Genomic DNA, 72,089 nt, shown 5'->3' on the forward strand with positions numbered 1-72,089 from the left:
GTTCTACCTTCATTGGGGTTCATATTTTATGAAGCAAATAACTAACAAACATTTTAGCACAGATCTTTGTGTACTGCATTTAATTCTATTTGACTACAATGTATTATTTTTTTTGTTTGTTTTGAGTTTAAACTCATCACTTAAATAGGAATTGTTTGTAGTCCAACTCTTTATTTTTTTCTATATCCACTCAATAAATTTAACTGTTTTATCATCTCATTTTAGGGAATAAATGCTTCAGATAATTCTTTTTTTTTTTTTTTGTCTTTTTTTAACCACACCCGGCTATGCTCAGGGGCTATTCCTAGCTTTGCTCAGGACGCCTTCCTGGCATGCACGGGGGGCCATGTGGGATGCCGGTGACTGAACTCAGGTCGACGCGTGCAAGGCAAGCGCCCTACCCGCTGTTCTATCGCTCCAGCCCCGCTTCAGATAATTCTTAAAGACAAAAGCTAACTTTAATTAAGGCTTGACTCATACAGATGTTAAATGCACGTGTGTCACTCTTAGTTGTGATTTCTTTCTTTCAATTAATAAATCACAGAGAGGATAATATTTTTTGTTTACTATAACTTTTTTTGCTGAAATATTCTTTCTTTCTCAATTTATTATGTCAAATATCTAATACAGCTGAAAATATTGAATCCAACGATGGAGTGTGATCGTGAATGTGCATTGCAAACTCTATGCTTTTTTATAACTCTGATCTTTATCATCATAACTGAGTTTAAATTGTTTAGTATCCTCTAATTTGCTCAATGATTAGTTTCATAGCCACAGTTTCACAGAAACAAATACTATATCTCACAACATGTTCTTTAGCTATTTTTTCTATTATTCGCACAAAGCTTAGAATACTAAACCTGAATATATTTTAAATTTTGTCTCAAATATATTTTTGTTGTAGATGTGAAAATTCTACACATATCAGCTGTGAACTGATGGGCATCACAGACGAGGGGATAAATTAGCAGTTTTTAAAATGTGACTACACATTGGCATTTATGTTAGCAATACATGAAAGTGACATTATTAAAATATGTTGATTTCTGATTATTTTGACATTTCACCACTAAATTGTCAAAACACTATCATGAACACATTCAGCTTCACATTTTTTCAGAAATACTTACTGACAGCTATTAAATGCCTTTGTTAGTGCCAGACAGCAAATCAATGTTAAGATCAATAGCACAATCACAAGCTCTGAATCAGCTATAAAATAAGTGAGTTTTATATAAATATTAATATTCAGAAAAATCAGTTATTAAATAATTAGAAAGTCATTCATTAATTATACTATAGTTTAAAACTCTCAATTATTTTTCAGTTTACGTAATATATTTATGAGTATATAATTTTTCCATAGAAAGTGGTTCTAAGCATATTTTTATTCCCGGTCTTTTGAGTTTAAAAGTTGACTTTTGTCACCTGTTAATAGAGTTGTATTATCCTAAGAATATAACTTTAGCAAAAGATCAGAATAAAAAGGCAGAAATACAGGTGGTCAGTAAATAGTTACTATACTTAAATAAGCCAATCTGTATGATGGTACATATATTTGTTATTTATTTTGTATATTTTAAAATCTTGTTTAAAAATAACCCATTATTACAATAATAACTCTTAGTCTATTTATTCCCAAATGTAAGGTAGCCTCTTACATCACTGTTTTCTTCAATTATTATTTAAATTAATTTTTATTTATAGCCTCTATTATATATTTTTTTCCTTTAATTTCACCTGTTTTGGTTCTGCTTGGTAAGAAAACCTACAAGAAAAAGTCTTGCCTGGGATAAAAGCTCAGGTTAAAACCTGGGCACAGAGATTGGGTAGCCTGACATTCTGACCCCCAAATGCACCAACAGTATAATATGGCACCATTTGGCGGGGGGAGGCATACTAAAAAAGGGGAAATTTTATGTATAGAAACAAGCTCTTATCTACTAGGGATAAGAACCCATACATTTTATAATACAGGGGTGCCTCCCACCCTGAGCATGTGTCATGTGGACCCAACATTGACTCCATGTAATCAGACAGCAACCGTCCAATTCTTAGCACTAGATCCCAGACATAGAACAGACACAGTTCCCTGCAATAGCACCAGGAACACCAGGAACCAAACTACCACTGAAAAATTCCTAATACTGCTCTAGCACCAACTTACTCCAGTTTTGATATGACATCCTTACAACGAGGAAATAGCAACAACTTGATCTAAGAGCTCGTTTTCCTATCTCATCACCTAACAGTAAGATGAAATCAGAAGACATGTCATCCTTTGATTTGTACAAGAATCAAGATCCCCAACTACAGAAGACTGACTTTGACAACCATGACTGAGCAGAACTTATCCTGCGACCAATAAGAAAGACCCTACCCTAGGCTATGGCCTCAGATTTGTACATTAACCAAGATCTCTAATTCCAGAGGTCTGACTTTGAGTACTAAGACTGAGCAGAACTTCTGGAAACATAATGAAAGACTCTATTCTAGGACCTGTGCAAAAACCAAGACCACCAATTACAAAAGACTGATTACAATAACAGTGATGGAACAGAACTGCTAGAACTGTAAAGAAAGACACTATCATAGGCTTCATCCTATGACTTGTGCAAATACCAAGATCTCTAGTTAGAGGCCTAATTATATCATCCTCAACTGAGAGGAAAGTCCTTGGGGTGTGAAAATGAGCTCCTGTAGTTATTCCCATGACAGTATGCTCCAAGAACAGAGAAATCCTGTATCTCTTAGGCCAAGGGAATTCCCCTTTTTCTTTTTCTTTTTTTAATATATGTATGTATATGTATATCTTTATTTAAGCACCATGATTACAAACATGTTGTAGTTGCATTTCAGTCATAAATAGAATAAGAATAACCCCCTTCAACAGTGCAACATTCCCATTATCAATGCCCCCCTCTTTTTCTAATTTCCCCAATATTTACTGTGCCTATGCAAAAAAAAGAAAAAAAAGAAAAAAAAGAAAAAGATAAAGAAGAAGCACAAAAAATCACCACACCAGCCCTCCTTCCTTTATAACTTTTTTTCTTTTTCTTTCTTTTTTTTTTTTTTTGGTCTTGTGGTTGTTTGGTTGTTGTATTTGTTGATGGTTTTTTGTTTTTTTGTTTGTTTGTAGTTGCTGGTTTCGGTTTTTTGTTTCATTTTTCTTTCTTTTTTATTTTCTTTTTGTTGTTGTTTGTTTTTATATTTGTTTATCTTCTTTTTTTCCTTTTTTTCTTTTAAATTGATATTTATAACCTCTAGAAGGACTCCTCCCAGGTTTTGTTTGTTTGTTAGTTTCTTTCTTTTTTCTTTTTTTAACAGAACCACACAATTTGAATCGTCTTGTTCTGCCTCATAAATTGAGAAAAATAATTGATAGGAAAAAGTTGGATGGTACCAGGACCAAACAGTCGTATCAACATTGAGTAGAAATAAAAAATGATCAGATTTAGAACCAAATCCAAAGTCAACAATAACAAAATTGATACCCAATCTACAATAAGCTATACACAGAGGGGACCGTTATACTAGCAGTCTGGCGGGGGGGGGGGGGGGCAAAAGAGGGGGTTCTGGGAACAGGGGTGGAGGGAGGACAACATTGGTGGTAGAAATACCCCTAAGTCAATGTCACTATATACCTTAAATACTATTTTGAAGATTCGTAAAAATAAAAAAACCTCATTATTATCTTTATTTTACAAAATATTAATTTTAAAGTTTTGAATATGTCTGTATTTAAAAGCATTAAACAATTGCTTTCCTAACATACTCTGACGGATCTCACATATTAATATTTAGACAATAGGAAAATGAGAAAATGGTTTTTACATACTTTTACATTTTTCATATTTTATGGTCTTCTGAAAAACTGTAATAACTACCTGAAAATTAAAAGTGAACATAAAGATAAAAGTTAAGCATTCCTAACTCAGAGATATTTCTAGGTTTGGTGGTCTATAAACAGAAATAACAACTGCATGCAGTTCATCCTCTTTAGATCTGGCCTATATAGTTTCCTATGATTTTAATATGAGCCACAAAAATAATTATAAAGTAAGCTTGTGGGGATAGAGCCACGTTACTCAAAACTCTCCCTCATCCTCACAACAGTGTGAGGATGGAAATCTTTAAATATAGGCCGATTTTCTGGAGTAAGAAACGTTTCAGAAATGTGTCTGCTCTAGATTCTTGAGCTACATAACCAATAGTAAGTGTAACCACTGTCTGCCATTTTTTTATATCAGAAATATCTCAAAATACATATGTGAGAAATTCCTCTCCTATTCCTATGCTCACCAAAAACCTCTTGTTTCATCTTTTCAGTCTTAAACTTATTCTGTTTAACACAAGGTAACCATTTCCCCACTAATTATCTAAGATATTTGTAAAATTACTAAAGAGCTTTCATATTAAATATATTCCTCTGACATGATTTATTACAAATGTTTCAATAATACATTTGACTATTTAATAACACTTCTGAATATATATGTACTTAGTGTACATTTACTAGTACTATAGAATTAATAATATGGATAAATAAAATAAAAAGCACACACACACGGTCAAAACCTTGTATATTTTAGAGTATATTGTCTTTTTAAATAATAAAACACATTCAACAATATTTATTAAATTGGATTTAGTAAAATAAATTATGAACAAAGAATTCATTAAGGAAATCAACTCTGGTATGATTAAATTATAAATTATGTCCAGCACTTCCTTGATTAAGCCACAACATTAGGAATAACATAATTATCTAAAAAGATTGTCTTCTATAACTTACAATACTATATAATAATTTGTTATATAAATAGTTGTTAACCGAAAATATTTAACTGCAAGTATTTATTTCATTATCTAGTGAGAACCAAAAGTAGAAATTTAAAAAACAGTAAGTTTTGTTAATTACTTTGTATTTTTAAGAAATTCTAAAATACAATGCATTTTGGAGGCAACACACAGTGCTTAGAATTACACATTTAGAAACTATTTTTATAAATTTTTATTTAGTGTATAAATTATATATATGTTGTTTATGCACATTTTAACTATCTATTTTAAATAAATATATTTTAAATGATATACATGTTCCTCTACACCAAAATATTAAATGTGATTTTAAGATGTCTCAAACTTTATAATGTTTTTATTATATACTTGACCATATTTAGAAAGTGTATTTTCAATATTTTAAGTAATAAATTGCTTCAAATCAGACTGTCAACAAATATCAAAGGGAAAACAATTCTTTCTGATAACTGCCCAGCAAAATGTCACTTAAAGCAACTGACATTTTGATATGATCATTGATAATTATTGTGAAAAGCTCAGTAAATTTCTAAACCAGGTGCAAATAATGTGGCATAAAATGTTCATTATGAAAATTATATGGTTTAAATCTTTGCATACAGTTAATGTGTTTATGCTGATGTTGAAGGCATTTATTTTCTTCCCACCTAGAGAAACCCAATTACACTTCCTTTTAATTGTCTACATGTTGAGAAAACTTTATATTGCTACACAAACTCAGTACAGGAAGACTAAATAAGTTAATATCCAAGTCAGAAAGATAAAATAAAAGACTCAGAGATTAAAGACTTGCAGTTAATTGTAGAATAGAAAGAAGCTTAGTAGTCAAAAGTCTTTTTTCTTTGATCAATGAAGAATTTTAGCATAAAGTGCTTAAATATATTTATTAAAACTTTGTAATTAGCAGAACTATAGTGAAACTTTTCTGAAGTTATTACCTGTCAATAAATAGATGTGCAAATAAAATGCATTTCTTTATTTATGTCTGCTCTTAGTTTTGTCTTACTCTTGTTTTGGCTTACAGTGTAAGAGGTATGGGTGAAAGTGGTTGTTACAATAGCCAGTTACTGCTCTGACTTAGTAGCAGTGTATTTTCATAAAATATATATTATAACATTTTTATTTTTTTCCCTTTTCTGGGTCACACCCAGTGGCACACTCAGGGATTACTCCTGTGTTTGTGCTCAGAAATAGCTCCAGGCAGGCACTGAGGACCATATGAGATGCCAGTACTCAAACCACCTTCGGTCCTGAGTTGACTGCGTGCAAGGTCAATGCCCTACCGTATACTATCTCTCCGGCCCCTATTTTATGACATTTTATATTTTATGCCATATGCATATTTTTGATATTTCAGGAGTAAATGAAGATGTTGTTTCCTAAATGTGACAATGTGTAGTCCACATATACAGATTATGTCTACTGACTGGTAGAAAAGTGGAGTCCAGATCCTCTTTCCTCTTTGATAACCATTGAAAGAAATAGAGCTCACCTGCCTTCTGGAAGATCATGATATATTGTGCAAATTGCTAGATTATATATATATATACATATATATATGTATATATATATATATAAATACACACATACACACACATATATATATGGTCATTTGCTGGTCATATACTATTTTCCCAAAACTTTCTATTTTTATACCTTCTATTTTATATTTTATTTTTATTGGAATGTGCAAGTATATTGAAAAACTTTCATGAGATGCAAAAAAACTTTCATGAAATACAAAAATGATAACTAAAAAAGAAAAATTATGATATATATGACACTTTGTTTCCTAACCACAAATAAAATGTATTCTCAGAATCATCCATAGAAATTTTAACTACTGCTCATGAGTATCAGATCATTTTTATGGTTTGTCTATAATGAAAATTATTGTCAATATTTATATACATCCAAAATATGTTATTGAATATGGTTGTTGAATTATGCTTTCCTTTTTTTACTTTATTTATTTATTGTTCTTTTTAAAATAATTTCTTCACTTAATTATCATAGTAACAAACTTATTTGTAATTGCGTTTCAGCTATACAATGCTCACCCCACACTACCAGTACAACTTTCCTGCCACCAATGTCTCCCATTTCCCTCCTCCCATATACCGTACCTGTTTTTTGAGACAGGTGTTCTATTTCTATATATATAATTGTCATGGTAGTTATTAGTGAAGTTATTTATCTAACCCCACTACCACTCTTTGCAGTAAGCTTCATATCATGGGCTAGTCCTTCATACCCTCATCTCTATTGTCTCTGGATTTTATTAGCATATTGTATTCTTTTTTTATAAATCCCAGAGATGAATGAGACTATTCTGTGTGTATCTCTCTCCCTCTGACTCATTTCACTCAAAACAATAGTCTCCATATCCATTCATATATGGCAAATTTTGTGATTTAATTTCTTCTAATAGCTGAGTAGCATTCTATTGTGTAAATGTACCACAGTTTCTTTAGTCACTCATCTGTTGTCTTGTATCTGGGTTGTCCCATTATGGTTATTTCAAAGAGCACTGCTATGAACATAGAAGTATAGAGGACATTATTGTATTGTGTTATTGTAGTACTAGAGTATAACCCTAGTAGTGGTTTTGCTGGATCATATGGGGGCTTAATATTCAGTGTTTTAAGGAATATCCGTATTGTTTCCCAGAAAGGCTAGACTATATGGCATTAACACCAGCAGTAAATGAGAGTTATTTCTACCACACATCTTTGTGATGTGTGCCAGTTTCTGTGGCATGAGATGATATCTCATTGTTGTTTGGATTAGCAACCCCCAGATTATTAGTGATGTGGAGCATTTTTTCATGTTCCATTTGGCCATCTGTTTTTCTTCCTTGAAAAAATGTTTGTTTATTTCTTCTCCCCATTTTTTTGATGGGACTAGGTGTTTTTTTTCCTCTTTAGGTCTGTTAGTACCCTGTACATCTTAGATATTAGCCCCTTATCTGATGGGTTTGGGTGAATATTTTCTCCCATTCCATGTGTGACCTTTTTGTCCAAGTCGCTGTTTCCTTGAGGTGCAGTAACTCCTAGTTTTGTATTTTATTTACAAAGGTTATTTATTTAAAGAAAATTAATCACATAGATGACATAGTTGATCATAATAAATTTGTCTCCATATGTGAAATCAAAGCTATTAAAACTTGGAAAAATATTGGAGGAGAAATAAACTAAAAATGTAAAAAGAGTCAAGCTCATTTGTGAAAATTATTGTATCAGCAATGAAGTCATTAATACAATGGCAGAAAAAAATACAATGCAAAAGGTTAGTATGCTCTTGTTTTTTTTTTTTTTTATGTCCAGTTTGTTAAATATGGGTATTTCTTTAGAGATGTCAGCATCAAACAAATGAAATTGTCTAAAAACTCAAAGCTACGATACTATGACTTTAAGGTCTATAATCAGCTTATTGGAAAAAGGCCCGGTTTGAACACAGTGACTGTCTTTGTGGGCATGGTTACAGCTCCCAGATTTTTCCAGAAGAAAGATATGGGGGAAGATGCCTGCTCTTGCTCCAAAGAAAAAGCCCTGGTGATATTAGCTCAATGACTGGCATACCTGAAGTTTGGTCAGATCAATGTCCTGCAGGGAATCATAGAGGGTCAATAATATTGCAGGCCATCAGGGAAAAAGTGATTCTAGGTGATGGAGTAAGCAAGTATGGCTTCTGTGGGGTGGGGCTTGGTAAACCCTCTTCTCCTTAAATGGCCAGCTTTGTGCTGCATGTGCTGGGGTAGCCATAATCTTTTACAGTTCAATTTATATCTCATTCTAGACAAGAGTGAGTTTATGGAGCTTGTCTGAATCGAACATGGCCACATGTTCTTTGAAGGATCTATTTCTTGAAGGCTGTGTAGTTCTGCTTTTGGGGGGACTTGGTAAGGAGACCTTCAAAATAATGCTCAGTTTAACCCAAGAGTTACTTTCGGTAAGCACTTGGCAATTGGGTCATATTGTTTAATGTCCATGCTACTGATGAGATGCTGCTGCAATACATTACCATGAACTTTTTGGTGTGGCTAAAAACAAAGTTCCCGATTGCATCGTTTTGGAAATTAGAAGTTGGAAATTAGAAGTGATTCTAAATTTAAATTTCTAGAAGTACTATTTGCTTTCTGGACACCATAAAAGCAATTAATTTCCTATTTTTTTCCATTGCTAAGACCACATAGGCTCTTTGGATCACATCCTCTGTTCTATTTCCATAGATCACAAATAGTAATTTCTCCTTCCCCTCTCCTTACTCCCTTCTTTTTTTTCTCAACCCTACTTCTAACATAACATTTCCATCTCCTTCTTGATTCTCTTACCTATGTTTTATAAAGGCCCTTGAAATTCAATCGTTCATCCTTAAAATTCTTAATTTAATTTCTGATTAAAGGTCCCTTTTACTATTTTAAAAGTATACAGTCCAAGATATTTGGACCTGATATTTCTGTGGTCTTGGAATTATTTTACTACTTTTCATGTTCTGTATATCTTTATTATGCAAGTGTTGTTAGTTCTTAATTGTAGCCACTATGCCATACATTATTCAGATAATCTAGGAGAAAAGGAATGATGACATTTGTACTTTACAAAAAATTTTTTTAAGTATCAAGGAATACCAGGGCAAAAATATATGTCAAACAAGTGTTTCAATCTATGAACCTGGTGTTAATAATAAAATATAAATAAATTCTGCCCACAGCAACTTCATGCTAATAACTTATGATATAAAATATTCCTATATTAACACCACTGAGGATTCTGAATTCATTGGTGGGTTGAGAAGACTCTACAAGGCAAGTATCATAGCCCCAGAAATATCTCTCTGGAAACTGGGGAAACTTTTGTAGTAAAAGGTAAATACTATTAAAATCAATTTTTAATTATGTGAATATATTTGATTTTATCTTTATTTAAGCTGATATTGCTCAGAAAACATACAAATATTTTAAATACAGAAATAAAGGTTGGAGAGATCTCTTAACAGGCTGAATTAAATAAAGGAGACCAGTTTCATTCCTAGGTCTATTATGGTCTCCCAACTATAGAGCTGGAAGGAGGCCATGAGTACCAACAGGTGTGAACTTCTCAAAACAAAACAAGACCAAAAAAAAATCTCAGAAAACCAGTTAGAAATACAGTAAAATAGCAATATTTAAATAACCCATAATATAAGCTAATCTAAAAAGAATTCAGGAAAAAATTAAGCATTGGGAAAAATCAGGCAGATATATCATGATATAAATCAATGGGGAAAAATCCTTAAAGTCCATGAAATTCACAAGATTAAATGCTTTAGAAAACTGCAATGTGATATATTTTTAAATTTTATTAGAATAAATATACCATGTGTGAATTAGACAAGAACAGTTTCAGTGATGCAATAGTTCATATTTCTTTTAATAACAGTACAGATTGTAAAAAGTCAAACACAACAAATATGGAAAACGATCTAAGCTTCTTACTAGTGGGAATTTAAAAAAAAATTTGTCTTCTTTCTGCTTATTACATTGGGAAAACCAGAATTCTAAAAACAGACTTTTAAATTGTGAAATTTGGGTTGCAGAAAAGTGTCGAAGGTGTTTGCTTTGCTATAGCCAACTGTAGTTAAATTCCTGGCATACATAATCTCCTGAACACTGCCAGAAGTGACCCTGAGCACAGTAGACTTTGAAAAAAAAACCACTAGTATAACCAAATGTGGGTTCAAAATGTATACAATTAGAAATATAATAAATAGTTGAAACTCTCACACATGTTTAACCATCCATGGGTATCAATGTGTATAATAAAAATATATGATAGAAATGCTATTGACATGTTTTTACCAGGAGAAAACAGATTAATGCTGTGGTCAGAAAAAGTTATTGATAGTTCTGGGAAGAATTTATTTATCCTATTACTTTGAATAAATGAATATATGATGGAGTCAGTTATTTGAAGAAATTATAGGATATTTCAATCTGTTTCTGTGAGTAGGAGAATAGGGATTCATTCATATGCAATAGGATTCCCTCAATCTATGTAAAGATGTGGTTTTCTCTTCCAGCAGTATTTAAAAGCAGGGTGGAAATGCTAAAAACCATTATTTAAACTTTTGCAAAATTGCCGTTTTACTGAGAGCATGTAATAGAAATGCAAATAAGGGAAATTTGAGGATGCTGGCAAGAGAATAATTAAAATGAGACAAGATAGAATTTTGAAAATAGAGGGAATAGACAATATAGTAGCAGACTTTGGGGAGAAGAGTGCTAAATGTGAAGGTATTTGTGAAGCAGTAGATTGAAGTTCTTGGTAAGGTAGTTAAGATACAGATGTAGTGAGCAGAAATATGTGAGAAATCTAAGGCTGAATTTGCATAATGGAGTAAGATATTTTATTTCAAGAGTTCAGAATGCACCAATTCTAGACAATTCTTTGAACTCAGGGCTGAAAGAGGTCAAGGTTAAGGTCAAGGGGTTGGGAATATAAATCAATTAAGAATTCAGAAATCTCCACTTCTCACTATGGTTATCTTTTTGTATTCTGAAATCATATAAAAGCAAATTGCTGAATCTGAGGCAAAGAGAAAGTCAGTTCAGGTAAGAATTTAAACTAAGGGAATATTGATAAGAAATATACAATTGGAGTAAACTAGAAGAAATAGTGACTGGTACCAATATATGACAAATGAGCATGGTAAATCACTAAGATCTGATATAAAAAATTAACAGTATAAACATTTACTAGTAAGACTACACTTTTAAAATTTCCATGAGTTTAATCAAACAGTGATTTGTTTGGAATATATACACAGTAAGTTTCCTTCAGAGTTTGTCTATAAGAACAACAATTGACAAATAAACATCGAAAATCAGCACTACTGAAGTTAATTTGTTTTTTCTAGAAATTTTCATTCTAATATATTTTCTGAAAATAGGTGAACTATATGCATAAGTCTAATCAAGACAAATACCAGGTAATCTTAAACCTGGTTAAAATTAAAGAAAGTTTAATGTACAAAACTCTCTGAACAATAAATCAGTTACATAAGGAAATTTTCTTGAAGTATATATTTATCAGTATGTCTTGAACTCTCTCCAGAGGATATAGTGCTCAGACAAACAAAGGTGAATGTTTTGAAACTGACAGAAAATGTGTCTTTCTAGTAATGATGGATATGACAGGCACTAAAACTCATTTCCATAGAATGTTCTAGCTAATGATTTTCACTCTGATTCTATATAAAGAAGAAATTCTAGTTTTTCACTTATTTGAAAACTTTCAATAAAAGTATTATGGAGGAAACAAAATTTCCATCTAAAATAAGAATTGGAATAAGATTCTCGTTATACTTTTTTCATTTTCTTGCCAAATCTTACTCCCTTTCTCCTTATACTCTCATCTGCACCGTTCTGCATTAAGCAAAAACAAGTTTACAATAACAATGTTCAAAAGCATAAGAAATATCTGTGAAAACAGTACATTTATTATCCCAGCAATATTTTCTAGATGTGGGTAAGTTTACATTCTTTTTCTTTTTTTCTCTTTATTTGAATATCTTGATTACATAAATGATTGTGATTAGGTTTCAGTCATGTAAAGAATACCCCCCTTCACCAGTGCAACATTCCTGCCACCAATGTCCCAAATCTCCCTCCATCCCACCCCACCCCCACCTGTACTCCAGACAGGCTGTCCAGTTCCCTCATTCATTCACTTGATTATGGTAGTTCTCTGTGTAGTTATTTCTATAGCTGTACTCACCACTCTTTGTGGTGAGCTTCATGGAGTGAGCTGGTGTTCCAGCCCTCCTCTCATTGTCTCTGAGGATTGTTACAAAAATGACTTTTATTTTTCTTAAAACCCATAGATGAGTGAGACTATTCTGCGACTCTCTCCTTCTGACATATTTCACTCAGCATGATAGATTCTTAAGATGCAAGGAAAACCATTTTTGTAAAACCAGGCTGAGTAACATAGAGTATATTGATGATTTCCATGTTGGTAGGTAAGTGTCCTGAGAGAAGGTGTACACAGAGATAGCTATCTCACACTCTCTTTTCCTCTGTGTTTTTTTCTCCTTTCTCTATCATCATTATGTTTCTATTATCTAAAGTCTAACTCAGGTCTAGAATTTTTTTCAGGTTTTTCTTTTGTCTTGCCCATATGCTATCTAAGTGGTAATGGCTCCCAAGACAAGATCCCTGTGTGCAGACCCAGCTGTCTGCTCTTTTTTTTCTATCTTATTTGACATCCAGAAGGGATATGCTAACCAGAGCAGTCTAGCAATCTGTGCCAGTCCATCAATCGGCATTTGAGACAACTATAGTGAAGTCCTAATCTCTTTTGCTGCCTTTCTTTCATTACTGCTTCACTGTCCTTCTTGAAACTTATAAGAATACTGTTTTGATGTAAAATTACTTAACACAAATTAACTTATTTTAACTATATTACTGTATGTATTTCAGATCAGTTTTCCAAAACTGTGGCTTTCACTATCAACATATTCAAAGACAACAAAGTGTTAATCTGCTTTAATCACTTGAATTTGATATTCTCAACTATCCTGGTGAATTCAGATTCTGAGAACTTAGGAAAAGAGGCAATGTTTGAATGTTTAATAACTAGTATGCCGGTAAGTTATAAGATGCTGACTGTACAGCTTTAATAGAATCCAAGATATAATAGCTATGCCAAGAATTTTTTTTTTAGATGTAGAAACAAGAAAAATTTTAGTGGACCGTCTAGAAATCTAAGTGTTGGCAATGTTTAGAAATTCTCCTAATAGTAGAACTTGTTAGTAAAAGGTTAAATAACTTATTCCAGGTAACTAAAAAAACATGAGTTAGGCGAGGTTTCATGGTATTTCATGTTAATCAAGATATTTTTGTAATATCAAGACCCATAAATATATCTAACAGCTTAAAGATATATTGTTGGATATTATTATGAAAAAAAATTTTGAACCAATACCACTTTCTTTGATTGTTAACTTTTGTTAAATATATTATTGGTGACCAAAATATAGTTATAATCTATACAATAAATATTAGTTGTTTGTGGGTAATATCACATTTTTATACAATTTAGCATATCAATATCCAGCTAGGTGTCAATCCAAATGATTAAAGTTATTAAAGAAATTTTGCTTATAATTTAGTCATTCAGTAATTCTCCATATAGCAAAGGGCACTGAAAAACAATGTAGCTGTAATGTCACATCTTGTTCTTGCTTTAAAAGGATATGTCAGATATTGTTCACATATTGAAATTTTTCAGCTAGCTGAAATAGCTTGAGAAAATTTAAATGTCAGTTCCTAACTTCATATATTTCAGAAACCTTATCAACAAAATATATAACAAATAATTGAAATTTAGACTATGCACAAGTACATATATACACAAATTGTAGTAAACTTTATCCTTTACTGCTTGTCTCTTTTTCTGACCTTCTTTCTTAACATAATCCCACACAGATTAATCAAAGACAATATTGTTTTATTCAGAGTCTCTTCTAATCATGTTTAATAAGATCAATTGACTAATTGTTTGTCTTTGTTTTTGGCCTGGAGAGCTCTAATACAGGATTTCAAACATGAAGAATAAAAAAAAAAAGCTCTCTAAAGCTGACATGAATATTTCACATGAAGACCATAACAAAAATATATCAGGTACTGGGCATGCCTTGCACAGGCTGATCTAGGTTTGATCAACCAGAGCTGATCACATCTATTGAACTCTACCAATGTGATTTCTACATACAGAACCAGGTATTATCTCTGAGTATTGATGGGTTTTGAACAAAGAAAAATAAAAAATATTTTAAATATATTCTTCATCACTTACTAGTAATATGGGGGTCCCTAGATTTGGGATTTTGATTGTTTTCTGGTTGGTTAAACTATGAAATGCATGTTTTCCTTTGCTCTACACAAATTAGTCAAACCACCTAATTTTTTCTTTCTGCAAAGCTGTTTCTACACTGAACACATTTCCTTTCACTTCAGAGAGAATTGAAAATAGAAGCCAAGCTAATAGGATCTGTGCTTCATTTGAATGTTAAATGGATCTGCCATTGAATTTCTGAATGGTAGTAGCCATTCCAGATAAAGTTATAACTGATGAACCCTCAAATTTTAGTATTAAAAATACTGATCAACTTATGAATAGGGAAGAGATATAATGAACATCCTATAGTATGAATTGAGTTAAAAAATAAGCCTTCATCTTCTCATTTGGTATTCAGAATACCACAATGCTCCCCTGCTGGGTTATTTATGATGGTAGCAAGTCCCAAATTTTCAGTCTCAATGCTACATATTGATATCAATATCATCTTTACATTTATTTCATTTCTTTAAGGGAAAGCTCAACACCATGCCAATTTTTTTAATTTTACCAGTTGACTAAGCAGTGATGAGACAATGCTAATAATGTTGGATCAATATATTTAAATATCTTGGGTATTCAGGAAAATTAAACATTCTAATGTTTTAGTTGGTTATAATTATGAAATTGCACCTCAATTTGATAAAAGTACACTGAATGAATCAATGTTTGTAAGACAGAATAAGGGCTGAATTATTCAATTAGATAAGAAAACCAACTTACTAATTTCTCAGAGCCTGTTAAACAATTTTTCTAACATATGCCACTCTTCCAACCTACAAATTTTTCAGGGCAAAAGCAAGCAAATTTGTGCTCTTCCATAGCACGGCAGAGGGGAAATCCTAACCGTAGTGCTTGTGTATTAGAAAGTTAGTCTGTGGGGCCGGAGAGATAGCATGGAGGTAAAGCGTTTGCCTTTCATGCAGGAGGTCATCGGTTCGAATCCTGGCGTCCCATATGGTCCCCCATGCCTGCCAGGAGCAATTTCTGAGCCTGGATCCAGGAATAACCCCTGAGCACTGCCTGGTGTGACCCAAAAACCAAAAAAAAAAAAGAAAGTTAGTCTGTTATATAACTTTCTTGGGTGGCAGTAATGAGCAAACCAACCATTTTATTGGAAAGCTGCAAGATTAATATCCATTAGGCATGCAACACTGGCAGTGCATTGTCTTTGGAGCCTTCTTCTGTAAGCTCTGTTATATGCAGATCAATGAATCTTGTACATCGTGGTGCTGAGTTCAGCACCTACGGGCAATCACCAAGGGAATTGCTGGACTCAATTTGTGTTTTCAAATTATCCACACTTAAGTATACCTGATCAGATTCCCTTGGGGGACCCTGAAGAAAGAGAATGTTTTCCATGCTGTCACCCTCATGCTTAAAGAATACTGGTTGAGGCTGGTGATGTAGAGAGTTTACAGATTGAAAAAACCATCCACAAGCCACTTCTGGGGAAATGATTTCTCCAACAACCTTTATTTTAGGTAGGGATGGAATATTTATAATGTGTTCCAGCAAGTCATGTTAGGAGGAAAACAGCAAAAGGAGAAAAACAGGATAAGTGCTCTGTTTAAGGGAAAAACAGAAATATTGTCTGCTAGGAGAGATCAGGATGGAGAAACACAGGATGTATGCTCTGTTAGGCTCTGTGTATTTAGCTATAAATACTGTTTCCCTACCAAGTGTAGGGAAACAAAAATTAGGCATGCCAAAGACTGTTTTTTGTTTTTTTTTGACAGAAACATGTTTTTTTGTTTGGGGCCACATCTGACTGAATAATAGAGTTTACTCTTAGCCCTGTGCTTATGTGACATATACAGTGATAGGAATTGTACCTAAAGTACATCTAAACAAGATTAATGAACATAGTTTAAAATTAGTTAAATTAGTTTAAAAATTATTGTTACAATGATTTCAACATTTATATGCCAGGAATAATCATGTAGTTCAGTTATGGAAGACAGCTACTGAAGCTGACTTAAAAGTAACAGAATGTAAAGAGGTATTAACATTAAAGGCAAGTGTAGTCATATGCCATCTTCATGTATGATAAGCAACATAAACCACAAGTTCAATGGGAAAATATTGAATGTATAGTGGTTTAAACCTGATTATAACTTTAGTTCCATATCCCACAATAGTAACAAAAATTGATACATGTTGCAGACTCCATATGAATGGATAAAGCAGAAGGAAAAGGTTGTTTGATTTTCATCACTTAAAAATAAATCTGAATCAGAAACATCTTTGTGGAAGTAGCTTTTATCTTGACCCTATAACCATAATCATTAAAGTATGATTAAAAGAAATTAAAATTTATGTATAATTAACCTTGAGTTTAATGTAATGAAGGTAGTGTAAACAGTTTTAGGCAATGTTCTAGAAAAATGAAAGGACATGTTTTCATTTACTTTTTATATATGAATAATTTCTCCAGAACGATTTTTCAAACTTCACAATTTAGGTTTTCATGAATTCTTAACTAGATAGTTGTAAATTGCTTTCTGGAAATTAAGTTGGGAGCTAAGTTGATGAGCATATTCTTGGAAGAATTTTTTGTTTGTTTGTTTCTCAGCATTCCTTAAATTTTGCAAGGCTGCTACTACAAACTGTTACTTCTAACTCTAAACCTTGCTCTTTAATATACTAAAATAGCATAGAAATAAGAGTTAATGCTTTCAGCATAAACTACAATGAGAATTCTTTCCTTTATTGCTCTTGCTTAGAAAATTTATGTTGCAATTTTCCCATAAAACAGTACAATAGTATAAACCCTCTCCTTCAACACTTTCTTCATCATTATCTCTGTATGATTCATAAATGGTGAAATTAGGGACAGAATAGAATGAATAGGCTTTACTGTTGAAAGGCACCCCAGTATAGTATATAGAATAGAGTTCTCATTAAATGGATAAAGTATCTAATTTGAGATACCTATCAAAGATATGACTGATATATATATCATCCATATAACATGAGTTTTATGAAGTAAAATTATATTGACCAAGAGGTGAAATAAAAATTAATGTATATAACTCCATCACTCTTTTGAATAATGTTTAACACTCCATTTGTCATCTCCCTCTATATTTATCTTATGTGTGAAGACTAAGTGTTAGGTTATTAGAGAAAGTGTTATAAATGCAACGTATAGAAAGAAATCTTATTCTAAACATAAAATATTATTTTAAAGAACAATATAGGGGCCGGAGAGATAGCATGGAGGTAAGGTGTTTGCCTTTCATGCAGAAGGTCATCGGTTCGAATCCCGGCGTCCCATATGGTCCCCTGTGCCTGCCAGGAGCAATTTCTGAGCATGGAGCCAGGAGTAACCCCTGAGCACTGCCGGGTGTGACCCAAAAACCACACACACACAAAAAAAGAACAATATAATTTATTAAAGGTGATTACTTACTCAAATTACAATGCTATACCTGAACAACTTACTTTTCTTGAGAGATCTCAAATGTTTTCTCCTGATAATAATAAACTAGCCTTGAAATTCCTCTGGGGAATTGGTAGTTCAGATGAATTCCTGTCTTGTAGAACAAAGTAAAAACAAATCTTATTCCTCTAGTTTTTAAAAAAAATGCTGTCACTTCCAGTTATGAAACTAATCTAAGCCATTGGTTTTGAAGTTAGTCTATTCAATTACTATTTCTCCAAACACTTTTTTGAGATATGACACTTGAAAATACTATTTTATTGAAGTTTTCTCTTACTATATTGTTCTCCAGAAATCATAATTATAAAAACTTTAAGAAAACAGCCCACTGAATAATATGTTCACTTAACTTTAGGGTGGAAGTATAGTACAGCAAAGAGAGTACTTGCCTCTAGTGATGCTGAAATGGTTAGTCTTTGTCAACCCATATGGTTCCCAGAGCAATATTGGAGTAATCCTTGAGTGCAGAACATCACTGAATGTGGTTCCAAATTAGGAAAAAAATCTTGAGTAGGTAAATAACACTGCCCAATTCCATTTGTATCTTGAATTTCATAATGAATATAAAAAGGCTTACTACAATTTATTTTTCATTTGCAGGATGTTCAATAGTCTATGGGCAATTTACTTTTACAACACGTTCCACTTAAATTGCTTAATCCATAGCACAAAATGTTAACAAAAAATTAGTGAAGTACTTGAATTAAAGTTTATCATCCTTATTTACTACAATATTATTTATATCTTTCTGTGGATAATTTTCAGTCTATAGATGCACCACTATTTAATGAGGTAGGCAGAATAGTATCTCATTATAAATGTCCATGCATACACCCACAGGACCTGCCACGGTATATATTATCATAGCTAGGGTCATTAAGTAGGGAGATTATTCTAGACTGTCCAGATGGACCATCACAATTTGGTCACATGATTTTTAAGAGCACATATATATTTCTCTTACTGAAAGTAGAGAGGTGCTAAAGAAAGGAATGTTAATATTGGAATCACCATTGCTAGTTTAAACTGTGAGATTAACTGTAAAAAGTTATTTTGAACATAAGTCACATCAGCAAGGAAATAAGGATGTCAATCTCCAATAGTAAGGATTTAAATTCTGTCCACAATTTAAATAACTATTAAAATTCGATTCTTCCAGAGCCATGAGAGTTTTTGTTGATACTGATATAAAAACTACCCCTGTGTATGTTCTACATAATTGAAAATTTTAAGTTCTGTTCTCTTAATGTTTCAAATTAATGGTATTTATTGTGCTTGCAATAGAGAAGTAATTCTGACTTTGGCCACCAGAAGTGGAGTTTTTTTTAATAAGCTTTAATTAAAAATGTGCAACTGGCATTTAGAAAGGGCTGCAGGCAAGATTGGAAAATTTCCATGTGTAATATTAAAAAAGCAAACAAAAAAGCCCCCAAGTTTCTTAAGACAATTGTTAGTAGAACTGTAGATTCTTAAAAAACGTAAGTTAACTTAGCAAGGGTTTCAAAAGATTTGAATAACATAGCAGAACATCTAAATCACCATGTGCATCTTTCCCTTAAAACTAAAATTAAAAACTTAAAATAACCCATTGTAAGGTATTAAAGATGTTGGCCACCAAACTCTTAAAACTATGGTTCTTAAAACAGTGGGAGTGCATTGGCCTCAGTCCTTTCAGAGAAAATAAAAATGAGATGATCTTGTCTTGGAAGGACATGTGGATGAGCTCCATATCTAATAAACTGCATCTATATCACATATAAAAACCCCACAAAGCTCTGAGATTTGTTGTCAGCAGAAAACACTGCCAGCTTGGACTGAAAAAATAAAAGAGAATACAAAGTAGAGGAAGGCTGTTAGACTCCAAAATATTTTCTGCTGACAGAAAGCATGATAATTTTGTAAACAGGTGCCATTATATGATGCCATACTTAAGTTTGTATGTCTTTTGTGTGTTTTATACAAACACATGCATATGTGAGTATGATTGCTGCCTTGTAAAATACAAATATTAACTTTATATGACATGTCTTGTTTGAGTCTAGCTTTTGGCCAAAATGCTATATGTAATCCTTGAAGCCTAATATAAGCATTTACAAAGTCTATGTTTGCTATATCTTACAGGGGAAAGATTGCATAGTTCACATAAAATTTGATGTATTCCAGATTTATTGGTGTTTCTTGAATAAATTTTGGCCAAGAATTCAGTCCTCTAATTTACCATATTTTGATGGAAATCTTAAGTCCTAAGTAATATTCACTCTTTAACTTCTTGTAAATTGAAGCCTGAAACAGAGGCCTTTCTCTGCTCAACTTCTTATCAAATTGAAATAAGAGAGGGAGATATGATTATCTACTCTGATTCAATCATTTTACCTCAAGTTATATAAAATTAATTTTTAGTATCATTTTTCCTCATATTTACTATGTAGATGCACACTATGTTCACTTTGTCAGATAATAACCAAAATATATTACTTTTAAGGACAGAACTACTTTCTAGATTGATGCATGCCCATTAAAAAGAAAATCACTTGATCTTAGTTCTCAAAAGATGGCATTTTCCAGATAATATCCTTTATTTGGAACTGCAAATTCAGATTGTTATTTTAAATGAGAAATAGTACAAATATATAAAATGAAATGCTATGAGTTTATAAAAATGACAGAAACTTATTGATTTGGCAAAATGTGTTTGCCAAAATGTTAATATGATAGCACATACATAAATACACACAACCACATCAAAAAATTGGAAGGGAGTTTCATCAAAGAACTCACGAAGCGACTGAAGCAATAGCACAACCTTGAATGTAGCCAGGAGTTGCCAGGAGCAACTTCTGAGTTCAGAGCCAGGAGTAACACTCAAGTGCGGCCAGGTTTGGCCCAAAACAAAATAAAAACAAAGAACACATAAAGATGGACAACAGAGAAAAAAGTGCTAACATCACTTAGTATAAAAGAAATAAGTGTCAAAAATACAGCAATATATCATTTCACAGTAGTGAAAGGCCTATCTCAAAAATGCTGCAAACAATCAGTGTTATATAAAATCAGTTATTATCTATAAAATACTATAAAAGTATTATATATAAAAACAATATATATAAATATATATACAATATATATAAATATATATACAATATATATAAATATATATACAATATATATAAAAAGTATATATATAAAAACAATCAGTGTTATATAAAATCAGTTACTATCTATAAAATACTATAAAAGTACTATAAAATAGTTACTATCTTAATTATTGGTGATATATTTGGTTGGCTAAGCACCCATGGAAAGCACTATGAATACTTATCAAAGATTTGTTTTTTTTGGGGGGTGGGGGGAGCCGGAGAGATAGTATGGAGGTAAGGCCTTTTATGCAGCAGGACCCGAGCCTGCCGGGGACGATTTCTGAGCTTAGAGCCAGGAGTAGACCCTGAGCACTGCCAGGTGTGACCCAAAAACCAAATATATTTGTTTATTTGTTTTTTTGGGGGCCACACCTGTTTGATGCTCAGGGGTTACTCCTGGCTAAGTGCTCAGAAATCGCCCCTGGCTTGGGGGGACCATTTGGGACACCTGGGGATCGAACCGCGGTCCTTCCTTGGCTAGTGCTTGCAAGGCAGACACCTTACCTCTAGCACCACCTCATCGGCCCCATATATTTTTATTTTTAAAAGAAAGCTCTCCTGTATTATTCAGTGAATATATTCATTGGCATCTATATCAAGAACACAATAATTTCAAAGATTATTCATTCATTGTAGCTTCATTTACATTAGCCAAAATTTCAAAACAGCCCACAAGAGGGGAGTGGATTAAAAAATATGTGGGATGTATACACAATGAAATGTAGCCATTTGCTTCATCTTGAAAGGAACTATAGAGTCTGGCTTAAGTGAAATAAATTAGATATTATCTCACTCATATTTTATAAAGAAACAAAGTAAAGAAATGGACTGTATCTACTGAAAACAAATCTCTAGTCTCAGACAACTAAAGCCAGAGTAATGGTGTGATTGTATGGAAGGCATATGTTAGAAAAGCAAACCGAAAGGAAGTAACTTAAAACAATGATAGAGACTTTCAACATTTTGGTAGTGATGGAAGTACAAAAATTGTGTATACCAAATTCAATACTTTTTATGCTCTTATAGTAATCAGATTGCAGATTGCAGCCACATGTTTAAGAGAAATTAGGTGAGTCTGAGAGAGTTGAGTTTATATATATCCTAGTACCAATTATGAAAAACTAAAATATAATAGCAGCCCAGTCTTTAATCTACTATATAGCATAAGCAAAATGTTTATCAACAGAAGCACTATTTCATTATTCTTTTTGGGGTGGAACTAATGATATTTGCATGGATTATCACAGATGTAGAAAAAATCTCACTGTGAAATCATCTTTTGGCAAAAGCATCTTGCCAATTTATTGATTTGGAGGAATTAAAGTGAGTTGTATATAAGAATTATAATCTGAAATATGAAATAATAAAATGATACAAGTTAACAAATATTGGCCCCAAAGAAATAGTATAGAAATGTAGACCCAGTTTTGATACCTGGCACCACATAAATTCCCTCCATCTCTTTCAGGCATGACCCATAGTCATGAGTGCATAGGCAATATTAAACTTTGGGTGGCATTCAGGGACACCTTCAAAACAAAAGAAAAAAATGGGGGGGAGGCTGAGCTGTGGCACAGAGATAGAGGGTTTGCCTTGCATGCACTGACCTAGGATGGAAACATGGTTTGAGTCCCATACGGTCCCCCAAGCCAAGAGTGTTTTCTGAGCACATAGCCAAGAGTAACCCCTGAGCCTCACTGGGTGTGGCTCAAAAACAAACAAACAAAAAAAAGTTAATTGGAATATATTCTCCATATATTTCCAACTTGAAGAAACAGAAGAATTCTGCTGAAATGTGTGCCAGAATATGTGACCCAACTGTAGACATGTCCATGGAAGAAAACCAGAAGGTCTAGAAAAGTAATTTGATGCTATCATTTTATTTCTTATTTCTTAATTAAAGTTGTACAACTTTGTGGAAATAAATGGACAGCTATTTGGATACTTTTATGGAAGATATAATTAAATCAAATCATTTTAATGTCTGTCTTTGTAGACAAAGTAAAAGTTGCTAGATTTTTTAAAAGATAAGTAGATTCTATTATTGATCATTTGATAAGGAGCCTACAATCTGATGTTAGCTCACAGCAATCTGGAAATTAGCTAATAATGCGATAAGTCCTTACGAATAAAGTGCTGTGGGAACTAGAAGCAGCAGCAATTAATGTTGCTTGAAGTACCGAGAAATATTTTCCAAATAAAGTGATAATAAACTGGGATCTAACTAATTAGTGGAATTTTGCCAGGAAGATGAAAGAAAGCATTCTAAACAAACAAAAATAAATTAAAATTAAAAAATATAGTTTTCTTTAATTATCTCATCTCTGTTATGTATTTATTCCCATTTTGCTGAACAATCTATCAAGGTTCAAAGTTCTTTTTCAAGGTTTCTTTGTAGGTTATAATTGAAAAGCAGATTGTGGGCTAGAGAAATAGCACAGCAGTATTGCGTTTGCCTTGCATGCAGCTGATCTAAGACAGATAGTAGTTCGAATCCCATATGGTTCCCTGTGCCTACCATGAGCAATTTCTGTGTGCATAGTCAGAAGTAACCCCTTAGTGACACTGGGTGTGACCCAAAAAAAGTAAAAAGAACATCAGATTGTAATGCTTTGTGGGTTGTTTTATATATGCATATTGGACTCAATCTACTGTCTTAATGCAGTTTTAGTTTTAAGCATTAAAATATGGATAAGTGACAATAGACTTGAAAATTAGAAGACAAATTCAATAAAACTTTGGTTCTATCTAGGTAAAATTACTCTGGGTAAGCAAAATTCCAACTAAAATGATTATGTGTAAGACAACTATATTTTTCTGAGTCTGGGGATGAACATGTTTGAGATTAAAATGAAGATGTAGTAAAGAGGTAAATTATAGGCTGGAGGCCTTGGAGAAAACAAAAACAATTGCATCCAGGTGCATCCTAATGTCTAATAAAAAGTAGACCAGCCATGCTTTATGTGATGATCTTAATGCCAGGGGCTAAAAAAGATTGGATGCAGCAAATTATATAAAAAATGACAATGATGACAATTAACTTTGAATATTGTCCTTGAGAAATCAAACAATGAAATTGAACAGAATCGTTAACTTTTATAAGAGTAAAAAAAGTTTCAGAATATATGAAAGCTTTTCTGGTAAGACAGCATCACATCGTGGACAATATAAATATTAAAAAAATGAAAAAAATTACAGCAACTAAAATCAAAACTAGGGTACTGCTATTATCAGACAACAGCTACAGAAATTTAATAGAGTATTGGTTATAAATTTTAAAATATTTAAGCTCTCTTATAATTTTTAAATTTCTATGTCTCTACCTAGAAAGCATGCATGGATATTTAATTAAATGACAAGGTAAAAAGGAAATCTTGATATTCCCTTATGTTTAAGAATAGCTGGAGTAAATTAGTACAAAGTAGTACTCGTAAGTTTTTTGTATACATAAGATTATGTGCTTAAGCTATTATTGAAAATATTACTATAGAATAAAATTAATTTGCATTAAATATGTTCCCACATTTTATTAACTCTATAGAGGATAAATTCAATCCATATTAATTAGGTCTTGTCTGTGGCTGGAGAAGCGTGGTAATTACATTCTGGTTACTCTAAATTTTTTTACATTGAATGGATATATTTTGTACATATTACAAATTAAAATAGCTATAGTTACTTTTGAACCACTTATCCCCTATCCTTCATATTATAGCTAAGTGCCTAGCAACATATAAAATAATAGTTTGACTATTGTCTTTTCCAAATGTTATAAATTTTTGTTTGTTTACACTTTAGAATATGAGAACTTTTACCTGAGATTAATATTTTTATTTGATTTCAATTTGGAATTAACTTTCAGTTCAGCTTGATATGGGTTTTAAGCCTCTCTTCTTTTTCTTTCTTTCTTTCTTTCTTTCTTTCTTTCTTTCTTTCTTTCTTTCTTTCTTTCTTTCTTTCTTTCTTTCTTTCTTTCTTTCTTTCTTTCTTTCTTTCTTTCTTTCTTCTTTCTTTCTTTCTTTCTTTCTTTCTTTCTTTCTTTCTTTCTTTCTTTCTTTCTTTCTTTCTTTCTTTCTTTCTTTCTTTCTTTCTTTCTTTCTTTCTTTCTTTCTTTCTTTCTTTCTTTCTTTCTTTCTTTCTTTCTTTCTTTCTTTCTTTCTTTCTTTCTTTCTTTCTTTCTTTCTTTCTTTCTTTCTTTCTTTCTTTCTTTCTTTTCTTCTTTTTCTTTTTGTTTTGTTTTTTTGGGCCACACCCACTCCCAGAAAAAGTTACTTCTGGCTATGCACTCAAAAATCACTCCTGGCTTGAAGGACCATATGGGACACTGGGGTATTGAACTTCGGTCCATCCTAGGTCAGACAAGTACAAGGTAAACGCCCTAGCACTGTGCCCCTGCTCCAGCCCTTAAGCTTTTTTTTTTCTTAAAGCAGAGAACCCAGTGCGGGATGTTCTGGGGCCTTCAAGTACTTGGCCTCTACTTCAGGGTTTTGACAATGTAAACACATGTATCACTTGAGTTATGTTCTAGGTTCTAAGAAAATATAATGGTGATCAATTTCCTTATTTTTGCTTTTTCTAGAAAGTCTTTAATGCCTCTTTCTATTTTCTTGAATATAAGTTTTTCAGATATTCACCATTAACAGTTATCTTTATTAGAGGATAAACTAAATGAGAAACTTTTCCTCTCAAAATTATTAAACCCTGTACTTTAACAAATATAATAAATTACCAAATATACATTCCTTATTTTTTAAAGAATACTTTGTCAATACTTTAAATCCAATTGAGAATAAATGCTCATTAGAAAATTTGAAATTAAGTGTTTTTCTATCATTTATTGCTGTGAGCTTTATATTTATATAGAATTATCTGTTAGAAGTATTGTGAAATAAAATGTTATTAAAGATGAAACTATAGCTGTCTTAAGACTTTATTATGTCTCACTAAATAGTTATTCATTTTTTTATTTTAAATCTTAATTGAGTTTCCATAAAATCAATCAAGAAATAAAATGAGGAACACAACGTTGAGTTAATTTTCAGAAAATAATTACACTTTTAAAAGGACTTTTAAAACAGATTTTATAAGTTTGTGATAAAAATCCAGTGTGGGTAAAATTTGTCAGTCAGTAAATTAATTGTGGGGTTATGATAATTCCTAAGAGGAAATACTAAGGGAAAGATCAATACTAAAAGCAAATCACATAAGACCAAAAATACCTGTCTACACATGAATTTCCCATGGAAACGACAGTTTGTTTACATATCAGTAATATTTCTCATTTTCATTTCTTTCTTTCTTTCTTCTTTTTTTTTAAGGACTACACCCAGAAAGACTCAGAGGTTACTCGTGGCTCTGCACAAAAAAATTATTCTTGGCACTATGTACCTAAAATATTACTGTGAAAGATTTGTAATCCACTTTGGTCAAAATAAAAATTATTAGTAAAAAATGAAATTATTCCTGGCAGTCCTGAGGATATGGGATATTGGGGAGAAAATCCAGGTCAGCCATGTCCAAAGACAAATGCTCCCTGCTATGCTATTGCTCCAACCTCTATATTTCTCAATTTTTTTTCAGTCAGCAGCCTCAGTTACTTTTTAGGATAGATTTTGGATTTATCCACATTAATGAAGATACCAAATCATGTGGAATAGAGCATAACTGAACATATCAAAAGAAGAAGAGGTAAGTTTCCCCAAAGATATTAATAATAAGTAAATGTATTCAAGGGAAACAAAGATATGAATATATATTATATATGAATATATATGTAGAAATATAATATACACATTAGAATATATGCAAATTAAAGAACTATATATATATATATATTTTTTTTTTTAGTTTTTGGGCCACACCTGGTGATGCTCAGGTAGTTAGTTCTGGTTATACCCTCAGAAATTGCTCCTGGCTTGGGAGATCATATAGGACACCGGGGGTTTGAACTGTGGTCTGTCCTAGGTTAGCGCGGGCAAGTCAAATGCCGTATTGCTTATACCACCGCTCAGGCCCAAGAGCTATATTTTTTTACATTTATGACTATTTTCAGCTATATTTATTCTTCATGTCTATGTTGTCCCTTGAACATATGTCATGTGTCTTGCTTGATTTTCTCATTGTCTCTGCTTTATCCCTTTTAGAGAAGCCTGTTTTCTCTAGTAAACACTTTATCACTTTCTCTCCCCTTATATCTAAGTTTCAATTAAAACTATCTTGCTTCAGAAACAAAAGAAAATTATTTTAATATAATTCTTTAGAAACTTTGAAACATGTACACAATGTACAAACCACAAGAGCATAAAATAATAAAGTAGCAGAATAATTATGTTACTGGTCCCCAAAAAGTCCTAATGAAAAACAAAACCAAGAAACTAACCTTGTATTTATTTTTCATAAAAATTCTCACAGCAGAATTTTTAACAAAAATAACACACTGATAAATAATTTTTAAAGATTCCATAAAAATATTTTCCCACTAATCTCATTCAAGACATATCTTCAATTAAAAAGTTTCTGCATCACGATATTATGGATTGATGTATTTCAACTAGCATACATAGAATTAAATTTACTATTTGGTTCATAAGTAGGACAAACTTTGCCAACTATAATCACAACTTCTTGTGTTTTATAGAAGAAATGCTTTAAAAATTCACATTTAAACCTAATGGGAGAGGATTTTACAAAGGTTTGTATAAAAAGCCAGAAGAAATATTGATTCCTCCTTAATCACACCAACTGTTGCCAATGTTAAATAATTCCAGGAGGGGCTTTCTCTCAAATAGGCAACAGCTGCAAGACTCTAAGGATCCCCCGGAGTGTGAACTATGTGCCCCAGATTTCTGTTTTCTGCTTTAAAATCAACTGACCAGGACCTGAATAAGCACATGATATTGTAACCAAATGTCTAATGTCATTTGCCTTTATGATGCTTTTAATTCCATCACCAAAGATTTATTCAAATAAGACTTACAATGCTTTATTTAATGTATAATTTTGAAAACAAGGGGAGATAGCTGTTTCCTTGTTGGCTTGAGAAGTAAAGCAAGGATCATATTAAAACATAAAGCAATTTTTTCTTGGTTTATATTGTACTTGTTACAAATTTTCATAAAAGAAAATATGGGTATAAGATAAAATAAAACAAGAGAGAAAATACAAACCCATGATCAATTCATTAAATATTAAAAATAACACAGTCTTTATAAACTTTTACCTGTGTTTTTAATCATTGCATAGATACACGTAAAAGTAATGAAAAATTGATGAGGAAGAAAATGTTATTTGTAATTTTAATATCTATGTTTTGCATCTTGATCACATTTTTTGACATACCCTAAAGTAGGATTTCATTAATATTGTCCTTATAAAGGCATAGTTTTATTTTTATTTTATGTGATATGATTATGATGGATAAAAAATGTGTGATTTTCTGTGCTAGTAAGACAATATTTTAAAAAAGCAGCAAAATACTATTTTAAAAATTAAAACTGGCTCTAGATGCTTATTCAGTCATAAAATGGATTTTAGAATATATTATAGAATTATAAATACTAAGAAAACAATTCCAGCTTGTGCACTTGGAATAATGGGGAAAAATGAAAGTTTTCCGCAATAAAAATAACATTATTGTTTGGGAGTGCTATTTTATCATTAATAATTCATGGATATTAGTTTCATATGACCAATTGAAATGATTAAACATTATGTTGTTTCTTTTTGTTATTTATTTATAAAATAAAGATAATAATACAGACATCATGGGTCCTTCAAAAATCAAGGTCATATAATCTGTGATCTGGCACATGATATGTTAGTACTCCACACATAATAAGAAAATCAGGGTAGCATAAAATCAGGGTTAACTCAAGAACAAATTCTTAGACATTATTTAGAAAATCCCTGATAATTTAATAATGAAGTACTTTGAGGATTGTAAAATTAGTTTATGTTGTGAAGTCACCTCACACACCTTATTTCTAACCTCAGGTCAACAGGCCTGAAGCACATATCAAGAAGAATTAATAAACCAAACCAGTCATAGAGTCAGTGCTTCACACTTTGTGTTTTCTCTGAACTCCAAGTCAGACTGACCTTTCTTTATCAAACCAGTACAAATATACCAGGAGTGAGAAGATCCAGGGAAAGACAAAAGGACCTAAGTGGAGTTTTACAAGTCAAAAGATTTGGATAAAAGAAAGAGGAAATTGGGGGAATGCCTTTATTTTGGGTAATAGCAGGGTGTGGCCTAGCATCCTATTACTAGGAAAACTGTTTATAAAATCTGTGGCAAGGTTATCTACACAGAAAATCTTCCCAAATCAACAAATTCCTGAAATTAATAAACCATTGCAGAAAATAGGATTATTATACACTATGGATTGGTTTTCATGATATGAGATGAAAACTTTTTATTTGAATATATATATATATATATATATATATATATATATATATATATATATATATATATCTTGAAGGTGAGGTGATTTTGGCTCCAATGTGTTGCTTAGGTTGTCAAGGAATCATCCTGTTGATTCTTGGCCAGTGGTTTGAAGAGTTCAATGTCAGAACATAAGGGTATTGAAATTCTACAAAAGCCTTATGGTACGTGGAACCAACTGGCACCTTGGCAGTGCTGGGGACTTCAAGAACAGAAATGACAGTGCTTGAGCCCTGATAGAACACAACAGTGATGCTTGGAAACTTTGCAGTGCTTAAGATGAAACAGGATTGTGTATTATATTTGTGTGTGCCTTGATCCTATATCAATTCCTCAGTTCCCTCATTAGATAATCTAAGAAACCTAAGAGATAGTGTCTTTTATAAATGAAGTATAAAATGAAGTATAAAAATATACTTGAAAATATATTTTTATTTATAGTTTAGATAGAATGTTTACAATAGTTTGTTCATTTATTGTGTGACATTTCACAGAGAATGTGAGCTATGCGTTGACATATCATGGTTATTTTGATTTGCATTCTCAGGAAAAACTATTCTTATACATGTCTGTTAACATGTTTATTTGGGGAAATAACCATTTCTTTTTTCTACCCATTTAATTTGTTTTTGGTGTTGTGCTCAGGGCTTATTGCAGCCCTGATTTCATGGCTCACTCTTTTTAGGGCTTGGGCACTATATATGATGCCAGGAGCACACATGTGTCAACTACACACAAGGTAAACACTCTACTTGTTATACTATCTCTATGGTTCTTTGTTTTTTATTTGTTTGTTTGGGGCCACATCCATCAGCACTCAGAGGATACTTCTGGCTCTGCACTCAGAAATCTCTCCAGGTATGCTCTGAGGCAGGCTCCAGGGAACATATGGGTTGACAGGGATAGAACCCAGGTCAGGCTCCTGCAAGGCAAAAGGTCTACCAGCCATGCTGTTTCTCCATACCCACCCCCCAGCGCCTTGTTTTGCCTTTATTATTTCCCTCTCCTTCTTTCTTCCATTGTTATGTTGCTATGATCAGAAATTGAACACAGATTAGCTTTGGTGCGTGCTTTGGTAACACACACACAGGCTTCACATTTACCATTTACATATAACAGGATAGTTTGTTTTTTTTTTTTTTACTGTGGGAGATGGTTACACTTTCTAGTGAAAAAAGGTTTGAAATATTTCTTTTGTGAAAGAACTTTATTTTATTTTTCTTTTCTGAAAGAATTGCACTTGCTTTGCTGAAGTGCAGACAGGAGTAAATTTGGCATTAAAAACTACAGATAACAAAGCTGCCTGGTTCCATTTGGTGTCTGAAGGAAACGGAGGGTAGGAATATCAATTCAATTTAGTCCTAATTTAAAATTTGTCTTTGTTATTTTTCATGCTTAATTTTTTAAAAAAATTGTTTTGCATTTTTGAAGAAATGTTCACTTATTTAAAGCGGCCAATTTAGCCTTCAGTCTAGTATCATTATTATGTTCATTAGTACAAACTTACCTCCATGTAGTTTTTTTATTGTAAGAATTTATTCAAGAAAAAAATGATTAACATAATGAGGTAAGCTAAAATAACATAATATAGTAACATTACATAGCATATAATATAATTAATATAATATAATAATACATGTAAGTCAAAGAAAGTTTCTGATTAAAACACAAATTTTTTTTCATAATGGCTTACATATCTTTCACAGTAGTATTTTAGGTACATATTAACATTGAATCAGGAGAATACCCATCACCAAATATGTCCTCCCCCCATCCCAGTTCCCTTTCTACAACCCATATACCCCACCATCACCCCCTGGGCTGCTAGAGTAGGTTGGCCCCTCTTTGTCTGGCTTAATATTAGTGATAATATATCTGTTTGGTCCTGGAACCCTCTCTTGTTTCCCCCTCTACTTAAGAGGAAGAGCTAGATAAATAGAGTTATGTGGTTTTGTTTGAAGGAAAGAAAAGCAATAGATTGGGGTACAAAATAAGAAAAAAAAAGAAGTCAAATACGCTGAAAATGGGCAGAGTACAGGCTTCCAACGTCAGTTTGAGAGAGGATGTGAAAAAGGTAATTGAAACACCACAACAATACAGAAAAAAATATCAAATTAAATAACCAGTGAGCACTACAGCAATAAAGACAAGCACCACACAATAGTCTCGGTTCTAAAGTCAAATCATGCTCGAGTGCTAAAAGGAAGAGAAAGATAAGATAAAATAAAATAAAATAATATTGGAGACATCAACTTCAATCTCTACACCAAAATAATCGATCAATCGATAAATATGTGGAAAAATGATTGTTTTGTGCTTTCTTTTTCTTTTCTTTATCCCTCTACATAGGCACAGTAACTATTAGGGATATTATAGAGGGAATTCCCTTGGACTGGGAGATATAGGGTTTATCCACCCCTGAAGTATACTGTCATGGGATTAACTATAGACTCCTTGCATAATCATTTACTCTCCCTTTGTTGCTTTCGTGATGTATGGAAGATTTCTGCTTTGTCTTGGATGGTAAACTCAGATCTCTGTATCTAGAGATCTTGGTGGCTGTGCAGCTCAAGGAATGGAGCTTATGAAGTCTTTCTTTGTGGTTCTAGCAGTTATGCTTCTTCGGTGTCGTTTTAATCTATCTCCTGTAGTTGGTGGTCTTGGTCATTATGTTGCTTGAAGGATGGAGCCTGAGATAAAGTCTTTCGTTATGTTTCCAGAAGACCTGTTCAGTTGCGGTTGTCTCAGTCAGACCTCTGGAATTTGAGATCTTGTTTGTTGAACAGATCGTAGACCAAAAGATAGGCTAGAGTTTTTTGTTGCTGTTGCTGTTGTTGTTGGTCCCTGGATGCGTACTGCCCAGTCTTGGTTGCAACAACCAGTCATCTGTATATACCGATCTTGTTTTTTTGCACTGATCAAAGGGTGACATGTTTTCTGATTTTGTCTTATCGATAGCTGATGAGGAAGGACAATTTGCTCTCAGATCAAGTTGTTCCCATTTCCTCATTGTCAGGTTATCAATTTAGAACTGGCGCATGTTGGTGTCAGAGCAGCATTGTAAATGCCCTGGTGGCTCAGCAGTTGGGCTTTCACCTTGCACGTGGCTAATCTAGGTAGAACAGACACGGTTTGATCTCCCGGTGTCCCATATGGTCCCCGAACCAGGAGCAATTTCTGAGCGAGTAGCCAGGAGTAATCACATGCATTATTGGGTGTAGGCCTTCCCAAGAAACCCAACAAAACAACAAACAAAAAAATCCTAAGATTACATAGCATTTGTCTTTCTGTGTCTGAATTTTATGTGGTTTAATATCCCCTAGATTTATCCATTTTGTCAGAAACAGGCTTGAAAATATAGCTGATGTATAGATACATGCCATAGTTTCTTTATTCATGGAGTGATTTGTAATTAGTTTTATATCTTATCTACTCTGCATAATGTTTCAGTAAATTTGAAGCTAAAGGCATCTTTCCAACTTTACCTTTTTTTTTGTATTGATGATTTGCTTCATGACTAGACTTCATAATGAGCAAAAAGAACATTTCTTTGTAAACACTATGCAATTTCAACGTATGGAGGATGAAGCTGATGTAAAAGAGGAAGATATAAATAAGATAAAATAAAAATAAAAATAAAAATGTATGTTCAAAACAGATATATATGTGCATATATATTTTATTTTTTATTATTTTATGTTTTTGGTTTTTAATAAAGTTTTATTTTAAGAAATTAAAGAACTGTGATTAGAAAGTTATTGAGTTTTAAGCTCATAAAATTTCAACACCAATCGCACCACCATTTCAAAATTGCCTCCACTAGAGTTCCCTAACTTTATTTCACACACACACACACACACACACACACACACACACACACACACACACCTTGATAGGAATGTTACCAATTTCAGTGGTTGCAGCTTAGATCTCATGTTTTCAGTGTTGTTGAATCTGTATATAAATATATAATATAATATATATTGTATTTAACAATCTCCCCCATCACAGATATAACCAAAACCCTGAGCTGTGTTCTCAAATTACTTTCTTTTCTCATCTTCTTCCTTCTCCACTTGACTTCTTTCCTTCTTTTTCCTTTTCCCAAAGCATTGAGGTCAAAGTGATCTAAGCACACATAGCCCTTTACTGCATTATCTTTCCCCATCTCATTATTCTATATACCACAGATAAGTTAGTCCATCCTGTTTGATTTTCTTCTTCTGACTTAACAGAATAGCTTTCAGTTCCCAACAAGGTTACAGTAAATTGCATCCTTTCATTGCTACTTACATATGCATAGTATCCCTTTGTGTATATATGCCACTCATTCATCTGTTGTTGGACACATGAATTAATTCCCTATCTTAGCTATTGAAATAAGTGCAACAATAAGTAATAGTGTGCACATATTCTCATGAATGAATATTTTGTTGTTTTTTTTTTTTGTCATACCCTGTGGTGTTTAGGGGTTACTCCTGGCTCTGCGCTCAGAAGTTGTTCCTGGCAGGCTCGGGGGACCATATGGGATGCTGGATTAGACTACCGTCCACCCTGGATCTGTTGCATGCAAGGCAAATGCCCTACTGCTCTGCTATCTCTCTGGCCCCTGAATGAATGTTTTTAAGATCTGGGGGAAGACACCCAAAAGTGAAGTGAATGAGTCATATAGCAGCTCAATTCTAAATATACAGGTTTGTTTGCTTTTTTTTTTTTTTGGTTTTTGGGTCACACCTAGTGGCACTCAGGAGTTACTCCTGGCTCTGCACTCAGAAATCGCCTCTGGCACACACCGGAACCATATGGGATGCCCGAATTCAAATCACTGTCAGTCCTTAGATAGGCTGCGTGCAGTGCAAATGCCCTACTGCTAAGCTATCTCTCCAGCCCCTCTCCATACTATTTTCTATAGGGATTGAACTAGAGTGCATACCCACCAACAATGGAGGAGAGTTTTTTTTTCATCACATCCCTACCACCACAACTTGTTCCTACTATTTTTCATTTTTACTATTATCATTAGTGTGAGATAATATCTCACTTTCATCTTGATTTAATTTTTTAAATGATAGGGAATGCTGAACTCTTTTTCATATAATTAATGGTATTCTGCTTGTCTTCCTTTGAAAAGTGTTCATTTCCTCTCCTCATTTTTGATAGAGATTTTGAATTTTTTCCTTTCTTCTTTCTCTCTCTTTTTCTTTTTTTTATTTTTTTGACATCCTATTGACAAAGTTCTCTTCTAATTGTCCCTAGAAAAGGACACTGACTTTACTGGTGTAGAATTTCCAGTGACTATCAACTAAATTGGGTTCAAACTTGAATGGGGAATGGGGTAGTATTTATGTAATTTAACTTGCTTTTTCTAACTTTTTAAAAAATAATGTCTTTATTTAAGCACCATGATTACAAACATGATTGTAATTGAGTTTGTCATAGAAAGAACAGTCCACTTACCAGTGCAACATTCCCATCACCAATGAATGCTTCACATCTCCCTCCTCTTCCCCGTCTGTATTTGAGACAGGCTTTCTACTTCCCTCACTTATCTGTATTTTAATTAAAACATAATTTACCTCTGGAAAACTGCATAAGGTTTTAAATGCAAAATAAAATTTTATGGAGACGTTTTTTGTCATTATTTCCCCATTTTATAGAATGACTGATACTTATATCATATATTAATCCAAATAAATCCATTGATACCATCTTTATATTTTAAAGAAGAGGATTAAAAATAATTTAGAATAATGTATGTCCATAATAACGAGTAAATATGAAAATCACTAACAATAGCACTCTATAGAATCTATTTTTTTATTCTCAAAATATATTTTTAAAACTCATTTTATAGTAGCTGAGTGATGATGAATATTCTAAATAAGCTGATCATATGAATTTATTTTAGACTTGAGTACAGAAATTATAGTGTTACAAAATATGTTATAATCATATACAATTTTAGCTAAAGAATCATTATGCACCTCCCACCTGGATTATGGTAGGAGGGAGGAAGCCTGAGGACCCCTAAGAGTCCACCTGAACCCACTTCTGTCCATCTGTGCCGGCACCCAGGGAAGTCCTGGAGTCCAGGGGAGAAAAAGGAGGATGGCTTGGGGCCTGCCAAGCCTCCCAGCACTCCTCAGACTAGGGAGAAGGCCTCTGGCATGGGACCTCCACAAACCCCAAAAACCAAAATAAAACAAAACAAATACAACAACAACAAAACACCTAAGAATAACAGAGTGACCAGCAATGGTTTTGATGGATCTCTCAGTAGTGCCAGTAGAAGAACACACCATTAACTGACCTTTACTATTTGGACCTCAGTACCTTATCTGATGCCAATGAAATGTTAGTTGATTCGAGACGATAATAATCCTCTGCTTGGGAAAGAGAAGGAACAATCTTGTCTCCAAACCCCTGTAGATTCAGGGCAAAAGTTAGAGCTTTCACAAATTGTAGTGGTAATACACAACTTGTCCTCTAGGATAATAAAATCAAGTAAAATCAGTGGCTAATTCTATACTTTAACCTTGATTTTAAATAATTTTTAATAATTTTGATATAGGTTATATAATTGCTTATAATTAGCAGGGAAAAGTGAAGTGTTTACTAAGGAAATATATTTATTGTATTGGCAGTTTTCTCTTTGGTTTGTTTTATTTATGAGAGAAAATATTCTAGAAGCAACCATATTTAAGAAGAGAGAATAGTTCCATTTTCACAAAGGATACAATGAACAATAGATTGATATATACTACAGAAGATTATTACAGAAATCGGGACACTTCTTGTTGGATGTAAATATTAAAATTATTTTATATATCTCTATGAAATATTAGGTACATGTTTATATAAAACAATTAGTCATGGGGCCAGAGGGTGAATTCAGGGTTCTGCAGTCTTCCCCCCTCCCTCTGTACTCCAGGGGGGAGGTGCATGGAAAGGAGGGTGGGCAGATATCTGGTTTCCCCTTTGATTCTGGAGGCCTGCTCTTTACAGGTATGGGGTTGGGGAGACCCCATGCTGGAGACTTTCTTTCTAGCCTGGGGAGCGCTGGGAGCCTTGGCAGACCCCCAGCCATCCCCCTCTTTCTTCCCTGGACTCCAGGGCTTTCCTGGGCACTGGTCCAGGTGGACTCTATAGGGGTCATCAGGCTTTCCCCCTACCTCTCCCTACACTAATGGAAATATGCTTTGGGAGGAGGGCAGGCTGTTTTAGTACTGGTATATGTTGGGACAGTCACTGGAAATTTTTTCTCCTTGGTTTCCATTTCAAAAACCATGTGGGGGCTAGTGCCCCCACAGGTACAATATATATTGATAATATTATATGCATATAATTTATATATGCCTAATATCCATCTTATATTGTAACCTTTATACTGCCCTACAAAGCTCATTTCTAATCTTTTACTGCCTCAGTCCCAACCATTATTCCCCCCATTTACCCATGTAGGTGCAGCTCATGAAATAAACACTGCTGTGTCATATCCTTCCCTAGCTAATCTCAGGAAAATCAAAGTGTAAAATGGAGCCATGAGTTCAGTCCACCATAGATTAGCTAACTGTAAGATTGAGGTCCATGAATAGTTTTTGTCTCTTATCATAATTTAAGTAGTAACTAATTGAAAGAAGAGATATTATTTATTGTCTTTTGTATCTCCTGAATAAAAAATTTAAATATCATATTTATTCTATTCCATTAAATATTTAATTAAATTAAATGTATGTCCCAAAAACTATAGGGGGCCTCAAAATCATATGGTCTAGAGCTAGGATATGATGGGACAGACACATATGTTTCTCATTGACAACCCAAGGCCTATCTGTCTCTATCATATGACTCACTAATGATATTATGCATATCAAAAAATATCCTCCACAAAAAATGATGTCCTGCTACTGATAATTTAAAGTATGGTATAGAAACAATAACAGATAAATTTTGTTCTAAGTATCACGTTATAAATAAGGTGTTATAATGTTTGTTTGGCATAGTAAATAATGCAGATTTTATTTAGCTAACTTTCTTATATAGTTGTAAAAAAACCAGAAATTTCAATAATATATCTCAAGAATTAATGTCATACCAGTAATTCCCTGGATTCTAAAGTTCAAGATTATCTGAACTCTCATATCCATTCCTAGTCCTAGAAATTGTATAAAAGATGATATCCTCAGGAATGAAAATGTTTGGGGATTTAGAATCATCCCCAAATTCAAACCAAACATCAGTGTATAAACTAAGAAAACAAAACTTCATCATTCAATTTCTTTAAATAAATTAATTCTAATGATTTCAATTCCCTGTGATAAAACAGTAGAATAAGGTCTTTTTTTCTTTTCTTTTTTTTTTTTTTTTTTTGGTTTTGGGTTCACACCTGGCAACAATAAGGAATTACTCCTGGCTTTGTGCTCAGAAATTGCTCCTGTCAGGCTCACGTGACCATATGGGATGCTGAGATTTGAGTCACTGTCCTCTCAAGATCGGCTGTGTGCAAGGCAAATGGCCTTCCACTGTGCTATCTCTCCAGCCCTGAGAATAAAGTTTTAATGAAGGATATTTCTATAGGTGAAGTATCATATGCATGGTGTCATGCCACATATGCTTTTTCTTGTTATATTAAAAATAAAACAAGGGACATATGCTTTTTTCTTATATTAAAAATAAAATAAAAGGGGATGGTAAAAATAAACAACTTTTATATTAATTCATAGTATTGAACAGAAAATAGCTCAAATGGCTAGAGCTCATTCTTTGCATGAGAAAAGTTTAAGTTTGATGACTGGTGCTTTGTTGTCCCTCATTACTCCTGGGAGTGACCACTGAGCACAGAGTTGGGGTTAACCCCCAGCAAGATTTTAATCTCCCAATAGTATCTATATATTTGAATGGCACTAGTGTTATTATTTGCATTGGCAATTTTGATGAATATACACTACAACAGAAATGAAACTAAAAATTCTTTTCTAGGAGAATTATGCCACATATGTTGATAAAATAAATTTCAAATTAAATGACATTTTTTATAGTCAAGCAATAATAAAACATTTATATGTCTGCACAATACTTCTGTTAAATCTCTATTCAAATTGAATCGTATTTTTGTTTCCATTTAAAATAGTGGTAAATTAATATGTTCTTACGAGAATCAAGGAAAAACAAATTTGAGGACTGACATAATACAGGCATAGATAAGTAACTTGGAAAAAAATCAATAAAATTCTGTGTGACAATAATGTTACCACATTAAATTTATCACAGCTGGTTAAACAATACACATCCTCCTCCATACTTCTAAGTTTTGCTTCAGGATCTTTTTTATAGACTATATTATTTCATGGTAAAATTGAAAAGCAGCAGTTAAAATAATTTTTTCTGAACATTCATTGCACCTTCAAGAAAGGTTCTATTTTGAAGATTTCTCCAAATAATAGCTTACTTAAATATCTCAGAAGCAGTTTTTCTCTGGGGCACATGTAGGTTTTCACCATGGGTAATTCTAAAATAGAATGTTTTTACCCAAAATGGGAGCCTCCCACAGGGAACGTTAACCTTTTAAAGATATAATCAAGATCAAACTTGATATAAGAGAATTACTGAGCTTTTGACATCTATTTTTAAATCACTTGCTTTTATCTTACTCCTCAAAAATATTTTTTCCTCCAGAGCTAGTTTATCTTATCAGTTTTTTTATGTTTCAAATATTAAATTTTATAAGACTCTTCTATGGTCGTGGAACATTATTACAGACAACATAATGAAACCTGTCAATGCTCATAAGAGAGTAATACTGCAGACACAACATCTTCCATTTTCCAATATGGCCCAAAACAGACAAATAGGACAAAACAGACTTAACTTTGCTATATGGAAAACCTGAAATTAACCTAATTGAACAGTTTAGAAAATATAGTTTTGGTATTAACTTTATGACTACAAAATAAATAAATTCATTATTCATATCCAACATCTGTCTTGCATAGTAATTTCTATTTTTTTGTTTGTTTTTTGTGTCACACCTGGCAGCGCTCAGGGGCCACACATGGCTCCTCGCTCAGAAATTGCGCCTGGCAGGCTCAGGGGACCATATGTTTTGCTGGGATTCGAACCACCGACCTTTTGTTCGCAAGGCAAACGCCTTATCAGCATGCTATATCTCCAGCCCACAGTAATTTCTATTTTTTTTTTTTGTTTTTGGGCCACACCTGGCGGTGCTCAGGGGTTACTCCTGGCTATCTGCTCAGAAATAGCTCCTGGCAGGCAAGGGGGACCATATGGGACACCGGGATTCGAACCAAGCACCTTTGGTCCTGGATCGGCTGCTTGCAAGGCAAACGCCGCTGTGCTATCTCTCCGGGCCCAGTAATTTCTATTTTTAATATGACAAACCATTATTTTAATTTATTGCATTGCTTTATTTTAATATAACATCACCCAAAAACAACCTAACTTATACAAATGTATATTTGAATCACATATAATCATGTTCTAAAGTGACAATGGCATAATCTATAGGAAAAAAAAAGGAAGAACCATCAATGTTGGAGATATACCAAAAATCTGAAGTATTTGATTTACTTATCGATGTCCTAGCTCTGATACCTGGTACAACATGATGACTGAGGGGCTGGAGTGGTAGTGCAAGTAGTAGGGCATTTACCTTACACATGGCTGACCCAGGATGAACTTTGTTTCCATTCCGTGGTGTCCCATATGGGCCCCCATGCCAGGAGTGATTTCTGAGTGCATAGTCAGGAGTAACCTCTGAGCAGCATCGTGTGTGGCCCAAAAATAAAATAACAAAAACAAACGAACAAACAAACAAAAAACATCACTTGAGTACTACTGGAGATGTTCCCCTAGACTTCCACCACTCTCTTGGATCACCCAAAATATTCAACATCAATAAAACATTTATCTCATTATATAATTCAACAGTAAACCGAATAGTAGTTATACTACATTTGAAAATAATATAACTATATGATTAATATAGATTTTTGACTTATGTATAATAATATCTTAATTTAAACTATCACACCATTGCAAAATAAATGTTATGAATAATAAAAAGTAAATAAAATTTCACATGCATGTTCTATGGTCTATGAATGTTTTAAGTATTATATCACACAAGGTTCCATTACATAAGGATTATATAGACATGTGGAATTGTGTATGTATAATAATATTGTGCTCTAACTTTTAAAAATATTTTAATTGCATTGAAGGAGTTTGAAATTACTGTTTTGTAGTCTTCTTATACTGAAAGAACAAAAATAATAATTAAAAATTCTTGAAATAGTGGTGTCATTGGAGGCTAATAAGGCAGTTAATTTAAAAGTGTACTTTCTTTTTCATAGAGCAATGCACTTCTGGAAAAACATCTACCCACATGCAAATAATATGTGAATGTATACCCTGAGGAAATTTTTAAGTGAAATATTTTCATATTATATATTCTATTCAAAAGAGTATTTACCCGATGTTACTTATTTCACAGCCTAGCCTAAACATACTGCAAGATGTGAGATCAATTCTTTTGAACCTATTACTTTTTCTTCTGAGTAGAGAGGATTTTATTGACTGGTTCTGGAGATAAATAATGAGGGTAATTTCAGAGACAATTTGAGAAAACTTTAATATTCTACTAAACTTTGAATTTTCTTGACATGAGAGAAGTAGGAAGGGGGGGAGGGAGTAATGTAGCACTGGTGAAGGGGGGTGTTCTGGTTATGACTGTAACCCAAATATGATCATGTTACTTAAATAAAAAATATATTTAAGATTCAAAAATAAATAAATAAATAAAAACCAACAACAAAAAAAGAAATTTCTCAAGGGGCTGGCGAGGTGGCGCTAGACTACGTCTTGCAAGCGCTAGCCAAGGAAGGACCTTGGTTTGATCCCCGGCATACCATATAGTCCCCTCAAGCCAGGGGCAATTTCTGAGCGCTTAGCCAGGAGTAACCAACCCCTGAGCATCAAATGGGTGTGGCCCAAAAAAAATTTCTCAAGCTAAAGGGTTACACTTTCAAATAAACTTTATACATGAATATTGTGTAGTTTAAGGGAAGTAGTGTCCAGTGTCTGTATTAGTTCTGACAGAGATGATGTTTTCATTGTAGCTGTCTCTTTTTTATGAGAAGGAAAAGAAATGAGGCTATATACCTACTTTAGAAGCATGAAAATATTCTCTGGGACAGATTTTGACTCCATAAAGCCCACACTTGAATTCTCAGAAAATATTTACCAATGATTTGAATGTGTATAAACTCCAAATTTGAGAGATACTTTACATTACAGTTTTATGATATTTTTATTGTGTGATCCATGATAAAATATGACAGATGAAGCAGTATCTCAGTACTGTGAGCTGAATACTATTAAAGAAACTGAGATAAATACATTTGAAGAGAATTTTTAGTATTATGTCCAATAGTATCAGTTTAAAATTTTATCATATAAAATTCTTAATCATCCTTTAAATTATTAAAAAATAAACACTTTTTTATATCTTTACCAACTAAGATACTGCCTTATCTTTCTGCTTTATTCAGTATCACAAACCAAAAAGACTCCAAGCTGGAGTTATTAAATGAAATGTAATTTTATTTTAAATAAAAACAAAACAAAAAGTAAATATGTCTCTACCTGCAGTATACTCTTGCTGAAGTAGGCCTACTCTGGAAAGAGGAAATAAAAAAAGGAAATGATTGCTAGATTAAATAAATTTGAATTTTAATGAGATGACATCCTTTAAAATATCTTATTTAAATGACTGAAAGTAAGCTTATCTTATGACCCTAACTAAAATCTACAAGACACGGATAAGTAGTTACACATCAAGGTGAAATTAAAAGCTCAAAGAGCTCAAAGGAGAGTCATTAAAAAAAAATAAATGTTAGTTCATTTTGTTAATTTGAATGAGATTTTTTTATTATTTTTATTGTGGCAGTGTTTGTGTTAACAAAGAAAAATTAAAATCTGAATGTTTAATAAAAATAAACTAGAGAATATGTGCATTAAGAAGAGGGACACACCAACACTCAAGTCAGGCCCTAGATGCTCTGTATTATTGATACAAGGACTCACATACTAAATATACTTGAGTATAAGCCAACTCGACTATAGGCCAACCCATCAAAATTTATTCTAAAAACTGGGAAACTTAGTGACTCGAGTATAAGCCAGGGTGAAAAATGTAGCCACCGGTACATTTCAAAAATAAAAGTATATACCCAAAACAATTAAAATAATTGAAGAATCAGTAGGTTAAATGTTTTTCAATATTTATTGCTAGAGAAAAACTGCAAAGTAGGAACAATATATATATATATATATATATATATATATATATTTTGGTTTTTGAGCCACACCCACTGACGCTCAGGGGTTACTCCTAGCCATGCGCTCAAAAATTACTCCTGGCTTGGGGGATCATCTGGGATGCTGGGGAATCTAACTGTGGTCTGTCCTAGGCTAGTGCAGGCAAGGCAGATGCCTTACCACTTGCAACTCCACTCCTGCTCCAACACTAACTATAAAATCTTAAATAAAGTACAGAAAAACATTTCTTAACAGATAGTCAAGCTAAATAACAAAGATTAAAATCTTTTAAAACTGGATTCCTCCTCATCCTCATCTATATGTCCAAATAGAGCAGCTAGCTATATCTGATGTGAGGGTATCAGCATAGACATTGTCATCATCACTGAGTTTGCAGACATCATCATCACTGCCGTCGGTCACATGCAAAGCGCAGAATATTGTGGGTTAAATAATTTAGTTCAGTGGCATTCAATCCAGTTCAGTCACCTACCTCTTCAGCTCAGCTGAGACTTGTGGACTTAGCTGAGACACCACCCCCTCCAGCAGATGGTAGAAGACGACTAAAGATTACATGTGTTTGATTCAGTGCATGCACACTGAATAACCTATATGATTCGAGTATAAATCTAGTTCAGGGTTTTCTCCACAAATTTTGTGCTGAAAAGCTCTTATTATACTCGAGTATAAATGGTATATTGGGCTCTGACCTGGCTAATATACTGTGTAAGAATTGTAAAGTTGACAAGCAGTTGGTATTCACCATAAGGGCTAAACTCTCACAGAAAAATGTTCCATAAGAATATCTGTAGTGGGGCCGGGCGGTGGTGCTGGAGGTAAGGTGCCTGCCTTGCCTGCCCTAGCCTAGGACGGACCGCGGTTCAATCCCCCGGCATCCCATATGGTCCCTCAGGAAGCCAGGAGCAACTTCTGAGCGCATAGCCAGGAGTAACCCCTGAGCGTCACAGGGTGTGGCCCAAAAACCAAAAAAAAAAAAAATATCTGTAGTAAGGTTCCAGCAGGGAGTTCATTATGTGAAAGAGCTACTGCCCCTTTATATAGTAACTTTTTCCTTGAGCCCTTGCAGATTCCTACTCTGGAAGAAGGAAAAGACACAAGTGCATGAGTTTCTTCAGTTGTCTTTGGACCTGGTCCTTAATCAATTTTGCTCACAAAGAGATGAGAAGACAGGTTATCAAAATTTCATTGTCACTTTGCTAGAATTGGGTATTAATTTAAAGCTCTGCACAAAAATATTTTTCCAGCTGATATACATAAATAGCTTTAATAAAAATAAACTAAGGACCTTGAGAAATAAAAAGATTAGTAATATGAATCTGCTCTCAATGTAGTCCAATAAAATTGAGTGAGTTAAAACAAAACAAAAATATTTCAATTATAAACTTTTATATTTTTAGTTAGATGTTTCTGAAACTATACAAATGACTTTATCTAGATGTTAAGTTTTCTTCAACATGTTATTTTGGTGTTTTATAAATGAGGTTAAAAGTTACTTAGAATGGCCTAAGCAATAGCACAGTGGGTAGGGCATTTGCCTTGCACATGGCCAACCTTGGTTCAATCCTCAGCATCCCATATGGTCCCCTTAGGCTGCCAGGAGTGATTTCTGAGTAGAAAGCCAGATACTTCTGATACCCCTGAACACCACCAGGTGTTGCCCCAAACAAAAAACTGTTACAGTGTACTCTACTGTTAAATCACATAACCAATAATCATGGCAATGTTGTTTTCTACAAAAAGATACATTCTGATATATATATATATATATATATATAGTGATATAAATATATATTCTAATACTAATTTTATTTCAAAGGCTGAAAAAAAAAGAGACAGTGACAGGAGAAACAAAAGGAGAGAAACGAAGTACTCATCAAGGCATCAGGGAATGCAACAGAGTATCCTCACATTTTCCCTAAAACTCAAAGAGAAGGAGAATGTCTTAAGAAGCAATACAATTCCTTTAGGGTAAGATGATCTCATGCCCATAGGAACATAATGCTACAAAATTATTCTCAGAACTGGGAATAATATGTCATTCCTACTCAAATTTCACTTGCCAAGTTGAATATCATGGCTAATCTTAATGCTCACAGAGCAAAGAAATGCAATACTCTTACTTGCAGTGAAAGTAAAAACAAATGAATAAAGAAATTATACATTTTTGCCTATTTTTATTGAATCAGATTGTAATAAAATGTCACAAAATTAAATAATTTTAAGATGCTTAAAAATTTGTAAATTTTCACAATGCCAGAGGCCCACTCCCTAGCCTGGGAAGTGCTGGGAGGCTTTGCAGACCCAGAGCCATCCCCCTCATTCTACCTTGGACTCCAGGCCTTCCCTGTGTGCCAGCTCAGATGGCCAGAAGTGGGTTCACGTGGACTCTTAGGGGTACTCAGTCTTCCCCCCACCCTCCGTACTCCAGGGCTATGGTGCATGGGAGGAGGGCGGGCAGATATCTGGCTTCTGGTTTCCTCTTTGATTCTATAGGCCAGCTCTTGCCAGGTATGGGATTTGGGGAGTCCCCATGCTGGAGACTTTCTCCCTAGCCTGGGGAGTGCTGGGAGGCTTGGCAGGCCCCCAGACGTTCCCCTCTTTCTCACCTGGACTCCAGGCCTTCCCTAGGTGCCAGCTCAGATGGCCAGACGTAGGTTCAGGTGGACTTTTAGGGGTCCTCAGGCTTTCTCCCTCCCTCCATAACTCCAGCAGGGAGTTGCATGGGGAGGAGTTTTGGAAGATATCTGGCTTCCAGTTTCCTGTTTGATTCTGGAGGTCAGCTCTTGCCAGGTATGGGGTTTGGGGAGGCCGCATGCCAGAGGCCTTCTACCTAGCCTGGGGAATACTGGGAGGCTTGGCAGATGCCCAGCCATTCCCCTCTTTCTCCCCTTAACTCCAAGCCTTCCCTGGGCACCAGTCCAGATGGACTCTACAAGAGTCATCAGGCTTTCCCCCTACCTCTCTCTACACAGTAGGAATTCACTTTGAGAGGAGGGTGGGCTGTTTTAGCACTAGTGTATGTTGGGACAGTCACTGAAAATTTTTTCTACTTGGTCTCTATTTAAAAAATCATGCGGGGGTTAGTGCCCCCACTCGTACAATATATATTGATAGTATTATATGCATGTAGTTTATATATGCATAATATCCATCTTGTATTGTGATCTTGATACTGCCCTACAAAGCTCATTTCTAATCTTTTACTGCCTCAGTCCCAATCATCATTTCCCCCATTTACCCATGTAGGTGCAGCTCATGACATGAATCTCACCACATAGGATGATGAGTGCAGTTACAGAAATAACTACACTGAAAACTATCATAACAATGTGAATGAATGAAGAAAATAGAAAGCCTGTCTCGAGTAAAGGTGTGGGTGGGAATCTTGCACTGGTGAAGGGGGTGTTCTTTACATGACTGTAATCATACAACTACAATCATATTTGTAATCATGGTGTTTAAAGATAATTTTAAAAAATTTGTAAATTTTAAAAAGCCAAATGAAAAAAAAAACTGATTTTCAGAAAACATGTCACCCTTTGATCCATGCAAAAGCCAAGATTGCTATATACAGATGACTGGATGTTACAACCAGGATGGGACAGTACACATCCAGGGACTAACAACAACAACAACAGCAACAAAAAAGCTCTAGCCTAGCTTTTGGTCTATGATCTGTTCAACAAACAAGAGCTCCAATTCCAGAGGTCTGACTGAGACAACTGCAACTGAACGGTTCTTCCGGAAACATAACGAAAGACATTATCTCAGGCTCCATCCTAGGAGTAACATAATGACCAAGACCACCAACTACAGGAGATGGATTAAAACGACACTGAAGAAGCAGAACAGCTAGAACCACTAAGAAAGACTTCATCATAAGCTCCATTCCTTGAGCTGCACAGTCATCAAGATCTCTAGATACAGAGGTCTGATTTTACCATCCATGATGAAGCAGAAATCTTCCATACACCACAAAAACACTGGAGAGAATAAATGATCATGCAAAAAGTCTAAGTTAATCCCATGACAGTACACTTCAGGGTAGGGGAGAAACCCTGTATCTCCTAGGCCAGTGATCTGCAACCTGCCTCTCACGAGCCACATGTGGTCTTTACACTTAATTTGGCTCTTTTATGTGCTGGGTGGTGGCCGCTCCAGGAGTCAGGACTCAGGACTCTGCTCCTAGCCTCTGTCAGGGTGCACCCTGTGTGAAGCTCAGGCAGCCGGCTCCAAGAGTGTAAGATAATACCCAGTATCAACCCTAAACAAAGGTGTTTCCCCAATGTCATCCTTTCTTAAACCTCTTTCTTTGATATGTAAAAGTCCACTGAATATGTACTTTTGGCTCTCTCTCGACCTGAAGCTTCCTGGTATTAGGAATTGGTTTTAATAAAGAAAGAGGCATTCTAGCTTTTTGGGCTCAAGGCAGAGTACAAGGTAAAAGGCCATGGACTCCATAATCATCCTTTCCTGGCTAGCTTGGTTTATTATTTCTTTCCTGCTACCCTGCTTCTTCAGACCAGGTTGGGTGAGGTTTAGAAATACAGTACCTGGAATGATCTTAAAACACATATTTTATTTTGCACAAGAGTGGGCATCTTCCATGAAGGGATTCTCAACCCAGAGTTTTCTTTTTCGTGGATTCTCATGTTCAGAGTACTTATGGTTAAATTTGTGAGCTAATGCCCTTAAATGCTGTTTTTTATATTGATTATGACTTTCTGCATAATATAAGTGCCAAACAAAAATTTTTTTGCAAGAGTGGAAACATTTCAATATCGCCTTCTTAAACACAGCTATCCCAGAATCAGATTCTTTTTTGGACACATCCATCTTATGTCTCACTGTAAAAACTACTTGTGACACTCCCCTGCAGAGAAATATTAAATTCATAGAGAAAATGAACAATGTCTGCCAAATACATAAACTTAACTACCCATTCCTTGTCCAACTGGGGCTGTACAAAGTCAGAGTTCTGCTCTCACAGGAATGCACTACTCCTTCCCTCTTGCCAACAAGGCAAGAGAGCACCCTTCCTCTGAACAGCCACTTCACTTCTTCATGGGGAAGATGCTAGTAGTGGGCGTCCATACTATCACCCAGGGTGGTGAATAGCCTGGATTTGATTGCAATTGTGAATTTCACAAATTATCTTTACTGTGTCATCTGTCACAGAGTTTAGTTCAGCAGGGAGTTTTTTTTTTTTTTTGAATCCAGCCTATCATGCAATGAGTGGATACAATGCATGGGTGTGCAATTTCTGTTTCTTGTGACTACAAAAAAAAAAAAAAACACTGAGCCATGCAAAGTGCATCATCTCTACATACATCAACACATCAGATTATTATTCTGAGTGAAATGAGTCAGAAGAAGAGATGTAGACACAGAATAATCATTTGTGGCATGTAAAATAATAAATGGCAATATGGTAATAATATCTAGGGAAAATAGGGATGAGGGACAGGAGGACTAGTCCATGATAGGAAGCTTGGCATAAAAAGTGGTGAGTTCAGTTAGAATAGAGAAAGGTATACTATGACATTGATAGTTGGAACATACCACTCTGGACAAGAACTGGATGCTGAAAATGGATAAGTGGCATTTTTCAAAGACTTAAAGTACTGTTGACCTTTTTATTAAAATAATAAACTCTCCCAAATAGGCAAAGAAATCCTCAACAAAACAAAAACAAAAACAAAGATGGGAGTCTTCTCTTTTCCCAAGTTTAAACTCTATTTTAGAGCTCTAAAAATTAAAATATTGGAAAAAGGGCAGACTCTCAAACTAATGGAATAGAATTAAGGCACTAAAGTCAGAGTCCAGGGAATATGAACAAAGAAATCTTTGACAAAGGGACAATGAGTATGAAGTAGAACAAGAAAAATTTCTTTAAGAAATGGTGTTGAAAAACTGGTCCATCACATTAAATTAATTAAAACAAACTAAAATTAAAAAATTAATTAAAACAAAACAATAACAAAAATTAACTCAGGCTTCCTCTTTTAAAAGTGTAAACAAATAGATAAGAGACCTGTATCAGTACTGTTGATGGTGTTGAGACCTGTATCAGTACTGTTGATTCAACTGTGATGATCAATTTTCCAACACATTTATCCTGCCCCCATTCATAAAATTTTAATTTCCTTTGTATTGATATGGTGTATTGCACTGATTAAACCATCCTTACATCTCAGGATAAACCTTACTTGTTCATGGTTTGATCTTTTTGATATTGCTGGGTTTGTTGAATATCTTAACATATTTGTTCATCAGGTATATATCTTCAGTCTTTTGTTTGTTTGTTTGTTTGTTTTACTATATCTCTGGCTTGATTATCAGGATGGAGTTTGCCTCATATAAACTGTTTTGGGGGTATTCTTGTTCCATCAACATTCTGAGAGAGACTGAGAAGAATTGAGAATAGGACTTTTTATGTTGGGGGCTTTGGGCAGGACAGCTAGCCATAGGCCTCCTGGGCAGACCACATAGTCCAGGGGAACAAGATCCCCCCCACACCAGGCGGGTCTTCAGGGCCACGCCTGGTTAATCGAGCCCTGGGGGAGGGGTGAGAAATTTCTCCCTATGCATCCAAAAACTACAGAGGCTCGGCTGGGCTCAGAACACTCCGCATGCCATGATTTCTGGTTCCTTTGCCTGGTATGTTGGGGGCTTTGGGAAGGACAGCTAGCCATAGGCCTCCTGGGCTGACCACATAGTCCAGGGGAACAAGATCCCCCCCACACCAGGCGGGTCTTCAGGGCCACGCCTGGTTAATCGGGCCCTGGGGGGAGGGAGTGAGAAATTCCTCCCTATGCATCCAAAAACTACAGAGGCTCGGCTGGGCTCAGAATACTCCACATGCCAGGATTTCCGGTGCCTTTGCCTGGTATGTTGGGGGCTTTGGGCAGGACAGCTAGCCATAGGCCTCCTGGGCTGACCACATACTCCAGGGGAACAAGATCCCCCCCCACACCAGGCGAGTCTTCAAGGCCACGCCTGGTTAATCGGGCCCTGGGGGGAGGGGGTGAGAAATTTCTCCCTACGCATCCAAAAACTACAGAGGTTCGGCTGGGCTCAGAATACTCCGCATGCCAGGATTTCTTGGTGTGTTTGCCTGGTATGTTGGGGGCTCTGGGCAGGACAGTTAGCCATAGGACCCCTGGGCTGACCACTTAGTCCAGGCGAGCATGATTTCCCCCACACCAGGCGGGTCTTCAGGGCCACGCCTGGTTAATCGGGCCCTGGGGGGAGGGGGTGAGAAATTCCTCCCTAGGCATCCAAAAACTACAGAGGCTTGGCTGGGCTCAGAACACTCCACATGCCAGGATATCCACACATAAAACATATGTGTATAAATAACAGAAATGTATAATATTATATATAAATATAGATTTTATATATACAAGAATATACACTATTTATATATAGCATATTTTTCAGCATATAAGGCGAATTTTTTAGCCCAAAAAACGTTCTTAAAAGTCGGGTGTCACCTTATATGCCAGTATACAGCATGCTGAAACTTACTCCGGATTCAGGGACAAGTGATCCACCGCCCCCCTCTTACCACTGCATCTCATCCAGCTGCCAGGTTTCATTACTCAGTCCTCTGCTTGTCATGATTAAACTTTTAAAGCATGCAGAGGAGCTGAGTTACCGAATACTGTATCCTATTCAGCTGCCCATTGTCATCGCTGGTATGCAGCTTTCTGCTGCATCTCATCCAGCCACCAGGTATGCTGCCTTCCAGTATTCAGTCCTCTGTTCAGCTTTTATGGGACATAGAGTAGGTGCTTTGTCTCCCTCAAGATGTCCTATTAATAACTGCACTCCAGCCAACTGCTCTTTGAGGAGCCCCCTCTCGCTGCTCTCAAAGTAGATCACAATTAAAAAGTCACAGTCACTCACTAAAAATGACAAATGTGAAATGATTGTTGGCACTCCAAATTTTAGCGAAATTAAACATATTCTATTAACCTTTGAGTGTTCTACTCTTTTTCTCTTACATTTTATAATTTCCATTTGCTGTGCATTAGAAGGGAGGTAGTCTTATACAGTGAATATAGCCCAAATTATATATTTTAACATGAAAAGTAGAGGTCATCTTACATGCCCAGTTGTCTTATACACTGGAAAATACAGTATGTATAAATGCATTTATAGATGTATATGTATCTGTGTATACACACATGTATATATACATTAATAAAACATGTATGTATATATGCACAAATTTATATGTACAATTACATATGCCTGTATATAAATACACATGCAATTATATGTGTAATGATTCAGCTTTTGGTTTTATGTCTATATACATATATATATACACTAAAGTATATATACATATATATTTATACACACAAAATTATACATATACACAAAAAGCATATATATGACATGTTTATTTGTGCAAAGAATCAACTCTTGGTTTGTGTATATATACATATATATATACATACACAAAAGTATATTTTTGAGTGTATACACATACTTACCAAATAGCCTCCCTGTAAGGCTTCTCTAATTGTAGCTCTAAGATTCTAATGGTTTCTCTATGGGAAATAATTATCTGCCCATATCCCTTGCTCACTTGATTTAACTTACAGGACATAGTACATTTCTGTGTAAGTTTTTCCTTAAAAATATGAGGTCGGTCATTGAATCATTCCATTTTCTACCAAAATATCTCTACCTTGCTTTATCTAGTCTCAGTTTCCCTGAATAGTTATTTTCTATATCTGTGAATACACATATGCAAACATGACATATATACATTTATGTATGTACATTAATTTGTTGATTTTTCAGATTCTGCAAAGAAATATAGAAAATAATCTATGATTTGATTAGGATGTGGTCTTAAATATTGAAACACAATTTGTATTTTTATTCTTTTGTATTTATTTCCACATTTTATATACAATATTTTCAACACACCTAAGTAGCATATAAAGAATGTATATTTTTCAAAGATGAATTTTATTTGCTCACATATAATTGATTAGTTCAACATATTACACTTTTTGCTTTTTGTGTTTTGGGTCACATCTGGCAGTGCTCAGGTGTTACTCCTGGCTCTATGCTCAGAAATCACTCCTGGCAGGCTCGGGGGACCATATGGGATGCTGGGATTTGAATCACCATTCTTCTGCATCTAAGGCAAACGCCTTACTGCTGTGCTATCTCTCCAGCCCCGATTTAGTATCCTTTTGATGCAAATAACTGATGTTTTGATAAATAATCTGAATGGTTGGAGTTATAGCTAATAGAAACTTTAATCAGATTCTCAAAATTGGAAAACATACACACAATTAAAAACTCCTATCTTAAGCTTATTAGAGATCATATTACTTATCAAAGCATAAACAAATAAAAGATGGTGTAGATGTCATTATTTTTAAATAATGTGTACATTATGTTCTTTCTAAGACTTTATGGCTCTTCTCAAAGATTTATTAAAGAATGTATAAACTAATTTATGAAATAATATTTCTTTAATTTTATATTATATTCTAATTAACCAGAAAATATATGATGAAATTCAGTGTCTAATAGCCCCATTAAAATTAAACTTATATCTGCACTACAGAATTATAATATATATTTTAATTTGTCCAAAATTATGATGAGCAAGAAAATAAAAAATGCAAATTGTTTGTAGAATATTCATATAAAATATACTTATTAATAATCAACTCTGCATGAAGTTTTCAAAGTTCCAATAACATAATTAAATTACCACTGTTTATGCTTTCAGTATTTAAAATCTGAAATTGCAAGCAATAACCATAAAATAAAGTAATAAATAATGATAATAACTAATTACTAAAGAAATGGAATGGAACCATAGTAATGATCACAAGTTTATTGACAGCAGCTCTTTTATAGTACTCCAAATGACTGGGTAATTTCACAAAGATTATTTTTAGTACTAAGAAAACTTTGTTTATATCAATTAAAAAAAGCAAGCAGTTGTTACCCCTTTACTTACATAAGAGATCATTATAGCTGTTTAATTATGTTTTTTAAACTATCTTTAAAAATATGCCCATTTGCAGGTTATATGACCTGTACTAGAGAAAAGTGGATAATGTAATGAGCATCATTCATAAGATGAAATGTATATATGATTGATTGGCCACATCCAGGGTCCTCAGGGTTTACTCCTGGCTCTGCACTCAGAAATTACTCCTAGCAGGCCTGAGGAACATATGAGATGCCAGTAACCAACCCAGGTTGGCGGCAATGCAAGGTTAATACCCTCCCTGCTGTGCTATTTGTCTGGACCCTAAATATGTTTTTAAATTAAACATGTATATAATTTGTATTAGCATGTATATCATTTGGCTAATTAAAAAAGTAAAGCAAATATACACAAAAATTTTTCCTCTGTATTCCTCATCAACTATTGATTTTTTATATTAAATTATGGCAAATGATAGTTAAGATTGATAAAAATTTTTGGAAAAAATTTAGAATTGAATAACATTCTACCAATAAACCAACAATTCTAATTCTATTTTTTGGCATCTACTTTTGATTTTGGGAAGACATTTGAACTCTTTTATTTACAGTAATAATAGTTACAATAGCCCATGTATGCACATACTTAAATCAGGTGACTGGATAAAGAAACTGTGGTGTGTATACACAATGGAATATTACTCACTATAAACAAAGATAAAATCATGCACTTTGAGGATATATAATTTTAATTAAAACATATCACGTGAGAAATATAAAAAATAAAATGATCTCTCTCATGTTTGGCATATAAAACATAGTAAGGAATAAACAAATGGCCATTTATTTTTATTTCTTACAATATATTCCTATAAAATTGTGTTGCCAGGGCACACATGGGGGAGTAGTGGGAGAGTACCTTGAGGTAATAGATAAGAAAAACCAGGTGCTGGAGTGGTGACTCAAGCGGTAAGGTGTCTGGCTTGCCGGTGCTAGCCTAGGACATACTGTGGTCCGATCCCCTGGTGTCCCATATGGTCCCCAAGCCAGGAGCAATTTCTGGGCAGATAGCCAGGAGTAACACCTGTGTGTCACCGGGTGTGGCCCTTTCCAAAAAACCAACACTTTGGTAGTTGATATATTTTTGGACTATTGGATGATTTGAACTATTATTACCAGTAATGTGTCTGTATAAAAAGAAAAAAAAATTGTCTGTTTAATTTGCTGTGAAGTTTTTCTCTTTTAATAAAAAACAAAGTGTTAGTTGAGTCTATTATTTAAAATGTACAAGAATTAAAATTTTTTGTGATTCTATTTTAATATAAAGAGCATACTAATGCTTCTTGAATAGATGAACAGAAAAGAACACTTTATTACTATATATTGTCAATATTTTTAAACATAATACATAGAGTACTGTTCATAGATATTAAACTAAGATTTAAAATAAGAAATTTATTTTTTAAAACATATTTTAACAGGATGAAGTAGATTCACAACATCTATTAAAGAAATAAATAAAAAGTAATTATCACTTATGAAATATTTTATCTTTCTGGTGTATGTTTATTTATATTTTTAAAGTAATTAAAGGCAGTGATCTTATTTACTAAAAATCTTATCAGAGAAAATGTATAAAGTTCAATAACATACAAAAATTGTCAAGAAAACTAGAAGTCAGAAAAGCACAGTTTTTGTTTTTCTGTTTTGTTTTGGTTTTTTTTTTTTTTTTTTTTTTTTGCAATGAGTTGCAACAGTCATCTTTAGAGTAATAAAAATGCTATATAATGGGGCTTGGGAGATAGCACAGCGGTACGGCATTTGCCTTGCACTCAGCCAATTCAGGACGAATGGTGGTTCAATCCCGGCATCCCATATCTTCAACAGTGCCTGTGAGAAGCGATTTCTGAGCCCAGAGCCAGGAGTAACCCCGAGCGCCACTGGGTGTGAACCCCTCCCCCCAAATGCTATATATTGTGTGCCAGAGTGACTGCACAGCAGATTAGGTGCTTGCCTTGCATGTGTCTGACCTGAGTTCAGTCCCAGGCTCCTCTAATAGTCCTCTGAGTTCCTGCAGGAATTATTCCATAGCACAGAGTTAGGAGTGAGCCCTGAGTGTCTTTCAAAAAGTGAAATTATATATATTGACAGTTGTATGGCTAGCAAGAAAATATGAGGTAGAACTTCTCACATAAACTGCTTATAATAATATAAATTGCAAGAAGTAAAATTTCTATTTTATTTATTAAAATGCTTACACATTGATCTTCTGACACTTCTAACTCCACTGTCCAAAATAAACTTAAGTGAACTGCATTTACATGTGTTCCAAGAAATTGAACAAATTGTTCATGTCATTGTTATTCATGAATATTCTATTCTGCAATTACTAGCAACCATAAAGCAATAACACTCTTAAATACATCTTCTGCAGAATTGACCAAGTTATTGAAAAATATATGCAAGAAGATAATATACTACTTTCAGGTGAATTACTGAAGTTTTATAAAATACATAGATGAATTGAGTATGAATTGAGATAAATAACACTTATGATTGAAAAAGCTAAGAGACAATATAAGTAAAAAATAAAACAAAATAAAACAAAACAAAACAGGGACCAGGGAGATAGCAGTAGGGAGAAAAAACAGTAGCTGTTTGCCTTGCATGCAGCCAACATGGGAAGGACCTGGTTCGATTCTCATCATCCCATATGGTCCCTGAGTCTGCCAGGGGAGGCTGTGCAGGCCCAGGAGTAACTCCTGAGTCTAGTCATGTGTGGCTCAGAAACCTATCAGTTGATAAATCAATCAATCAATAAAATAAAATAAATACAAAATATTAATGATTGTTAGTTATAGCAGAAATCAGGACAGTGTTTTACATGAAATTAAAATGTATATTTATATACATAGGAACATTAGAGAAATATTTTATCCTGTTTAATTTTGGAAATAGGTGAGACATTTTACTGATAATACTGTTATACTTCTTTTAGTTGTATGTTTAGCGATTGGGTATATTGCTCTGTGTATAAGGGATACATCCTGAAACTTATGTTAATAAATATTATACTTTGTGATATCCAGAATGGCAAAAAGTATTCCATATTGATCTCAAATATTCAATGTAATTATATAGAAGACATTATATAAGTTTAAATGATTATAATTTAAAATCTTAGAGATTCTTTTTTGGTTTTGGTTTGTGGGCCACACCAGAGACACTCAGGGGTTACTCCTGGCTATGCACTCAGAAATTGCTCCTGGCTTGGGGGGCCATATGGGATGCAGAGGGATTGACCCATGCTCTGTTCTAGGTTAGTCATGTACAAGGCAAATGCCCTACTGCTGCACCACTGCTTTGGCCCCAAAAATCTTTAGAGATTTCATAAACAAATACACAAATTATGTATTTAAGAGTATTATATTTCATAAATTTATAAAATAATATCCTGAATTTTTAAAAAGAAAATTAAATAAATGTTTAAAGGTATTCTGTCAATGATATATAATATATAATATCATTATCATTTAGGTATCATATTTGTTGATGTTTATCAAAACATTTGATAAACTCAATATATGAATTTCACAACACTAGCTAAATCAATAAATGAGAATAATATAGTAACTCTTATTTAAAAGGTCAGGTTAGTCCAGTATAAGGTCATCTTGCTGAATATTGGTTGTAAATAGGAATGTTGAGAGAGCTATAGAAGCATTTCCAACCACTGTTTTCAAATATAAGCTGATGAATATCTTTATTTTTATTTTAAGATGTTCTCTATAAATATTTTTACATTTAATATTATACAATAGATAAAATATGTGATACTCTAGTAACCATGCATCTCCTTTTCCTATAGATATATCACTGAAAGATTTTACTAAAAGTTAAATTTTAACCAACTTAAAATTATTAGTGTATAGGGGCCGGGTAGGTGGCGCTGGAGGTAAGGTGTCTGCCTTGCAAGCGCTAGCCAAGGAAAGACCGCGGTTTGATCCCCCAGCGTCCCATATGGTCCCCCCAAGCCAGGGGCGATTTCTGAGCACAAAGCCAGGAGTAACCCCTGAGCGTCAAACGGGTGTGGCCCAAAAAACAAAAAAAAATATTAGTGTATAATACTTAAAGACTTATCTTTTTTATGTTGGACTTCTAATGGATGACATAACAAAAACATATTCTTTGTCCCAATAATTGAGTTTGTTATTGATTTTTGTTAAATTTATGCATGGATTTACTGGTGAGTTTTATCAAACAGACAAGAGTTACAACAATTAATCCTTAGACTCTTCCAAAATATCAGAGATGGGAATCCTCCCTAATACTTTCTATAAACTAACAGCATGTTTATTTTCAAAGCTGACAGAGATACAACCAAGGAAGAATACTACAGACAATCTCACTGATGAACATTGCTTCAAATCCTTAACAAAAATCTTAGCAAAGTGAATTCAAGAACACATAAAAATCAAGTGAGTTTCAGCCGAGAGATGGTTCAATATATGCAAATAAATCAACATCATACACCATATCAGAAAAAAGAAGTAAAAAAACCGCATGATCATATCAATCGATGCAGAGTATGCATTTAACAAAATCCAACACTCATTCTTGATGAAAACCCTCAGCAAAATAATGTGTGGAAGGAACCTTCTTCAAGATAGTAACAGGTATCTATAAAAAGCCCATAGCCAATATTGTTCTTAATGGTGAAAAACTAAAAGCAATTCCACTAAGGGTAAGGATGTCTACTGTCTCCACTCTCAAAGAAACCAAAGAAATCCAAATTGAAGAAGAAGTCAAACTATCTATATTTGCAAATAACATTATATATCAAAGACCCTAAAAAGTCACATAAAGCTCCTAAAAACAATAAACCAATACAGCAAAGTGGATATCTACAAAGCCAATACACAAAAATCAGTGACATTCCTTTATATTAATAGTGACTCAGAGGAGAAAGAGATCAAAGAGTCTATCCTATTAAAAGTAGTGTCCCAAAGTATCAAGTACCTAGGAATCAACCTCACAAGGAAGGTGAGAGACCTATACCATGAAAACTTCAAAATACTTAAGAAAGAAATTAAAGAAGATTTAAAGATATAGAAAAACATTAGATGTTCATGGGTTGTAAGAATCAATATTATCAAAATAAACATCTAAATTAACATTTAGATTGAATGCAACACCTATCCAAATTCATATAGCACTCTTCGTAGACTTAGAAAAATCAATTACAAAGTTTGTGGGGAACCAGAAAAGACCTAAAATAGCCGAATCCATATTGAGAAACAAGAAACAGAGAGGCATATCCTTACCTAAATTGAAACTCTACTACAAAGTCATAGTGATCAAAAAAGCATTATAATGAAACATAGACAGACTTTCAGACCAAAATATCTAGTGACAAAGCCCAAAGTATATGCTCAATTAATCTTTGACAAAACGCCAAGAACTTGAAGTGGAAATAGAGACAGTCTTTTCAACAAATGGTGTTAGAACAATTCGATAATCACATGTAAGAAATTAAAGGTTGATCCATATCTCACACTTTATAGAAAAGTCAATTCAAAGTGGATTAAGGTCCATGGGATTAAACCTAAATCCATAAACTTTATTGAGGGAAACAGGCAGAGCACTCAAGACTTAGACCTCAAAGAATCTTTAATTATAGGATGAAAATGGTAAGGACTATAGAATCAAATATGAATACATTGGACTACATCAAAATAAAAATTTCTGTATGGCAAAAGAAATATGGGCTAACACCAGAAGACAAATAATTGAGTGGGAGACAAAAAGTTGCACCCAACTCATTAGGTTAAAGTTTGATATCTAGAATATACAAAGTACAGACTCTAAAAACCTCACTAAAATTTTGGAGAGGAGGGGACGAAGAGATAGCATGGAGGTAAGGCATTTGCCTTGCATGCAGAAGGATGGTGGTTTGAATCCCAGCATCCCATATGGTCCCCTGAGCCTGCAGGAGCGATTTCTGAGCATAGAGCCAAGAGGAACCCCTGAGCGCTGCTGGGTGTGACCCAAAAAAAAAATAAAATAAAAAAAATTTGGGGAGAGGAAATGAATAGATACTTCTCTGAGTAAGTCCCACAGATGGTCAACAGGCACATAAAAAATGCTCACTATCATTCCTCATTAGGAAATTCAAATCAAGACAACAATGAAATATCTTACTCCAGTCAGGATGGCGTATATAAAAATGAGAACAATTTATGTTGGTGGAACTGCTGTAAGAAAGGAACTCTCATCTACTTCTGTTAGAAATATTGTCTGGTCCAACCCCTATGGAAAATTGTTCTTAGTAAACTCAATATGGTCCATCAATCCCAATTATGGCACAAAAAATTGTTCTTTGTTTTGTTTTGCTGGAAAAGTGTTTGACCAACAAAACTATGGACTGGATGGCCAGCCAATATAGTTTAAAATGTAGGATTTATATAAATACTCAGTTATAGGTATAATTGAAAATGAGGTTTTAAGGACATATGTGGGAGGGACAGAGAGAAACTTTTTGGGCTACAGCCAGAAACACTCAGGGGTTACCCCTGGCTATGCACTCAGAAATTGCCTCTGGTGGTGGGGGACCATATGGGACACCAAGGATCGAACTGAGGTCCATCCTGGGTTAGTCGCTTGCAAGGCAAAGACCCTACCGCTGTGTTATCGCTTCGGCGCCTGGATAGAAACTTTTAAGCAATGAGTTGACATGATTACAAATTTATCAAGTTCAAAATCTCCAAATGCTGATCAAGAAACTAGGAAAAGCCCAGCCCTTTTTTCAAGGGAAGTATTTGGATGATTATGTGAGGAGTGGGCCAAATCCACATTATTTTCGTTCTACTGCTTTAAATAGTTAATTACATCTAAAAATACTCTGACAACAAACTGATATTTCGCCTCCAATTGGGTAATGTAGCAAAGCCTATTTGACACGTAAAATTAGCCTTCACTCTATCTGACATCTAGTTTTATTTATTCACAGCTGAGGAAGAGTGAAGCATGAGGTCAGAAAAATTAGCTCCTTGGCTTCCAACTGACTGCATTATCTTAGATTTCACAGATCCTGTCAATTATACTCTTTATACATGACCCTTTCTTTCCAGTTCCCTAATAACTCTCCTTTCCTCTCACCAATTCCGATGGTGAAGTGACAAATTCTCTCACAACTCTTTTTTTCATGAAAGAGTTTTCTCTTAATTGTTTTATAGAGGTCCTTACATACATGAAAAAGCCTCTTCATTACACTCTTCTCAAATTATTCAATTTGACAATGCCCCCCCTTTCTTTTAGAAGTGGAGAGACAAACCAAACTGAGGTTGGAACTTAAACTGAATACTGCTGTGACTTTCCAATTTCTTTAGCCAAAAAAAGGCCTGCTTTGTTTTTTAAGATTTTTCTGTTCATTCATTGAAATTTCAACCATTCCATTTAACTTTTACTTTTATCTTTGAACTTCTGTTATATTCAGAAAAGTTCTTTTTCAATCTTCCATTGTTTGTAAGACTATGAGACCAGTTAATATTTTGAAATTAGTAAGAGCTAAAATGACAGTAGTTAAATCAACAAGAAATAGATAATAATATCACTATCACACCCGGTCTGTTGAAAACAAAAAAATATTTTCTAATTGTTCAGTAATTAGTGTTATTGAAATGACTATAGTATTAAAATACAATATTAACTACACTTTATTCCATATCCACCATTAAACTATATAAAGACACATTGTATGGTTTATTTTATGAAGTATTTAAGGCAACCATGCATCAGTTCTTTTTATAAAAATTCAGTCTCATGATTAACTTCTTGCTTTTATTCTTTGTCCCCTCTCATCTCTGCGTTGTCATAGTCTTCTTTCCTCAGTGGCAAGAAAAGTCATAATAGGGTTTTCATAAAACTTTGATAGAAAATGACAGAAAGCAGTTTTTCTGGCTGCCTATAGGGTTGAGGCTAGAGGTAGTAACTTGGCATAGCCCTTGAAATTTTTTTGCTGTTATGTGAGTACATGCTATTTCAAATAAAGTTTTTAGAGTAATTAGCACAGAGGGTGATAAGCATTTTATGATTATTCATCTAAGCTATTTTTAATAATAGCAATATAAAACAATGTCTTCTGGCTGTAATATAATTTAATAGCAATTATTTTAATATATATTTAGATTGCCTGTTGGGATTAACAATTAAATGATGCCTGATAATTACTATTATTTGCAAGTCTAAATGATTCATTTCTGTAGAAAGACACATAATAAGTGCTTTATAACTATGTATTTATTTGCTAAGGATGTCATAACAAAACAGAAAAGATTATGTGACAAAAACTGTAGAAATTTGCATTCTCACATTTCTGAGAAGGCAGGTTGTTCAAGATCTAAATGATGGCAGCTTTGGTCTTTAGGATATTCTTCTATGCTTGCAGAGTACATAACTTCATTCTGTGGCCTCACACGGTGCTTCTCTACTTGTACCAATCCCTGATGTTTCTTCTTGTATTCTCTCTTTACAGGAACATTTATTAGATTATACTAAAGTCCACTCTAAACACTTCATGTAACCATAATGAACCCTTTGTTAGCCAGAGTTTTTCAAAGACAGTCATGTTTTCAGGTGCTCTGAATAGAATTTCAAAATGTAACTATTGTGATGAGTAAGTCAGCTTCAAACAATGCATATCAGGAAAAATAAAAATAGGCACCTCTATTTTATCATTTGTGCAAAGCAACGTTGAAAGGATAAATGAAACAACTCTTTTTCTTTAAGGCTGTGATGCCCTGGTGTTGGCAAAGATGAGGAATGAGCAAAACAAAAGAAATGGAATAAAAGGTAATGTCTCTAAATTTACATTTGTGTATGGTGCTAATAATTTTTAAATATGTTAATGTTTCAGTTGTTGTCTAGCTATTAGCTTCATTTTCTCTGACTAATATTATGGAGAGGACATATAATTTATGAGTGCATACAATTTTTGCACTGTGGCAAAAATACACAGGTATTTGGGAAAATTCTTAAAGATTTTATCAAAAACTTCATGTAATATTAGTTTGCTATGGAAGTTGAAAATAAAACTAAAATGTATTTGAAGAGTTTTAGGAAATTAAAATTTTAGATGTATGAAAATATATTTGATTATCTTGATGGCTAATTGTAGACAGTGAAATTAATGATTTTTATTGATTATATTTATAAGTGTATTGTAGGGTTCTTTGTTACTTTTTTTGGGGGGTTGGGGGGCACATCCAATGATTCTCAGGGGTTACTCCTGGCTATGTGCCCAGAAATCACTCCTGGCTTGGGGGACCATATGGGATGCTGGAGATCTGCAGGGTCCGGAAAACCCGATTTCCAGCTGCCCGGCGCAGAGTAATGAAAAAGACTCGAGCCCAGCAATGATGCAATCAAGTTCCGTATATTATCTGACCGGTCAGAGGTCCGAAACGTACTCGTGGTAGAGGTTTACGGACCATGAAATCTTAAACCAGTCTCTTTTTATACAGAATTTAGACAGGTTGATTCATTCTTACTATCAAAGCACAATCTTAAAAGAAACAGGAATGAGCACTGACGTAGGAGAGCTACACCTGGGGTTGTGAGATAAAGGTGACTTCAAATTTCAAGATTTTAGGGCGGGTGGGCCACACAGGAGCTAGAAGCAGGGAGGCCAGGGGGCAGGGTGGCAGCATTTTCAAATCTCGAGGGTGGGTGGGTCACACAGGAGCTCGAGGGCAGGTGGGTCATACAGGAACTCAAGGACGGGTGGGTCACACAGGGGATAGGAAAGCTGCGGGAAGCAGGGAGGCCGCAGGGAGGTTCTATAACTTGGCAGATAAGGAATATACAGACAGGCAGTTAAAGAGAACATCTGTTAATTAGTTGAAATGAAACGGGAGAGAAAAGCAACTTATGGCTGGAGTTTAATAAATTCATATCATATTTTAAAGCTTTCATTAAAAGTATGTTTTTTACTTCTTTCAATCAAACCGAGGTCCATTCTGAGTCAGTCGCGTGCAAGGCAAATACCCTAGCACTGTGCTATCTCTCTGGCCCTCTTTTCTACTTTTTTGTTTTTCAAGCAAATCTCAGGATTTATATATATAAAGTCCTCAATTTATATATTCTCATATAGAGGATAAAAATGTGAACAATAATTTCTTATGTGTTTCCCATTTGAGTTTTTGCTGATCTATGAAGCATACAATTAAAAGTTATGAATACCTTATAACTAGGTATGTTTCTTATAGGCATGCAAACTTTTGCCTATAACTCAAGGGTAATTATTTCAGAAACAGATAAAAATGAATACCATTCCTGTATAACAGTTTTGTTTGTTTTCAGGGTTTTTTTTTGGGGGGGGGGGGCACACCCGGTAACGCTCAGAGGTTACTCCTGGCTATGCGCTCAGAAGTCGCTCCTGGCTTGGTGGACCATATGGGGACGGGGGATAGAACTGAGGTCCATCCTAGGCTAGCGCTTGCAAAGCAAACACCTTACCTCTAGTGCCACCATGCCGGCCCCTGTTTTCAGTTTTTTTAAAGAATTTTTTTGAGTTCTGTGGCTACAAAAATGTTCATAGTTGTGTTTCAGTCTTAGAATGTAAGCCCCCCCTTAAGAGTGCAATATGGTCACCACAAATTACCCCCATATCCCTGACCCCTACCTATCTTCAGGACAGGCTTTCTATTTTTCTCTGTATCATTGTCATCGTATTTGTCAGTGCAATTATTTATCTAACTGCTCTCACTATTCTTTGTCATAAACTTCATATCATGGGCTGGACTTTTGTCTCTGGGTATTATTACTATATTGTCTTTTATTTTTCATATAACCACAAATAAGTGAAACTATTTTGTGTCTATCTACCTCTGACCCATTTCTTTTTTTTTATAGAACAGCTTCTCTGATTTATATTAAAGGCTAATATTTCTTTCAACATTTTCACTATTATTTTGTTTTTTTTTTTCATTTTTTTCTTTATTTAAACATCTTGATTACATAAATGATTGTGATTAGGTTTCAGTCATGTAAAGAACACCCCCTTCACCAGTGCAACGTTCCCACCACCAATGTCCCAAATCTCCCTCCATCCCACCCCACCCCCACCTATACTCCAGACAGGCTTTCCAGTTCAATCAGCATAATAGTCCCCATGTTCATCTATGTATAGGCAAATTTCAGGACTCATTATTTCACTGTTTCTGTTTGTTTGTTTTTGTTTCTCGGCCACATCCCGTGATGCTCAGGGGTTACTCCTGGCTATGCACTCAGAAATAGCTCCTGGCTCGGGGGAACATATGGGATGGTGAGGGATGGAACCTTGGTCAGTCCTAGGCTAGAGCGGGCAAGGCAGATGCCGTATGCCCCATGCCACTGCTTCAGCCCCTCATTTTTTTCTTAACAGCTGCATAGTATTTCATTGTATAGCCACTGTTTCCTTAGCCAATCATCTATTCGCAGGCACCAGAGTTGCTTCCAGATTCTGGTGATTATAAATAGTGCTGCGATGAACATAGCTGTGCAGAGGATATTTTCTATTAATTTTTTAAATTAATAATTTTATTTAAATACCTTCATTACAAATATGATTGTAGTTGAGTTTCTTTTTCTTTTCTTTTCTTTTGGGGGGGGTTTGGGTCACACCCGGCAGCGCTCAGGATTTGCTCCTGGCAGGCTCGTGGGACCATATGAGGTGCCACAATTCGAACCACCGTTCTTCTGCATGCAAGGCAAATGTGCTATCTCCATGCTATCTCTCCGGCCCCTGTAGTTGGGTTTCAATCATGTAGAGAACACCCCACTTCACCAGTGCAACATTCCCACCACCAATGTCCCAAATTTTCCTCCTGCCCACCGCCACACACACACCCCCGCCTGTATTCCAGACAGGGTTTCTACCTCCTTCATTCATTCATATTCTTATGATAGTTCTCAGTGTAGTTATTTCTATAACTGCACACATCACTCTTTGTGGTGAGTTTCATGTCGTGAGCTGGACCTTCCAGCCCTCATCTCTTTTGTCTCTGAGAATTATTGCAAAAATGTCTTTTATTTTTCTTAAGGACAACAGATGAGTAAGACTATTCTGCATTTTTCTCTCCCCCTCTGATTAATTTCACTCAGCATGATAGATTCCATGTACATCCATGTATAGGAACATTTTATGACTTCATCTCTCCTGATGGCTTCATAATATTCCATTGTGTTATGTACCACAGTTTCTTTAGCCATTCATCTGTTGAAGGGCATCTTGGTTGTTTCCAGAGTATGGCTATTGTAAATAATGCTGCAATGAATATAGGTATGAGGAAGAGATTTTTGTATTGCATTTTTGTGTTCCTATGGTATATCCCTAGGAGTGATATAGCTGGATCATATGGGAACTCAATTTCCAGTTTTCGGAGGAATCTTCATATTACTGTCCGTAAAGGTTGGACTAGACAGCATTCCCACCAGCAGTGATAAGAGTTCCTTTCTCTCCACATCCCTGCCAGCACTGGATTGTTCTCATTCTTCGTGATGTGCGCCAATCTCTGTGGCATGAATGGTACCTCATAGTTGTTTTGATTTGCATCTCTCTGATGATTAGTGATGTGGAGCATTTTTTCATGTGCCTTTTGGCTATTTGTATTTCTTCTTTGGCTAAGTGTCTGTTCATTTTTCTCCCCATTTTTTAATTGGGTTAGATGATTTGTCTGTATTAATATATATTTTTTTGCTCCTGGGTATATTCCTAGCAGTAATCTTGCTGGCTCATTAGGAGGCTCAATTTCCAGATTTTTGAGGAATATTCATATTGTTTTCAGGTGGCTGGACAGGATGGCATTTCTACTAGGATGAATGAGAATTCCTTTCTCTCCACAACCATCCAGCACTCGTTGTTTTCGTTCTTTGTAATATGTGCCAGTCCCTGTGACATGAGATGATACTTCATTGATGTTTTGTTTTGCATCTTCCTGATGATTATGGATGTGAAGCATTTTTCATGTGCCTGATGGTACCTGTATTTCTTTTTTGAAGACATTAAATTCATAACAATTTTGATTTCAATGGTAGTAACAACATTGCATATTTCAAGAATAAATATTTCTCAGGCTAAAGAGATAGTGCAGAAGATAGGACACTTGCTTTAAATGCAGCAATCTGGGTTCAATTCTGAGTATAAAATACTTGAAGACAAATAAATGTTTTTGTGATTATGACACCAGCTACAAGAATAGTTTTTTTCCTTTGTAAAATATTTGATTCAGTGATGATAGCTACTACAGTTTATTAATTTATTGCTGTGTATTACAATCCTTAAAAATATTTTATTTTGATGCTGGAGAGATAGCATGGAGGTAAGGTGTTTGCCTTCCATGCAGAAGGATGATGGTTCGAATCCTGACATCCCATATGGTCCCCGAAGTCTGCCAGGAACAATTTCTGAGAATAGAGCCTGGAGTAACTAACCCCTGATTGCTGCCGGGTTTGACCCATAAAAACAAAACAAAAATTATTTTAAACTTAAGTTTTTTTTCTTTTAAGAAATATATATCTTAAAAACTCACCTCCAGTAAAATTAGGAAACACTTTATATAATGTCCTTAAGCACCTAAACATAAAACATAATCACTCTTAATAAGCATAATTTCTTCTTTCTTTCTTCCTCCTTTTCTTCTTCTTCTTCTTCTTTTTCTTCTTCTTCTTCTTCTTCTTCTTCTTCTTCTTCTTCTTCTTCTTCTTCTTCTTCTTCTTCTTCTTCTTCTTCTTCTTCTTCTTCTTCTTCTTCTTTTTCTTCTTCTTCTTCTTTTCTACTTCTTCTTTTTTCTTCACTTTTTATATGTAACTAGATCTTCTTCACTCCCGTGCCCTGCTTGTCTAATGGACTCTAGAGGACAGTTGTGATATATGTTAAGAATGCATTTTTGGGGCCGGGTAGGTGGCGCTGGAGGTAAGGTGTCTGCCTTGCAAGCGCTAGCCAAGGAAGGACCTCGGTTCGATCCCCCGGCGTCCCATATGGTCCCCCCAAGCCAGGGGCGATTTCTGAACACATAGCCAGGAGTAACCCCTGAGCGTCAAACGGGTGTGGCCCAAAAACCAAAAAAAAAAAAAAAAAAAAAAAAGAATGCATTTTTACCATGAACTTGAAAGTGATACATGAACCCAAAGCAATTGATTTTAATAGATGTTTTGCCCATTGTTCTTTTAATTTATATAACAATACTGTATTTTAACTATTATAAATTATAACTATTAAGATGATATCCAACACTAACTGTACTTAATGCTTTCTTACTACTTCTACATATTTTTTTATTTAATTGGATCTTTTTCCTCAATTTGGTCATTTTTACTCAGTCTTACAATTGTCATCAATAATAGTTATGCTTATTAGTCATTCCTAAATATGTCACAAGAACTGACTAACATAGACTAACCTAAATTTAATCTGCTAGTTTTACAAATATGAATAAATGTCATAATGATTGAAAGAACTTGTATTTTTTAATAGAATATCAATCTTTTGTGATTTCTTAGTTTACCTATCAAAGAATTTTAGTGACTTCTAAATATTCATGATCATTATTTCTGGAAAAAATATTTGCAATCTTAGTGGAATCAAACATTTCATATTTTCAAATTCTATGAAATGAAACAGATTGGATAATATATTACATATAATGTGTCATATATAAATATTAATTATATAATATGGTTTATTATATAACATATTTTTGCTTAGCATCTATTTTCTATAATCTTTTATTATCTCAACTACCTTTAAAATATACCAAAATTATTACAAAATTTTGAGATTAACATTGCAATTTTGTATTTTCTGATTTTTTACTATTAGAAATCACCTATTTTATATATTTTTAAATTTTTAAATTTAATTTTCTGTTGTATTGCATTTTTTATGGTGTATGTTAGAGTGAAATTTGCTCAGCTGTTGAATGTCTGAGAAACTGTGAATTTATACTAATGGTACCTGTAATGATAAACATATTTATATTATTTAAAGAAGTAAGACCGTTTCTGGGAAGTTATCTCAAAGTATTTAGCCAATTTAAGCCAAAAGCCTTAGAAATGAAAGATTCATTCCCCTATTGCAAATTATACTGGAAAAACAGAAAGAATGTAAAATATAACTAAAAATTATACAATATATAGCATAGTTATTCTAAATCCTTACCTAGGGATAGATAAATCTATTGGCTCATAAATTATTTTGAAAAGAGAAACTAGACAATGTGGTTGTGCTAAGTAAAGATTCTAGTAATAGATGAATTATACAACTTTTATTTGCACCCTACTTACCAGAATTATACAACTTTTATTATGATGTGTGACAATGTGTTTAAGTTTTTGACATATACCTCAAACATATTAAATAATTTTATTCATTAATAGTCTGTTTTAGATATTGTAAGCCTCATCAATCAACCTAGTTACCCCTGAGTTTCCACCATATCATTTAGAGCAGAAATGGTTGACATGTACTAGAAAGTAATTAAGAGGAAATATATGGAAATACTCAATGTGATTTGGCAAAAAGTGTTCCTTATTTGCTTTTATGCTGTGTTTTTGGAACATTTCCTAATTCAGTTCATAGAATAGTGGGGGACTTGGTCATAAAAATATATAACCCCCTTCACCAGTACAAAAAAACCCCCAAGTAATAGGTATAAAACAACAACAACAATGACAACAGCAAAGAAAAATGGGATACTGAATTAAAATACTGTAACATGTTAATACTTTAAAAATGAATAGAAAATTGGAGAATCAGGTTTTGGAACTCAACTAATTTTTCAAGCTTATATAACAACTGTGAGGTCAAATATTTGAATTCATGTCTGTGCCTAATAAGTAGCAGTTACGTAAACTATAACACTCTAAAATTCATCTAAACTAGCAGGTTGTTTTCTCTTTTTACTAAAGTGGCTACAGCGGGACAGGGTGCGTAAAGAAAGTTAATTAGAGACACTTGGGGGCCTCCCCAGGCATCCCCTGACGGCTTGCCTCGGCTGAGGCATGTCTCGCTGAAGCTGTGTTTTCTGTTGGAGTTGTGGATTGTGCTGGTTCCCTTTGCTTGGCAGACACTTGGGAGCCTCCCCAGGCATCCCCTGACGGCTTGCCTCGGCTGAGGTGAGTGTTTGGGGGCCGGAGTTGCGGATCAGGCTGACTGCTGGACCCCTAGGCCCAGCAGACATTTTGGGACCTCCCCCAGCCTGCATCAACCTGGGAACTTTGACCTCATTCAGCATTAATCTCTTCAAGGCGTGTCTCGCTGAGGCTGTGTTTTCTGTTGGAGTTGTGGATTGTGCTGGTTCCCTTTGCTTGGCAGACACTTGGGGGCCTCCCCAGGCATCCCCTGACGGCTTGCCTCGGCTGAGGTAAGTGTTTGTTGGCGCCAATGAGTACCAACACAACACGTAGAAAAACCCACAGTGTAAGCGAGACAATGGAGAGACTACGCAGACCAACTTCAACCATAGAGAATGAAGATGGAAACTCTGATGACCCAACAACGACCAACTACCTAAGCATTCTTTCAGAAATGGAGTTTAGAGACGAAATATGGAGGTTGCTAACAGATATCAAAGAAAGTATAAATCAGAGCACTAATAAAAATCAAGAGAATATGAAGATAGAAATCAGAAAACTCCAAACTGAAATATCAGATCAGATAACAGGTCTGAAAAACTCAATAGACGAATTGAAGAACATAATGGATGAGTTTTCCAACAGGTTAACAGCAGCTGAGGATAGAATTAGTGCTTTAGAAGACGAGATGCATAACAACTTTACACAGCAGAAGAGATTAGAAAAAAGCCTCAAATCAAATGATCAGACAATGGAAAATTTACTCAAAGAATATGAGAAGATGAAAATAGAAGTCTTTGATAAGCTCAACAGAAACAACTTCAGAATCATTGGAGTTCCAGAGACCCAAGAAGAAAATCTTCAGGAAGAATCAATGGTTAAGAACATCATCACAGAGAAACTACCAGAGCTAAAGAAAACATGTGACCAAATCCTGCATGCCCGAAGAGTACTAGCTAAAAAAAGACCCCAGTAGAAACACCCCAAGACACATCCTAGTCACCATGATGAAACCCACCGATAGAGATAGAATACTGCAAGCAGCATGATCGAAAAGGGAAATTACATTCCACGGAGCATCCTTGAAATTTACAGCAGACCTGTCACCAGAAACACTCAAGGCCAGAAGGCAGTGGTGGGACGTAGTGGCAAAACTCAATGAAATAAATGCTTCGCCAAGAATATTGCACCCAGCAAAACTAAGTTTCAGGTTTGACGGATGTATACACGGCTTCACAGATAAACAACAGCTCAAAATCTTTGCAGACTCAAAACCAGCCTTAAAAGAAAAACTGAAAGATCTACTCTAAAAACAAGACAGAACAAAAAACACACCAAACTTCTACAAAAAGATGGCAATAAATCACATGACAATTATTTCTCTCAATGTCAATGGACTAAATGCACCAGTTAAGAGGCACAGAGTGGCGAAATGGATCAAAAAACTGAAGCCAACCTTCTGCTGTCTACAAGAAACTCACCTGAATAGTCAGAATAAACATAGACTCAAAATCAAAGGCTGGAGGAAAATCATTCAAGCAAACAACACCCTTAAAAAAGCGGGGGTGGCCATACTAATATCAGATGACACAAACTTTATACTCAGAAAAGTTGTAAGGGACAAAGATGGATATTATGTACTAATCAAGGGATTTGTACAGCAAGAAGAAATCACTCTCCTAAACATATACGCACCGAATGAGGGTCCAGCAAAGTATTTAATACAATTGTTGACAAATCTGAAGAAGGATATCAATAATAACACAATAATTGTGGGAGACCTCAACACAGGCTTCTCAACACTTGATAGGTCAACCAAATGGAAACCCAACAAAAATATACTAGACCTGCAAAGAGAAATGGATGAAAGAGGCCTAGTAGATATATATAGGGCACTCTATCCTCAGAAACCTGGATACACATTCTTTTCCAATGTACATGGATCATTCTCCAGGATAGATCATGTGCTGGCACATAAAACATACCTCCATAAAATAAAAAAGATAGACATTTTGCAGGCTGCCTTTGCTGACCACAAGGCTCTGAAGTTAGATGTGAACTGCAAAGGGACACAGAAGAAAAAATTTAACACCTGGAAGTTAAACAGCCTCATACTCAATAACCAGTGGGTCCGAGATGAAATCAAGGAGGAAATCAAAAGGTTCCTGGAAACAAATGACAATAAAGACACAAACTATCAGAACTTATGGGACACAGCAAAAGCAGTACTGAGAGGAAAATTTATAGCTTTGCAAGCACACATCAGGAAGGAAGAAGGAGCTTACCTGAGTAGCTTAATGACACAGCTAATAGAACTAGAAAGTGCTCAACAAAAGGACCCAAAAATAGGGAGACAGAAGGAAATAACAAAGCTGAGAGCAGAAATCAACGAAGTGGAAACCCAAAAAACAATCCGAAAGATCAACGAAAGCAGAAGTTGGTTCTTTGAAAAAATAAACAAGATTGATAGACCATTGGCAAAACTCACAAAGCAAAAGAAAGAGAGAAACTTGATAACGCGTATTAGAAATGAAAAGGCGGAGATCACTACAGATACTGCAGAGATTCAAAGGGTATTCAGAGAATACTTTGAGAAATTCTATGCTACTAAATATGAGAACCTGGAAGAAATGGATAAATTTCTGAACTCATATAACCTTCCACGGTTGAATAAAGAAGAGGTAGCATATCTAAACACCCCCATCACTATTGAGGAAATTAAAACTGTAATCAAAAATTTACCCAAAAACAAAAGCCCAGGCCCTGATGGATTCACGAATGAATTCTTTCAAACCTTTCAAGAGGAACTACTACCAATTCTGGCCAGGCTCTTTTATGAAATCGAAAAAACAGGAATACTTCCAAATAGCTTTTATGAAGCCAACATCACCTTAATACCAAAACCTGATAGAGAT

The sequence above is a fragment of the Suncus etruscus genome, chromosome 12, assembly GCF_024139225.1.
Source record: "Suncus etruscus isolate mSunEtr1 chromosome 12, mSunEtr1.pri.cur, whole genome shotgun sequence".
NCBI classification, from domain to species: Eukaryota; Metazoa; Chordata; class Mammalia; order Eulipotyphla; family Soricidae; genus Suncus; species Suncus etruscus.